The 72089-nt window shown below is 44.1% G+C and overlaps 1 protein-coding gene across 1 annotated transcript in view; it reads right to left on the bottom strand.

The window, feature by feature from the left end:
- Positions 1 to 71618: 71618 nt before the first annotated feature.
- Positions 71619 to 72089, bottom strand: part of LOC123449183 (protein EARLY-RESPONSIVE TO DEHYDRATION 7, chloroplastic-like) — a 5805-nt gene continuing 5334 nt past the window's right edge. The window contains exon 4 of the mRNA XM_045126299.1: positions 71619 to 72059. Within this exon, the coding sequence (XP_044982234.1) occupies positions 71867 to 72059 (193 nt within the window). The 3' untranslated portion in view covers positions 71619 to 71866. The remainder of the gene's footprint in view (positions 72060 to 72089) is intronic.

Raw genomic sequence — 72089 nt, 5'->3', positions numbered from 1 at the left:
ACCTATTTTTTTTTTGATATTTCGTGTTCCATATCCATAACTAAAGATAGAGAACAACTTAGAACAGCAAATAAATCTACTTAGTGATAAAGCAAACAAGCACACACGAGGATATTCACCCCACGCTATTGCTCCCCGGCAACGGCGCCAGAAAAAGGTCTTGATAACCCACAAGTATAGGGGATCAATTGTAGCCTTTCTCGATAAGTAAGAGTGTCGAACCCAACGAGGAGCTAAAGGCAGGACAAATATCCCCTCAAGTTCTATCGACCACCGATACAACTCTACGCACACTTTACGTTCGCTTTACCTAGAACAAGTATGAAACTAGAAGTACTTTGTAGGAGTGATAGGATAGGCTTGCAAGAAAGTAAAGAACACGTAAATAAAACTAGGGGCTGGTTAGAAAAAGAAACAAATACGAGTGTCTAACGAGTGTGGAAAAGTGGTGGTAGGAGTTGCGGAATTGTCCCTAAGCAATTGACCACGTTACTAAATCGATAGCAAGTATCATGTGGGAGAGGCCTCTGCTAGCATGTCATCCCTTACTTGGAATTCTATGCACTTATGATTGGAACTATTAGCAAGCGTCCGCAACTACTAATGTCCATTAAGGTAAAACCCAACCATAGCAATAAGATATATTGGTCCCCCTTCAATCCCATACGCATCAATTTCTATGGTAGGTTTGAAGCTTCTGTCACTCTAGCCTGCCAATACATAATCCTATCAACATACAACTAACCCTATGGTGTGATCCACGCGCACGATCATATGATGGGCACCAAAGGATAACAACATAACCGCAAGCAAATTAAACCAATCATAGCAATTCAACAATCACCGATAGGACAACGATAATCTACTCAGACATCATAGGATAGCAACACATCATTGGATAATAATATGTAGCATAAAGCACCATGTTCAAGTAGAGGGTACAACAGGTTGCGGGAGAGTGAACCGCTGAATATAGATGGGGGAAGATGATGGAGATGTTGGTGAAGATGACGGAGGTGTTGGTGTAGATCGCCGTCACACGATGATGTCCCGGGCGGTGTTCCGTCGCCGCCGGGAGAGAGGGGGAGAGAGCCCCCCTTCTTCTTCTTCTTCCCTGACCTCCTCCTTAGATGGGAGAAGGGTTTCCCCTCTAGTCCGTGGTCTCCATGGCGGCGGAGGGGCGAGAGCCCCTCCGAGATTGGATCTCTCTCTCTGTGTCCTTCTGTTTCTGCGCTCCCAGATTCTGGGTTTCACCGTTTCTTAAATTCCCGGAGATCCGTAACTCCGATTGGGCTGAAATGTTAACACGATTTTCTTCTGGATATTATCTTTCTTGCGGCGAAAGAAGGGCTCCAACCGCCTTAAGGAGTGGCCACAAGCCTGCCTGCCGCGGGCCCACCCCCTTGCCGCGGCGACAGGGCTTGTGGGCACTCCGTGCATCGCCTCGCGTTGATTCTTCTTCCAAAAAATCTTAAATATTCCAAAAAAAATCCCCGCAAATTTTTATTACGTTTGGACTTCGTTTGGTATGGATATTATGCGAAACAAAAAAAATGCAACAAACATGAACTGGCACTGGGCACTGGATCAATATGTTAGTCCCAAAAATAGTATAAAAAGTTGCCAAAAGTATATGAAAGTTGTAGAATATTGGCATGAAACAATCAAAAATTATAGATACGACGGAGACGTACCAGGGCATCCCTCTCTCCTGCGCCATGGGGATGGTGTGGAGCCCTACGGTGTTAGGAGGCATGGCCGATCTGGCCTTGGCGGCACGACAGGCATCCTTATCTTGACCAGCGGCGACGCGACGGTCGGTTCTATCTCACGCGATATTGGTTGCGGGCGCGGCGGACGGCCTTGTATCAGGAAACGACGTTGGTTCGGCGGGGCTACCGGATGTGCGGCGGCGGCATGGAGGGTATGGTGGACAGATCAGCACCATGCGTGGTGTGGCCTCCGGACAGATCTGATTTGGCCGGTGCGGCCTACTCACTGCGCGGCGGCTCAGATCACTGGCGATGTGTGCACAAGAATATTGATGGATGTACATCGAGCGAATCCGGGTGAAAACCTTGTTCTCGACTTGTTGCCAAGACCAACGATGGCGACACTCTTTTGTGTCATTACCTTCTTGAAGACATCACCATGGAGACGCTCGAGACCTCTATCTACTACCTCCGGAGGAAACCCTGGATGAGTAGATTGAATGATGGTGGCACTCTAGTGTCCTTTCCTCCTTGGGAGGCGTCATTCTTGAAGGTGTACACGGGTTCGAGGGACGAGTCGACAACTCTTTTGGTGGAGCGATGCTATGCCTTACACATTGATGCTGGCGGATCTCGATGGCATGGCGCAGTGGAGACTCGTTGTAACAACCCGGAACCAACACTCCAAAAGATTCCCCTTTTATTCCGTTGTCGCAGTGTAATTTATTTGGTTGTCGTATTCATCACCGCATCACGCGCACCATCCGAATTGCATCTACAGTTTGTTGTCATCATTTTTCAAAACGTGCATCCTTTGTTAGTTGTTGGTTCTTCCCGTTCTTGTCGTTGACAATTTTGAGACCAACCACACACACACGCGCCCGTGGCACCGTTAAAAAAATATTGTTTTTAGAAGTGTGTATCAAAATTTCTCGTATTGGGTTCAAAGTTGGCGTGGGGTCCTATTTTACTGTTGGTAGGACGTGTGCCAAATTTGATCGCAATCGGAGGTCCTTTGATACCCGAACGGTCGACCGTAGCGGCACGGTCATCGGTTTATTGGTTGGTAGTTTTTTGGTTTTAAGAACTCCGTGCCGGGATGCAAACCCCTCTCTCTCTTCTTAGCCCAAGCCCATCTACACAGCCCACTGAACCCACCTAGCCCCTCCCTCCGTTCGTGGTCATCGGATCGCGATCGGACGAACGAGGTCCAACCCACCATATATCATTCCCTATATAACCCACCTTGTGGAGAGAGCCCCCTCACTCCACTAAGGTTTTCCCCTTGCCAAAATTGCAGCAACCTTCCTAAGAACCCCACCTGTAGCTACTCCTCCCTTCAATCCCGTAGCCCTAGCTAACTGCCCAAATCTGGACCCTTGGATCTGGATCTAGGGGCTCAGATCACCCAAAAAGAACCCACCCCGAACATTGTACGCCACCACCCGGACATGTCCGACGACCTCAGCCACTGCTCGCAACGCCGCGCCCAATATAGCTCGTCGTGGGCGTGTCGTGCCGCCGCCTGCATCCATCAGGGCTCGGCCGAGCTCCGCACCACCGCCAACTGCCGACTGCACCTCTTGCCAGAGCCCCCAAGTCGTCAGAGCCCCGACGTCACTGGAAATCCTGCCGCTCGCCGCGTCCTCTCGTCGAGTCGCACTCGCTCGGGATCGACCACACCGCCTCCATGCAGCCCCCCAGCCGTTGTCCATGCAGCGGCTCGCCGCCGGTCCTGTCTTGGGGTGCCATCATCGGATCCGCCCCCCTCTGTGCTTCACCGTCGCGCCAAGCCGCCGCCGGCACCGTTCACCGCGCCGCTGGTCCCCGCGAGCGCTCGCTCATGCAAGCAGGGCGACGGGCCAGCCTCGCCCGTGCATGGGACTCCTGCGCCATCGCGAGCAACAGCCGCAACCCAGTTCGCCTCCATTCCTAGTGCCCCGTCCTAGCAGCCTCGCCCCGTGCAAGGCCCACTCTCCGCAGCCAGCCCATTTGGCCTCTAGTGAGCGCTGATTCCCTATCTAGCGCCTTGTGCGAATATTGGTTATATTGCTCCTGTGTTCTGTTAGGCCAGCAGTCAGTTTCGGCCCATATGTGTTTTTTTCGAGTTCCATCAATTTAACCATTTAGCATGTGAATTATCTGTTTTATAGAAAAACACCTCATCTTGCATCGCTAATAACTAATCAATAGTGCATCGGATTTAAAAACTTCATACATGAAAAATGCTTAGAATTTTGTGTAGTTTCACTATATCCAACTTTTGACCATGTTTAAAATAATTAACTTGTTGTTTTCATTTAATTTGCATTATGCCATGCTAAAACGGTTTTTGTCATAACTAAATAACCGTAGCTCCGATTAAAATGTTTCATATAAGTATCTTGGTTAGAAAATGTGTAGAATAATATGGTGACATTTATTTTGCTGTTTAACAACAATAAAATTGTGCATAGGCAGAACAGTACCGAATCTTAATTTGCATAGGGGGAATTTCCGGAATTGTTATTCGTTGTTCCAGCCTCATTAAACTTGCCTAGAATTTTATGTAGCTCCATAATGACTTGTTGCATCCATGATTAACATGTTGTGGCTTTCATTTGTATGCATTTTGCATTCGTGGCATATCATCTTGTGTTGCTCGTATCTTTTGAACTGTAGCTCCGTTTTAGATGACGTGTATATGTAAATCGACTAGAATGATGTGTAGATTCACATGGTCCACTTTATTTTTCTTCTTAACAAATATAAAATGTGTTTAGTATAGATCTGGATCAATTTCGAAATTCACATATGGTATCATTTCGGAAATGCTATATCTTGTTTTCGACCTCATTTAAAATGCCTAGATAGTGTAGTTTATTTATGCTTCACCTCTTGCCACGTTTAAACAACATTTAATATTGATGAGTACCTAAACGGAGAACTAAATATATGAACGTTGAGTTTCATCAATATGCAACTCGTTGCATATTGAGCTTCCCTTGATGTGTAGTATCCGATCGTTGTGATGTGCCATGCCTTGCATAATTAAACCGGACATGCATCATATGTGTTTGTGCATCATGTCTTGCATATGCTGTGGTGAAAATCATGTGTTGGTTCTTGTTTTCGGATTGCTTCTTCTTGATAGAGTTCCGCAAGCGTGTTCGAGTATGAGGATTCGTTCGACTACGTTGGTTCGTCTGCATCATAGATTCATTCTTCTTCCAAGCGGGGTCACGCGCAAGATGACCATTTCGCCAGATACCATTACTATCATTGTCATGCTAGTTGTCTCGTTTCTTCGCTATGTCTCGCTGCCTACCACCTGTTTAATAAGTCTCCCAACATTGCCATGAGAAGCCTCTAACCTTTCCACAACCCAACAAACCACTGTTTGGCTATGTTACCGCTTGCCCAGCCTTCTTATAGTGTTGCTAGTTGCAGGTAGAGTTGCTTACATGTGAAAACATGGGTTCCTTGTCATATCATCATATTGTTGCTATTTAATTTAATGCACCTATATACCTCGTAGAAGGCGGAAGGCTTGGCCTTTTGGCTGGGTGTTTTGTTCCGATTTTGCCGCCTTAGTTTCGGCTACCAGTGTTAAGTTCCATATTGAGCGCCCCTAACATGCTTGGGGTTGTTATTGGGACCCCCTTGGTTTTCATTCTGGGATAAAACTCTTCTCGCAAGGCCCAATATTGGTACTACATTTGCGTAATAACTAATAAATTTGCATAAGGACCTATTGGCCCCTGTGGATAATTAATCAACCCCCAGTACAGTGCTCCGCATGAGTGTTGGTCCACCTACCTAGCAGTCGGCGGTGCCACCGGGGGGCAACTCGAGGCATTTTCTGGCTATCATCCACTTTGCATAGGCGGTTGACGCCCGTAGATAGAGAGCGCATGGCTCTGGATGCGGATTTGGCTCACCGGGTGGCCTTGCTGGTTTTGTTTTACCTTTGTCAAATGTCTTGTGCGAGGGATTCTGAGGATACTTTGGGCTATCTCGAGGTTGAGGTTTTCCACCATGAATCCGAGGAGATTACGGGTTTTCTGCGGTCGAGGTTTCCGACGTAGCATGTGGTAGTTTGCGATGGACTAGTTGGAGCACCCGTGCAGGGTTAAATCTTTTTGAGAGTCGTTCTCGCAGTTATGTGGCAACTTGGAAACTTTGTTTAACATACACTTCTAGATAACTTGAAGTACACTTAATTAAAATGCCAACTGTGTGCATAACCGTGACTGTCTCTTCTTGTGAGTTTCGCATTCGGAAGAGGACACGATGGGGTTATGTTTGACGTAAGTAGGTGTTCAGGATCATTCATTCAATCATTATTAGTTCACGTACATTATGCGTAGATCATTCCCCCTTTTATTCTTGTACTTGTAAGTTGGCCAGCTAAATAAATGCTTAGTTGGTTGCTGCAGCCTCACCACTTAACCATACCTCACCCATTAAGTTTTGTTGGTCTTGATACCTTTGGAAATGAGATTGTTGAGTCCTTGTGGCTCATAGATTACTACAACAACAGTTGTAGGTACAGGTAAAGTTATACTTTGATATGAGCGCTATGATTGATCTATTTGAAGTTTCTTCTTCGTCGTCGTCAATCTAGGATGGGTTCTAGGCCGGCAGCCTAGGATAGCAAGGATGGATGTCGTTCTTTTATCGTTTGTTTTCGTCCGTAGTCGGACCCTGCTCTTCTACATGGTGATTGAACATGTTGTTGTATTGATGTGATCTTGATGTAGCTTGTGGCGAGTGTAAGCCAATTCCATATATGCATCTCTTCTGTACATGCACTTGTAACGATATCCATCCCGGCGAAACGACGAGATGCGCTTCTATCCCTGTCGAGGCCCTTCCGCCAAAATAAGGATATGATCGCATCTTGGACATTACTAGTTGGTATCAGAGCAGTATCGACCTAGGAGCCCCCTTGATTGATCGAACTTTGTCGAGTCGAGTCTAGTGAAAAACTACTTTGAGTCTAGTTATATATCGAAGAGTATGACTCTTTTTACTCCTCTTCTATGTTCTAGTGAGGAATCCTGACGTAAGAATTTCAATTCTGCTCCTCTTCTCACTTATTTTTTTAGGATCATGTGTGTATTTTGGAACCTCTACGATGTCGTTGTGATTGGGATTTTATTCTTAGTGCCTCCTATTATCGAGGAGTTGAGATACACGGGATTCTTGACACATTGCTATCGTCCAGTTTCCTTAGTATCTCAGGACGGAGGATGTTCGAAATTGCTTCAATACTAGTAGTGGCGAGAGGAGTCTTGCATCCCTAGTACTGGTGAGAGCATCCGGATGTACTGCCATACTTGGTATCATTGTGGTTACGGGGATATGAGGTAGATGAATTTCTGAGATCACTGGTTATCCTTGACGGACGTGATACACTGGACATGTAGTGTTATTGCTAGGAGTTGAGTGATGGATTTTACTCCTTGTATCCATGGACCCGATTGCATAACCAGAAAATTTTGGGAGTTCATAGGTGGGAATTCAAATAGTTACCTAGAATTATCTTCCAATAGATGCATGATGTGAGGTTGGGGTTCAACATAGTGCATTCGTTTGTTCACGGTCTTTCTTTCATAGGACAGTCTCGATATATGTCGTCAGATATGCTTCGTCAAGCCCTATAGTTTGCTACGCTTAGGCAGCATATTCGAGCGTCATTTCAATATGACAATCCAATGTATGATCGAGTCTGTGTGAACCTTACCACGAAAATATCGAACGGAATCTGTGTCATGTATTCGTTTCCACCTTTTTTCACAAGCCTCATCCTTTGTTTTGCTGGAATATGGTTATTTGAGTTTCTTCAATGTCAAGTGGTGATTTCATATCTTTCCAAGTGGCGTTCTCATATTTATATGAAAGTGCTAATTAATTCTTTTGCTCAATCAGGTTGTCTTATCAATTCTTTTCAACCGGAGATGTCATTTCAATTCTATTTCAATCTATAGTGCTTCTCTTCAAGTTAATTCTATCTTGTCTAGTATTTGCAAGATTAATCTCTCATTTTTTCCGGAGTTCTTCTCATCAATCCCAAGTTGACTTTCTTTTTCCCCACCCTTCCGCCCTTTTGCTTCATCTATTAAATTCTCATCCAAGTGCCTTTTTTTGCATTGTGTCTTCCCCTATCTTCTCTTTTGTATTGTATCCGATGATTCATTGTGAAGATGCTAAGGTGTTTAGAGTTTATCATTCTTCATTCTTGCTTTCTTTTCTGGTGGATTCAATTCAAGCTCTCGTTATTCATCATATCAATTAAGTCGTTCAATGTTTTTCCATATTAGAAATTCTTATTCAATCCTCTCTTATTTATTCCATTCCTCTCGTTCTATCTAGAGTGCTCAAGATATATCAGAAATTTCTTGTTTTCATTCTAAATCCTTTCAATTATTTATAGGTTCTAACCTCATCAACTTTTCATTTGTATCGGTACAATCTCGCTTCCTAAGCAGTCTTTTCAATTGTGGGTTTTTAGTGAGCTCATAACCCATAGGTTCTTCTTCAGGATCTTCCCTGGCTCTTCTAATCTTTTCTCGAGGTCTCTAATTCTGGCAAGCATGACATAAGTATGGGTTCCATCAGTCATATTCCTTCTCATGATCGCTTCGACTTATTTTCATAATTGGCTCAACCTTCTCCTTGTTCATTTTTCCGGAGTGTCTCAATAATTCTTGATGGTACTTCTTGCCATCATTCTCAGCTTGGAAGAGCGAAGGGAGTTTCTCTTCAATCTTGGTCCATTCTTGAATATTCATGAGTTCAGCTCTATGTTATCTTCTCAATTGTCTTCAATATCAGTAATTCTTTCACATATATCTGGTGCATTTCTGAGTGTTTTCATTTCTCAGCTTCCAGCTTTCATTCTCAATTCTTCTTAATTGTTGTCTCTTCATTCATCTCTCAATTATTCCTGCACCTTATTGAAGTTTCTTTTGCTAGATGGATTGTGATCTCTTCGTTCTCATGTATTCCATTCATTTCTAATATCCCCATCTATTCTAAATTTTTCAGGTGGTTCATGATCTCTTCATTCTCATGTATCTTCATTCATTCATGGTATTCCCATTTGTTTGTGAATTCTTACCGGTGGCTTGTTCAAGCATTCTCTAATCCAATCATATGCTCTCTTTGTCCTCATGTGGCCCAGTTCATTTGTATTATCCTCCTTCATTCCAAATTCCTACCGATGTTTCTTCCAGGACTTCATCAAGTTCGGGCTATATATCTCTCTCTCCAATCTTTTCAAGAAGAATAAGTAGTGTCCTAAATCTGTTGCTTGTCATTAATTCAACTTGATTAAGGATAATCGTAACATAATTCTTATTCTTGTTTCGTCAAAATGATTTCAATCCTTCTTATGGAGTTGTTCATGATATCATTCCTCGATTCTAAGTTGTTCATCTTTTATTTTCGGAGTTCCAAGTTTTATCAAGTATCTCTCCATGAAGCTCCATCTAAATATTTGCAAGGTCATAATCTTATTCTTTTCATCCTTCATTTATTGTCATCATTCTTTTGTATAGAGAGGTTTGTCATGGTGGTTCTTCAAGGATTCAGTTCATGGTCAAGGTGTTATTCTAGATTCTTGTGGTAGTACCTTAGGTATTCTTTATCTTGCATTTCAAAGTGCAATTCTTCCTCCTTATCATTTGAGGTGGTGTTATAGCATTTTGATTCATGATGAGTCTCAAAGAGAATTTGTCTCAAGAATGAGATATTTAAACCAACAATTCCTTCAATCATGAGATATTTTCAACCATGATTTCTCCATTGAGGTATCTTGGATTGGAATTCACCTAAAGCTTTTCCTCGGTGTTGTTGCTATTACGGTGCTTATCGTTGATCCAAGTTCTCAATGTATCCTCTTGGTGAAAGAAGTTTTGCAAATCTTGTTGCTCCCATGGAAAAATTGTTTTCCAATTGTGGTGGATTGTCACCTCATAATTTTGAGATTTTTTCTATAAGCCCGCAACAAGCTTGTTCTTTTCGTTGTTGATTTTCCAACAACTCCGTTCTATCCTTCTTGTAAGATACTTCTCAAATTCAATTGTGGTAGTAGTTGTCAGTTTCTTCTCCAGTTTTTTCCCAATGATCTAGTTTATATTCTTTTGTTCTGGAGTCTTTGTGTAGTTGTTCTCTTTCAACCATAATATCGTCTTATCAAGATCATATTCTTCCTTTATTGCCATTTGACCGGAGTATTGTGTCATCGTTTCAATTCTTACCATATTATCAATTTTGCCTCCATTTTCTATCGAAGTGCTGCCGAAATTTCTTTTGAATTCTTGCTTGTTCCTCATGCCACTCTTCATCTATTTGCAACCTTCAAGGATTGTTGGTTTCACTCAAAGCAACTAAGTTTTACCTCTTGCTTTCTTCCTCCTCTTCACCTTTCATTCTTAGATCTCGGAGTGAGATATGTTGTTAGTGTAGGAGAGTCGTAACAGTCCGGAACCGATGCTCCAGAAGATTCCCCTTTTATTCCATTGTCGTCGTGTAATTTATTTTATTGTCGCATTCATCACCGCATCATGCGCACCATCCACGTTGCATCACACTTCGCCGCTGTCATTTTTCAAAACTTGCATCCAATGTTAGTTGTTGGTTCTTCCCGTTCTTGTCGTTAGCCATTTTGAGACCAACCACACACGCACGTGCACGCGACACCGCTAAAAATATTGTTTTTAAAAGTGCATAAAAAACTTTCTCGTATTGGGTTGAAAGTTGATGTGTGGTCTTATTTTAATGTAGGTAGGCCACGTGCCAAATTTCGTTGCAATCGGAGGTCGTTTGATACCCGAACGATCGACCGTAGCGGCATGGTCATCGGTTTATTCTTCGAACGTTTTTTTGGTTTTATAAACTCCGTGCCAAGCCACAAACCTCTCTATCTTCTTAGCCCAAGCCCATCTACCTAGCCCACTAAACTCACCTAGCCCCTCCCTCCGTTCGTGGTCATCGGATCGCGATCGGACAGACGAGGTCCAACCCACCATAGACCATTCCCTATATAACCCACCTTGTGGAGAGAGCCCTCTCACTCCACTACGGTTTTCCCCTTGCCAAAATTGCAGCCACACCCCTACAAAACCCCACCTGCTAGCTCCATCTCCTTTGAATCCCGTAGCCCTGGCCAACTGCCGAAATCTGGACCCTTGGATCTTGATCTAGGGGCTCACATCGCCCAAAAAAACCAGCCCGGACATTTTCCGCCACCACCCAAACATGTCCGGCGACCTCAGCCAGTGCCCGCAATATCGTGCCCGATCTAGCTCGCCGTGGGTGTGTATTGCCGTTGTCGCCTGCAGCCATCGGGGCTCAGCCGAGCTCCGCGCCACCGCCAACCGCCGACCTGTTGGAAATATGCCCTGGAGGCAATAATAAAATGGTTATTATCATATTTCCTTGTTCATGATAATCGTCTATTGTTCATGCTATGATTGTATTAACAGGAAACAGTAATACATGTGTGAATAAATAGATCACAATGTGTCCCTAGCAAGCCTCTAGTTGGCTAGCTCGTTAATCAATAGATGATCATGGTTTCCTAATCATGGGCATTAGATGCCATTGATAACGGGATCACATCATTGGGAGAATGATGTGATGGACAAGACCCAATCCTAAGCATAGCACTAGATCGTATTGTTTGTATGCTAAAGCTTTTCTAATGTCAAGTGTATTTTCCTACGACCGTGAGATTGTGCAACTCCCGGATATCGTAGGAGTGCTTTGGGTGTATCAAACATCACAACATAACTGGGTGACTATAAAGGTGCACTACACGTACCTCTGAAAGTGTCTGTTGGGTTGGTACGAATCGAGATCGGGATTTGTCACTCCGTGTGACGGAGAGGTATCTTTGGGCCCACTCAGTAGAACATCATCATGAGCTCAATGTGACTAAGGAGTTAGTCATAGGATGACGTGCTACGAAACGAGTACAGAGACTTACCGGTAACGAGATTGAACAAGGTATAGGTATACCGACGATTGAATCTTGGGTAAGTTCTATACCGACAGACAAAGCGAATTGTATACGGGATTGAGTGAATCCTTGACATCGTGGTTCATCCGATGAGATCATCATGGAACATGTGGGAGCCACCATGGGTATCCAGATCCCGCTGATGGTTATTGGCCGGATACTGTCTCGGTCATGTCTGCATGCCTCCCGAACCCATAGGGTCTACACACTTAAGGTTCGATGACGCTAGGGTTATAGGGAATTGTTATACGAGGTTACTGAAGGATGTTCGGAGTCCCGGATGAGATCATGGACATCACGAGGAGCTCCGGAATGGTCCGGAGGTAAAGATTGATATATAGGATGGATGGGTTTGGACGCCGGAAATGTTTCGGGCACCACCAGCAAAGTGTCGGGACCACCGGAAGGGTTCCTGAGGCCCACCGGGAGGGGCCATGCTACGGCAACAAAAGTCCTTCCCTAGCAACGCCAGGAATTCTTCTTGCTACTTCTCTTGTTTCGCGTCGGTTTTTCCCTTGAAGAGGAAAGGGTGATGCAGCATAGGAGTAGTAAGCATTTCCCTCAGTTTGAGAACCAAGGTATCGATCCAGTAGGAGGGTCTCGTCAAGTCCATAGTACCTGCGCAAACACAAACAAGCTTGCACCCAACGCTTCAAAGGGGTTGTCAATCCCTTCAAGATTGTTTGCAAAGTGAGATCTGAAGGCGGAAAGTGCAACGAAGTAAAAAGTGCAAGGCTAAAAATATGGTGTGGAGTAGACCCGGGGCCATAGTGTTCACTAGAGGCTTCTCTCAAAATAGCAAATATCACGGTGGGTGAACAAATTATTGTCGAGCAATTGATAGAACCGCGCAAAGTCATGACGATATCTAAGGCAATGATCATACATATAGGCATCACGTCCGAGACAAGTAGACCGATACTTTCTGCATGTACTACTACTACTCTACACATCGACCGCTATCCAGCATGCATCTAGTGTATTGAGTTCATGACGAACAGAGTAACGCCTTAAGCAAGATGCCATGATGTAGAGGGATAATCTCAAACCAATGATGAAAACCCCATCTTTTTACCCTTGATGGGAACAACATGATGCATGCCTCGCTACCCCTTCTGTCACTGGGTGAGGTCACAGCATGGTATGAACCCAAAACCAAGCACTTCTCCCATTGCAAGAATCATAGATCTAGTTGGCCAAACAAAACCCACAACTCGAAGAGAATTACAAGGATATGAAATCATGCATAAGAGAGATCAGAAGAAACTCAAATAAGATTCATAGATAATCTGATCATAAATCCACAATTCATCGGATCTCGACAAACACACCACAAAAGAAGATTACATCGGATAGATCTCCATGAAGATCATGGAGAACTTTATATTGAAGATCCAAGAGAGAGAATAAGCCATCTATTTACTAGCTATGGACCCGTAGGTCTATGGTGAACTACTCACGCATCATAGGAGAGGTCATGGTGTTGATGAAGATGCCCTCCGTATCCGAATCCCCCTCCAGCAGGGCACCAGAACGTGCCCCAGATGGGATCTTGCGGAGACACAAGCTTGCGGCGGTGGAAAAGTACTTTCGATGACCTCCTGTTTTTTTGGGTTTTTTAGGGAATATATAGGCGTAACCCCTAGGGTAGAGGACGTCCAGGGGGCCCACAATCCTGTGGGCCATGGCCTCCCCCCTTGGCCGCGGGGTGGGGGCTTGTGGGGCCCCTGGGGCCCCCCTGCCTTGGCTCTCAAGTCTCCTGATCTTCTTCCGTTACGGAAAAAATCTTTTCGGGGATTTTATTCCATTTGGACCCCGTTTCAAAATCTCCTCTGAAAAGGGTCAAAAACATGGAAAAACAGGAACTGGCACTTGGCACTGAGTTAATAAGTTAGTCCCAAAAAATATATAAAAGGCATGCAAAACATCCAAAGTTTGACAAGATAATAGCATCAAACCATCAAAAATTATAGATACAATGGAGACGTATCAAGCATCCCCAAGCTTAACTCCTGCTCGTCATCGAGTAGGGAAGTGATAAAGAATGAATTTTTGATGTGGAATGCTACCTAGCATAGTTGTCTGATACGTCTCCGTCGTATCTACTTTTCCGAACTCTTTTGCCCTTGTTTTGGACTCTAACATGCATGATTTGAATGAAACTAACCCGGACTAACGCTGTTTTCAGCAAAATTGTCATGGTGTTGTTTTTGTGCAGAAATAAAAGTTCTCAGAATGTCCTGAAAATTTATGGAGATTTTTTCTGGAATAAAAGAAAAATATGTGCGCAAAGATCCACCGGAGGAGGTGGACCAGTGGGCCACAAGCCCACAGGCCGCGGCCAAACCCCTGGCCGCGCCGTGAGTGCTTGTGGGGCCCACGTGGCTCCACCACCCCAAACTCAGCTCAATATCTTCTGTTTTGCCCGGAAAAAAAATCAGAGAGAAGGTTTCATCGTGTTTTGCGATACGGAGGCGCTGCCACATCCTGTTCTTCATCTGGAGGGCAGATTTGGAGTCCGTTTCGGGCTCTGGAGAGGGGAAATCATCGCCATCGTCATCATCAACCTTCCTCCATCGACAATTCCATGATGCTCTTCACCGTTCGTGAGTAATCTCATCGTAGGCTTGCCGGACGGTGATGAGCTGGATGAGATCTATCATGTAATCGAGTTAGTTCTTGACGGGGATTGATCCCTAGTATCCACTATGTTCTAGATTGATTTTGCTACTACTTGGCTATGCTTAATGCTTGTTGTCGCCAATATATGTGTGTTTTAAATCCTATCTTGCAAGTTGTAGTCACCTACTATGTGTTATGACCCGGCAACCCCGGAGTGACAATAGCCGGAACCACTCCCGGAGATGACCATAGTATGAGGAGTTCATGTATTCACCAAGTGTTAATGCGTTGGTCCGGTTCTTTATTAAAAGGAGAACCTTAATATCATGTAGTTTCCATTAGGACCCCGCTGCCACGGGAGGGATGGACAATAGATGTCATGCAAGTTCTTTTCCCTAAGCACGTATGACTACATACGGAATACATGCCTACATTAGATTGATGAACAAGAGCTAGTTACTTATCTCTCTGTGTTATAGCTGTTACATGATGAATCACATCTGTCACACTCATCCATCACCGATCCACTGCCTACGAGTCTTTTACTACTGGTCCTCGCTACGTTACTTTGTCTAGGCTTGTCCCTTGCTACAAAAGGGATTGGGCCACTTTGTTGCTACTGTTGCTACAGCTGTTACTCTGCTGCTGCTGCTACTGCTGTTCCTTGCTACTTCGCTGTTACTTGTTGCAAGATCTTTTCCGACACTTTTGCCGGGGAAGAATAGTTACTCGTCCACGTGCAACCTACTGGCGCCATTGATACAACAGTCAGGAATAGTCTGCCTTGTCAACAGATCGTTTCTCGCACCGTTGCTATCAAACTACTTTGCTACTGATACTTTGCTTGCAGACACTAATCTTTCAGGTGTGGTTGAATCTCACGAACTCAGCTCCTAATACTTGAGAATATTCTTTCGCTTCTTCTTTGGCGAACCAACAAATTTGGGTTGAATACTCTACCCTCGAAAACAGTTGCGATCCCATACGCTTGTGGGTCATCAAGGCTTTTTCTGGCGCCGTTGCCGGGGAAGAACAACTATATTCTCTGAGTCACTTGGGATTTTCATCTGCTGATCACTATGAGGAATCTGAAAGATCCAAGAACTAAAATCCTGCCTTCCACTACGAGGAGAGGTAAGGAACTGCCATCTAGCTCTGCACTTGATTCACCTTCAGTTTTGAATAAGTTTTCGACCTCGCCTCCTGCTAGAAATCTTGATATGTCGCTTATGCTTGATGATGCTATGCTTGATACTATGCCTAATGATGTTATGCTTGATACTATGCCTGATGATGCTATGCTTGATACTATGCATGATGATGCTATGCTTGATACTATGCCAGACGATGCTATGCCTGATACTGCTTTGCCACTAGGTGCATTCCTTGATGCATATATTGCTAGAATTGCTGCTAGATGTGATGATACTTCTGAAACTTCTGATACTATTGAAGTAGAACTTGCTACTATGCCTGAATTGCCTGTTATGCCTGATATGCGCTATGTTATGGAGGGAGAGATGGTTGAGGACTTTCTTGCGTGTAAGGATAGCTATGATGTTGAGAAACTTCTGCGCAAGTGGAAAGAAAAATCTCTGAATGCTAGGATGAAATTCGACCCGAAGTTTGCTATTTCGCCTATCTTTGTGACCGATAAGGATTATGAATTCTCTGTCGACCCTGAGTTAATCACTCTAGTCGAATCTGATCCTTTTCACGGTTATGAGTCTGAAACGGTTGTAGCCCATCTTACCAAACTGCATGATATAGCCACCCTATTCACTAGTGAGGAAAAGATCCGCCAATACTATATGCTCAAGCTGTTTCCTTTCTCGCTAAAGGATGATGCTAAGACTTGGTTTACTTCTCTTGCTCCTGGATGTGTGCGTAGCCCCCAGGATATGGTCTACTACTTCTCTAAAAAATATTTCCCTGCCCATAAGAAGCAAGCTGCCTTGCAGGAAATATACAACTTTGCTCAAGCTGAAGAAGAGAGTCTCCCACAAGCTTGGGGGAGGCTCATCCAGCTACTGAATGCTTTTCCTGATCACCCTCTTGAGAAGAATGAAATACTTGATATCTTCTATAATGGACTTACCGATGCTCCTAAAGACCACCTAGATAGTTGTGCCGGTAGTGTTTTTAGGGAACGAACCGTAGAACAAGCTGAGATTCTACTAAATAACATCTTGTGCAATGAGAATGCTTGGACTATTCCCGAACCACCTCCTAAGCCAACTCCTAAGAAGAGAGGTATTCTATTCCTCAGTCCTGAAGATATGCAAGAAGCCAAGAAATCTATGCGAGAGAAAGGCATTAAATCTGAAGATGTCAAAAATCTACCACCTATCGAAGAGATCCATGGTCTCGATAACCCGATACAGGTAGTAGAAGTAAATTCTCTGCGTAGGTTTGATGAGAGTGATATTACTTTTGATAAACCTACTAGCTTATGCCTGGATGAATTTGATAACTTTGTTGCCAAACAACAGAGTTTCAATGATTACGTTAGCTGACAATTGGAACAGAATGCTCGTATGCTTAGTCATTGAAGTGCTTGTGTGGACAGAAATATCAATGATCTTAAGCTTCTGAGTAAACATGCCTCTAATGTTACTACTCAGGTAGAACAAGTACTTAAAGCTCAAAATGACTTGCTCAATGAGTTGAATGACAATTCTGTCAGAGTCGTTATTAGAGGTGGTAGAATGACCCAGGAACCTTTGTATCCTGAGGGTCATCCGAAGAGGATTGAACAAGATTCTCAAGGAGTTAGTACTGATGCACCTAGTCATCCTAGAAAGAAGAAGAAAGATGGTAGGAACCTGCACGCTAGCAACCCTGTTGCTGCTACACCTAAGAGTCCAAACGATGGCTCTGTCTCTGATGCTGAAACATAATCTGGTGATGAACCTGAGCCTAATGATAATATCAATAGTGATGTTCATGATGATGCTCAACCTAGCAATGAAAAGGATGTGGAGATTGAACCTAGTGTTGATCTTGATAACCCACAGCCTAAGAATAGAAGATATGATAAGAATGACTTTGCTGCTAGGAAGCATGGTAAAGAAAGGGAACTGTGGGTTCAGAAACCTATGCCCTTTCCTCCCAAACCATCCAAGAAAAAGGATGATGAGGATTTTGAGCGATTTGTTGAAATGATGAGACCTGTCTTTCTACAAATGCGTTTGACAGATATGCTCAAGATATCTCCGTATGCTAAGTACATGAAAGATATTGTGACAAATAAGAGGAGGATACCTGAGGTTGAGATTTCCACCATGCTTGCTAAGTATACCTTCAAGGGTGGAACTCCCCAGAAACTAGGTGATCCCGGTGTGCCCACTATACCTTGCTCCATTAAAGGAAACTACGTGAGAACTGCTTTATGCGACCTTGGAGCCGGTGTTAGTGTTATGCCTCTCTCTCTTTATCGTAGACTTGAACTCGATAAGTTGACACCCACTGAAATCTCTCTGCAAATGGCCGACAAATCAACTGCTTTCCCTATCGGCATTTGCGAGGACGTGCCTGTTGTGGTTGCTAACACCACTATCTTAACAGAGTTTGTTATCTTGGATATCGCCGAGGACGATGCCATGGCTGTCATCCTCGTATGACCCTTTTTAAACACTGCAGGGGCTGTTATAGATTGCAACAAAGGCAATGTCACTTTCCATGTCAACGGTAATGAGCATACGGTGCACTTTCCAAAGAAACAATATCGAGTACATTGCATCAATGTTATCGAAAAACTTCATCGATTCTTATCGGGAGCTTTGAATGCCCTATTCCTCGTGTCAAGATGAAGTATGATTTGCTTGTTGGGGAGATACACATCCCCATTGTGGTGACCTAGTGACTATTCGAAAATTCTCCATTCTCTTTTGCGATTCGAAAAGGTTTGTCAAAGAGGCTTGATCAACCTCACTGACGAATTTTCTTTCGATGACCATGAGATGGATGAATAGAGGAGTCACAAACCTCTGTTCCAAGCTTTCACTTTAGGTTGCTTAGAAGAAAATGATTGATTTAGTTTAGTTTTCCCTATTTTCTGTTTTTGCGTCCGGTAGAAAAGTACCCCGAAAATAAAAGTTCTCCGAACGCCGTGAAAATCCAGTATGATTTTCTCTGGAATTTTTGAAAAATACTGGGACAAAGAGTTTGTCTCGGGGCCACACCAGTGGGCCACAAGCCCTAGGGGCGCGGGCACCCCTGGCCGCGCCACCCAGGCTTGTGGGGCCCACAGGCACCCCCTCCACTCATTCTTGCTCTTATCTCCTTCTCCTACCTCCAGAAAAAATCGTTTCGCAGCTCAAACCCGTGTTCTTGCTCCTCTTGCTGGAATTTTCGATCTCTTTGCTCAAATCACCGTTCTCCGAACTGTTTTGGGGGAAATTACTCCTTGGTAAGGGACTCCTCCATTGGTCCAACTAGTTTTTGCTCTAGTGCCTTATACTCCGCGTATTTTTGCTGCCTTCGTGACCATGTTCTTGAGCTTTGCATGCTTATTTTAGTTGGTCCCAAGTAGTTTTGATGCGTAATATGGTCTCTAGGAACTTGTGGGAGTAGTTGCTACGAGTTCCGTTGAACCTTGTTCACCTTTCCTTTGGGTCACTGAAAATTTCAGAAAAGGAAGATGTTCAGGAGAAACTTTCATCGTGGTTCTTCAAGGAAGAGAGGTCCCCGTCTTGCGATTCGGGAGCCTGATCCTTACCAACCTAGGGACGCGCAGGTACAACCATGTGAATGGCCTTCTGATGAATTTATGATTGAGGCAGGTTTCAAAGATGAGTTTGATGCACTTGTTCACAACGTCGGACTCGAAGAATTCATCTCCGGTAAATGTGAATAGTATGTTGCTCTCAGTGCTTCTTTTGTTCGTAGATTCAAATTTTCAGCTGGTCGTGAGCCATCGGTACTGTTTGATCTTTATGATAAATCGTATACCATGGATTTAGAGGATTTCAATAGAATTTGCAAGATACCTACGTGGGGTAGCCTCAATGATCCTCCTAAATCTTCAGTTAGAGATTTTTGCTCTGGTATTACAGTTGGAGAAACTAGAGACATTACGCAAGCTACCATGGGGAGTATTCATTTTCCTGCCTTGCATTACTTTGCCCTCTTCATAGGCAAATGCATTAATGGCAAGATTGAGCATTGTCACCTCTGCGCACCCGACCTTAGTATCCTTAAGAGTGCAGTGACAGGTGACAAAAGCTTCAACATGGGAGCTATTATAGAAAGGAGGCTGAATAAGAATGCAACTAAAGGGGATTTCTTTGGTGGGATCTATGCCACTCGCATAGCAAATTTTCTTGAAGTACCCATCCGCGAAGGAGATCCCCCGCTCCATACAGTTTTCCTTGACCGCGTCGCTTTGACACGCTACCAGTTCCTTGAGAGGGATGATGAATCCCGCCTATACCGATTGATATTTAACCGGCAACGTGTTTTCCATATTACCCTTCCTGCTCCTGCTTTCTTTGACTTTCAGGTAAAACATAGATATTACATAACCAGAGGAGAGGCAGAGGAGTATGAGAGGGAAGCAAAGGCTGCTCTTCTCCGTGAGGCAGCTATTCAGGCAGTGGCTGCAGCGCTCCTGTATAACCCCCATTATGATTTTGGGTTTCCCCAGGACCATCCTTGGGAGTAGACCAAGTTAGGCCAAAAGCCTAAGCTTGGGGGAGTACGTGTTCTCACCGACTTTACATTCTTGCTTATGCTTTCACTTTGTTAGCCGGTGTTCACACTTTGCCACTGTATCATCCATGCTAGTTTATTTTATTTTTCTCGTTTTCTTTTCGTGTGTCTGTCTAGTTTGAAAAGAAAAATCAAAAAGATTTTCTTGTTCTTCTTTTGCTTGTTGGGAGCTTTCCCGTGTAGATAGTTTTCTTTTTCTTTGGGTCAAGGTAGAAGATATTGGTTACAATGTTTAGTGGCTCTTGCATGCATACCTGTTTAGCTTTCAAAGAGCCATATTACCTTGTCTTCTCCTTTGTGTATGCCTGCAGATTCCAGTGTAGTCCAATGCACGAGCATGCTTATTATTGTTCACATCATTCGGTCGTGCAAGTGAAAGGCAATAATGACGATATATGATGAAGTGAGTGAGCCTCGAAAAGTTGGTATGAACTCGATCTATTTTGTTTTTGTAAATATGACTAGCTCATCATGCCTTATTCAGCTTTGTTGTGAGGGAAACATGTTTGCAATGACAACTTAGAGATCATAGTTGCTTATGCCATGCTTACTTAGCTAGGAGCTTATAATGGTTTGTCTTGGATGCCCACGTGAATGTTGAGATGACTGTGCTGTAGTATGATAGGATGGTATCCTTTTTTGAATGTTTCAAGTGGCTTGACTTTGCGCATGTTCACGCATGTAGTTGAAACAAAATCAACATAGCCTCTATGATGTTCATGTTCATGGTGATTTATGTCCTACTCATGCTTGCACTCAATGTTAGTTAATCTCAATGCATGTTGATGACTGTTGTCGCTCTCTAGTTGGTCGCTTCGCAATCTTTTGCTAGCCTTCACTTGTACTAAGCGGGAATACTGCTTGTGCATCCACCTCCCATAAACCCAAAGTTGTTCCATATGAGTCCACCATACCTACCTATATGCGGTATCTACCTGCCGTTCCAAGTAAATTTGCATGTGCCACTCTCTAAATCTTCAAGAAATAATCTGTTTTGCATGCCCGAACCGCTCATGTGGTGACAGGGGGTTATTGGTATCTTCCATGCTAGGCGTGTTATCCTTGATATGTGTGTATTCACTATCATTCACGAGAAAGGGGCCGGTAATTGGAATTCCTAGTGCCATGCTCAAATCAAAAAGATAATTACAAACAAACATCCCCCAGGATTGATGTTGGTATGGACGGTACCCGAGGACTCGGCTAGCCGTGGAGTGTGATTGATTGGTGGTGGGGGAGTCAAAACTTTACTTTTCTGTTTGGGAACCGCCTATAGCATGTGTAGCGTGGAAGATGTTGAGAACTCTTAGTCATTGCGTTGACAATGAAAGCATGCCACCCAAAATTATTATCTCTGTTTTCAAAGCTTGAGCTCTGGCACATCTGCAAATCAATGCTTCCCTCTGCGAAGGGCCAGTCTATTTATGTTCCTGTTGAGTCATCCTCCTCTTATAAAAGCACCAATTAGAGAGCACCTCTGTCATTTTTATGCTTTGCTTTTAACTGTGTTGAGTGTGACTGTGACTGGATCTTCATTGCCTTGAATTACAATGTTTAGTCAGCCCTTGGTCTTTGAAGGTGCTCTGCATTTATGTTTTGCAGTCTCAGAAAGAGCTAGCGAGATACCACCTATTCGTAGTGCTTCATGTTGTTTTGATTGAAGTGTTCACATTTGAGACTTATTATTATTTGCTCGCTAGTTGATTATGCCATCGATATGAGTTTACCGTGAGACCTAGATGTCATTTGCTTATGTGGTTTGCTTGTGATCTTGCTGAAATTCTGGTTGTGAGTTAGACATAGTTGCAACAACAAGATCAAACAGAGTTCGTCAAAGTTTTTGTTTTGTCTCTCTCAGTTTGTCAACTGAGTTTCTTGACGACAAGCAAGGCTTTAAGCTTGGGGGAGTTGATACGTCTCTGTCGTATCTACTTTTCCGAACTCTTTTGCCCTTGTTTTGGACTCTAACTTGCATTATTTGAATGGAACTAACCCGGACTAACGCTCTTTTCAGCAGAATTGCCATGGTGTTGTTTTTGTGCAGAAATAAAAGTTCTTGGAATGTCCTGAAAATTTACGGAGATTTTTTCTGGAATAAAAGAAAAATACATGCGCAAAGATCCACCGGAGGAGGTGGACCAGTGGGCCACAAGCCCACAGGCCGCGGCCACCCCCCCTGGCCGTGCCGTGAGGGCTTGTGGGGCCCACGTGGCTCCACCGCCCCAAACTCAGCTCTATATCTTCTGTTTCGCCCGGAAAAAAAAAATCAGAGAGAAGGTTTCATCGTGTTTTGCGATACGCAGGCGCCGTCACATCCTGTTCTTCATCTGGAGGGCAGATCTGGAGTCCGTTTCGGGCTTCGGAGAGGGGAAATCGTCGCCATCGTCATCATCAACCTTCCTCCATCGACGATTCCATGATGATCTTCACCGTTCGTGAGTAATCTCATCATAGGCTTGCTGGACGGTGATGAGTTGGATGAGATCTATGATGTAATCGAGTTAGCTCTTCACGGGGATTGATCCCTAGTATCCACTATGTTCTAGATTGATGTTGCTACTACTTGGCTATGCTTAATGCTTTACACTAGGGCTCGAGTGCCATGATTTCAGATCTGAACCTATTATGTTGTCGCCAATATATGTGTGTTTTAGATCCTATCTTGCAAGTTGTAGTCACCTACTATGTGTTATGACCCGCTAAACCTGGAGTGACAATAGCCGGAACCACTCCCGGAGATGACCATAGTATGAGGAGTTTATGTATTCACCAAGTGTTAATGCGTTGGTCCGGTTCTTTATTAAAAGGAGAACCTTAATATCCTGTAGTTTCCATTAGGACCCCGCTGCCACGGGAGGGAAGGACAATAGATGTCATGCAAGTTCTTTTCCCTAAGCACGTATGACTACATACGGAATACATGCCTACATTAGATTGACGAACGGGAGCTAGTTACTTATCTCCCCGTGTTATAGCTGTTACATGATGAATCACATCGGTCACACTCATCCATCACCGATCCACTGCCTACGAGTCTTTTACTACTGGTCCTCGCTATGTTACTTTGTCTAGGTTTGTCCCTTGGTACAAAAGGGATTGGGCCACTTTGTTGCTACTATTGCTACTGTTGTTACTCTGCTGCTGCTGCTACTGTTGTTCCTTGCTACTTCGCTGTTACTTGTTGCAAGATCTTTTCTGAGACTGTTGTCGGGGAAGAATAGTTACTCGCCCACGTGCAACCTACTGGCGCCATTGATACGACAGTTAGGAATAGTCTGCCTTGTCAACAGATCGTTTCTGGCACCATTGCTATCATACTACTTTGCTACTGATACTTTTCTTGCAGACACTAATATTTCAGGTGTGGTTGAATCTGACGAACTCAGCTGCTAATACTTGAGAATATTCTTTCGCTTATTCTTTGGCGAACCAACAAATTTGGGTTGAATACTCTACCCTCGAAAACTGCTGCGATCCCATATGTTTGTGGGTCATCATTGTCCTTTGCAACTTCTTTCACGTGACATGAATGTTCAGATCCGTATGATTCGAAACAATAGTTTGCTATTGACATGAAAACAATAATACGTCAAGCAAACTAGCAAGGTAATCATGAACTTTCAAAATAACAAGGCCAAGGAAAGTTATCCCTACAAAACCATATAGCCTGGCTATGCTCCATCATCCTCACACAACTAATGTAAATCATGCACAACCCCGGTATTGGCCAAGTAATTGTTTTCGCACTCTTACTTTCTCAAACTTTTTATAACTATCACACAATACATGAGGTGAGCCATGGATATAGCACTATAAGTGGAATAGAGTGGTGGTGGTTGGGAGACAAAAAGGAGGAGATGGTCACATTGACTTGGCGTATCAAAAGGGCTATGGAGATGCCCATTAATAGATATCAATGTGAATAAGTAGGGATTGCCATACAAGAGATGCACTAGAGCTATAAATATGTGAAAGCTCAAAAGGAAAACTAGTGGGTGTGCATCCAACTTGCTTGCTCACGAAGACCTAGGGCAATTTTGAGGAAGCCCATCATTGGAATATACAAGCCAAGTTATATAATGAAGATTCCCACTAGCATATGGTAGTGACAAAGCAAGAAGCTCTCAATCATGAAAAACATGGTGCTATTATGAAGCACAAGTGTGGAAAAAGATAGTAGCATTGTCCCTTCTCTCTTTTTCTCTTTTTTTGGGCTCTTGGCCTCTTTTTTCTTTTCTCTTTTTTTTTGTTTGGGCTCTTTGGCCTCTTTTTTTTATTTGCTCACATGGGACAATGCTCTAATAATGATGATAATCACACTTTTATTTACTCACAACTCAAAATGATGATGACTCTATAGGAAATGCCTCCGGCAGTGTACCAGGATGTGCAATGATCTAGCATGGCGTATGACGTTGAAAACATCTCGCTAGCTATCTTACGATCATGCAATGGCAATATGAGAGTGACGACACAAGTCATGAGACAGAACGGTGGGAGTTGCATGGCAATATATCTCGGAATGGCTATGAAAATGCCATAGTAGGTAGGTATGGTGGCTGTTTTGAGGGAGGCATATGGTGGGTTGGTGCACCGGCGAAAATTGCGCGGCACTAGAGAGGCTAGCAATGGTGAAAGGTGAAAGTGCATCTATACCATGGACTCACATTAGTCATGAAGAACTCACATACTTGTTGTGAAAGTTTTTATTAGTAATCGAAACAAAGTGCTAAACGCATACTCCGAGGGGAAGGGTTGGTAGGTGTTAACCATCGCGCGGTCCCAACCTCAACAGAAAGGATGACAATCAATAGATCAATTATGCTCCGACTTCCTAACATAGCGGTTCACCATACGTGCATGTTACGGGAATCACTAACTTCATCACAAGTATTTCTAGATTCACAACACCCTACTAACATAGCTTTTAATATTACCAAATCCACGTCTCAAAACTAATTGAGAGGAATCAAAACTTCTCTTTCTACTCAATGCACATGAAGATGGAGGTTTTTGCATCCTCTTTGGGTACCTATCACATTTGGGACTACTTTCATAGCATAAGCCAACTAACAAGTCACGCACCGCCGTGCTCTAAAAGATATAAGTGAAGCACATAGAGCAAAAGTATCTAGCTCAAAAGATATAAGTGAAGCACTATGAGCATTCTAGCAAAATCACAATGAGCGCATGTCTCTCTCTCAAAAAGGTGTGCAGCAAGGATGATTGTGGCACAAAAAATAAATGACTCCTAAGATACAAGACGCTCCAAGCAAAACACATATCATGTGGTGAATAAAAATATAGCTCCAAGTAATGTTACCGATGGATTGAAGACGAAAGAGGGGACGCCTTCCCGGGGCATCCCCAAGCTTAGGCTTTTTGGTGTCCTTGAATTTGGCTTGGGATGCCTTGGGCATCCCCAAGCTTGAGTTCTTTCCACTCCTTATCTCATCATCCATGAGAACATCACCCAAAACTTGAAAACTTCACAACACAAAACTTAAACAGAAACTCGTGATAACATTAGCACAAGAAAACAAACTACTACTTATTTTGGTACTGTAGAAAACTTGAATTCTATCTACATTGGTGTTGGGCTACTGTATTCTCACTTTTCCATGGCTAGTACCCCCCCCCCCCGATACTAACCATAGTTTCATCAAAACAAGCAACCAACTCAACAAAAAACAGAATCTATCAAAAACAGACCAGTTTGTAGCAATCTGTATACTTCGTATACTTATCGTACCTCAAAAAATTTGACATATTACGACTGCCTGTAAAAAAGGCATATCAACCAGCATCAAAACGAATCAACTCAAAATCTCTTTCTGAATAAAAATGAAAAATCATCTCTTGAGCAAAAAGTTTCTGTCTTTTTCCAGCAGGACCAAACAACCATTACCAAGACTAGTCATAAAGATTTTGCTTGGCTCAAACACAAAAAGAAACACAAAAAACACAATCACAACAGAATTGTGATGGTGTGGACGCAACAAAACAGAGAGAAAAAGATAAATGCATTGGGTTGCCTCCCAACAAGCGCTATTGTTTAACGCCCCTAGCTAGGCATAAAAGCGATAAAATCACGTATCGTCGTCTTTGGTGCTCAAACCATAAGTGGCGTGATCACTTATCATCTTAAGGTTTTCATCTTTCTTGCTAGATGATTCACCACTATTTTTGGGAACAAAAACAGACATGGTGACCTTATTGTGGGCAAAATTTGGAGTATTCTGCACAAAGGCAAAAGCGGAACCCAAGTTGGTTATGACATCCTCTACTTTGCCAATCCTAGCGGAATCATGACCTAGCTTTTCATTAACTGTGGGTTCCTTCTCCTTTAAATTTTTCAAAACCATTCCCACCTTGGATCCGTACTGAGTGATTTGATTGTGGATCTTTTTATCCAAATTCTCAATGAGTTCGATCGTAGCAACTTTATTTTCAATGACGTCCAGCCTACGCATCACATGTTCCAGAGTTAAGGTAGTTCCATTAACCATGAGTGGGGGTAAGCCTACCAAATTTATCACAGCTCTGTAAGAATCAACGGTATGGCTACCCAAGAAATTTCCACCTACGATGGTGTCAAGAATATACCTATTCCAAGGAGAAACACCCACATAAAAACCGCGAAGCAAGACGGTAGTGGATTGCTTATGAGTAGATCTACTCTGAGCATTGCAAATCCTATACCAAGCGTCCTTTAAGTTTTCTTCCTCAATTTGTTTGAAATTGAGGACTTCACTCTCGGGAGTATCATTCGAAGTGGTGGATCTAGCCATGAGGACAGGTAGACTATCCCACACAGACGAACAAAGAGCAACCGGGAGAAAAGGCGAACGAAAAGGAAAACCAAAAAAGGCAAATTGGTGAAGTGGGGGAGAGGAAAACAAGAGGCAACTGGCAAACAAAGTAAATGCAAGAGATGAGTTTGTGACACCTACTTGGATGAGTTCTTGAATTGATCTTCCTCCCCGACAACGGCGCCAGAAATTCTTCTGCTACGGCAACAAAAGTCCTTCCCTAGCAACGCCAGGAATTCTTCCTGCTACTTCTCTTGTTTTGCGTCGGTTTTTCCCTTGAAGAGGAAAGGGTGATGCAGCATAGGAGCATTAAGTATTTCCCTCAGTTTGAGAACCAAGGTATCGATCCAGTAGGAGGGTCTCGTCAAGTCCAGAGTACCTGCGCAAACACAAACAAGCTTGCACCCAACACTTCAAAGGGGTTGTCAATCCCTTCAAGATTGTTTGCAAAGTGAGATCTAAAGGCGGAAAGTGCAACGAAGTAAAAAGTGTAAGGCTGAAAATATGGTGTGAAGTAGACCTGGGGGCCATAGTGTTCACTAGAGGCTTCTCTCAAAATAGCAAATATCACGGTGGGTGAACAAATTACTGTCGAGCAATTGATAGAACCGCGCAAAGTCATGACGATATCTAAGTCAATGATCATACATATAGGCATCACGTCCGAGACAAGTAGACCGATACTTCCTGCATCTACTACTATTACTCCACACATCGACCGCTATCCAGCATGCATCTAGTGTATTGAGTTCATGACGAACAGAGTAACGCCTTAAGCAAGATGACATGATGTAGAGGGATAATCTCAAACCAATGATGAAAACCCCATCCTTTTACCCTTGATGGCAACAACACGATGCGTGCCTCGGTACCCCTTCTGTCACTGGGTGAGGTCACCACACGGTATGAACCCAAAACCAAGCACTTCTCCCATTGCAAGAATCATAGATCTAGTTGGCCAAAGAAAACCCACAACTCGAAGAGAATTACAAGGATATGAAATCATGCATAAGTGAGATTAGAAGAAACTCAAATAAGATTCATAGATAATCTGATCATAAATCCACAATTCATCGGATCTTGACAAACACACCGCAAAAGAAGATTTCATCGGATAGATCTCCATGAAGATCATGGAGAACTTTGTATTGAAGATCCAAGAGAGAGAAGAAGCCATCTAGTTACTAGCTATGGACCCGTAGGTCTATGGTGAACTACTCACGCATCATCGGAGAGGTCATGGTGGTTATGAAGAAGCCCTCCGTATCCGAATCCCCCTCCGGCAGGGCACCAGAACGTGCCCCAGATGGGATCTTGCGGAGACACAAGCTTGCGGCGGCGGAAAAGTACTTTCGATGATCTTCTGGTTTTTTGGGATTTTTAGGGAATATATAGGCGCAACCCCTAGGGCAGAGGACGTCCAGGTGGCCCACAAGCCTGTGGGTCGCGGCCTCCCCCCTGGCCGCGGGGTGGGGGCTTGTGGGGTCCCCGGGGCCCCCCTGCCTTGGCTCTCAAGTCTCCTGATCTTCTTCCGTTACGGAAAATATCTTTTTGGGGATTTTATTCCGTTTGGACTCCGTTTCAAAATCTCCTCCGAAAGGGGTCAAAAACATGGAAAAAATAGGAACTGGCACTTGGCACTGAGTTAATAAGTTAGTCCCAAAAAATATATGAAAGACATGCAAAACATCCAAATTTTGACAAGATAATAGCATGAAACCATCAAAAATTATAGATACGTTGGAGACGTATCAGGCCACAAGCCCCGGAGGGTTACATGGGCCAAGTGCAGGAGGAAACCAGCCCCTAGGTGGGCTGGTGTGCCACCCACACCCAGCCCATGTGCAACCAAGAGGGAGGTAGGGGAAACCCTAGGCGCTGGTGGGTGCTACTGCAACAAAAGACCTTCCAATGGCGCCAGAAATAGGCACGTTGACGGGAGAATACTTGGCTTGATCTTTCTGCTGCAGCTACGCCTTAAGGGACTTCCTAGGAAAGTATGCAAAGGATGTCCCCCGTGGCCTTGGAGCCTTGCGTTGGTGTTCCCTCGAAGCGGAAAGGGTGATGTAGCGTAGCGGTGGTAAGTATTTCCCTCAGTTTGAGAACCAAGGTATCAATCCAGTGGAGCAGTATCTCAAGATCCTGCACAAACACAAAAACTTGCTCCCAACACTATGAACGGGTTGTCAATCCCTTATAGATTGTTTGCCAAGTGAGAACTCAAAGCAACAAAGTAACAAAGCAAAGTAAAAGCGGAGATGTAAACGATGGATGTGAATAGACCTGGGGGCCGTAGTGTTTACTAGTGGCTTCTCTCATGAAAGCAAGTAGATGGTGGGTGAACAAATTACTGTCGAGCAATTGATAGAACCGCGCAAAGTCGTGACGATATCTATGCAATGATTATTTCTATAGTCATCACGTCCAAAACAAGTAGACCGATACTGTCTGCATCTACTACAATTACTCCACATGTCGACCGCTATCCAGCATGCATCTAGTGTATTAAGTCCATAAAAACAGAGTAACGCCTTAAGCAAGATGACATAATGTAGAGGGATAATCTCAAACCAATGATAAAAACCCCATATTTTTACCCTTGATGGCAACTACTTGATGTGTGCCTTGCTGCCCCTACTGTCACTGGGAAAGGTCACAACATGGCAGAACCCAAAACCAAGCACTTCTCCCATTGCAAGAATCATAGATCTAGTTGGCCAAACAAAACCCAAGACTCAGAGAGACTTACAAGGATATCAAATCATGCATATAAGAAATCAGCAAAGACTCAAATATATATCATAGATAATCTGATCACAAATCCACTATTCATCGGATCTCGACAAACACACCGCCAAAGAAGATTACATCGGATAGATCTCCATGAAGATCATGGAGAACTTTGTATTGAAGATCCAAGAGAGAGAAGAAGCCATCTAGCTACTAACTACGGACCCGTAGGTCTGAAGTGAACTACTCACGAGTCATTGGACGGGCGATGATGATGATGAAGAAGCCCTCCAACTTCAAAGTCCCCTCCGGCAGGGTGCCGGGAAGGGTCTCCAGATGAGATCTCGTGGAAACGGAAGCTTGCGGCGGTGGAAAAGTATTTTCGAGGCTCCCCTGATTTTTTGCGGAATATTTGGAAATTTATAGGCCAAAGATCTAGGTCAGGGGGCGGCCAGGGAGGCCACAAGCCTGCCCACCGCCGCCTCCCCCTGGTGGCGTAATGGGGGATTGTGGGCTCCCTCGAGCCCACATGGCTTGGCCCAAAGGCCCCCTGATCTTCTTCCGTTCGGGAAAAAAATCATTTCGGGGTTTTTCTTCCGTTTGGACTCCGTTCCAAAATCAGATCTGAAAAGAGTCAAAAACACGGAAAAAACAGGAACTGACACTTGGCACTGAATTAATAAGTTAGTCCCAAAAAATATATAAAAGGTACATAAAACAACCAAAGAAGACAAGATAACAGTGTGAAACCATAAAAAATTATAGATACGTTTGAGACGTATCAAGCATCCCCAAGCTTAACTCCTGCTCGTCCTTGAGTAGGGAAGTGATAAGAATGAATTTTTGATGCTTTCATGCTACCTAGCATAGGTGTCCTTTGTAATTCCTCTTATGTGACGTGAATGTTCAGATCCATTAGATTCAAAACTATAGTTTGCTATTGACGTGGCAACAATAATAATTCAAGCAAACTAGCAAAGTAATCATGAACTTTCAAAATAACAAGGCCAAAAGAAAGTTATACCTACAAAAGCATATAGTCTAGCTATGCTCTATCATCATTGCACAATTAATTTAAATCATGCACAACCCTGTATTGGCCAAGTAATTGTTTCACACCTTTACTTTCTCAAACCTTTTCAACTCTCATGCAATACATGAGCGTGAGCCATGGTTATAGCACTATAGACGGTGTGGAATGTAGTGGAGGTTGCAAGACAAAAAGAAGAAGATAGTCACATTAACTAGACATATCAATGAGCTGTGGAGATGCTCATCAATAGATATCAATGTGAATGAGTAGGGATTGCCATACAATTGATGCACTAGAGCTATGAGTATGTGAAAGCTCTTAAAGAAAACTTGTGGGTGTGCATCCAACTTGCTTGCTCATGAAGACCTAAGGCAATTTTGAGGAAGCCTATCATTGGAATATACAAGGCAAGTTATATAATGAAAATTTAACACTACTATATGGTGGTGAAAAAACGAGAGACTCTCAATCATGAAGATCATGGTGCTTAATATGCACAAGTGTGGAAAAAGTGGTAGCATTGTCCCTTCTCTCTTTTTCTCTCATTTTTTTTGGTGGGCTCTTTGGCCTCTTTTATTTCCTCACAGGTACAATGCCCCATTAATGATGATCATCACACTTTCAACTCAAAACTTAGAGTAACGATGACTCTATATTGAATGCCTTCGGTAGTGTACCGTGGCAATGATCTAGCATGGCATAGACATCAATGGAAACATCATGCTAGCTATCTTACGATCATGCAATGGCAATGTAGACGTGGTGGCACATGTCATGGTGGTAGTTGCATGGCAATATATCTCGGAATGACTTTGAAAAAGCCATAGTAGGTAGGTATGGTGACTGTTTTGAGGGAGGCTAATGGTGGGTTTTTGTGCACCGACGAAAGTTGCACGGGAATCAGTAACTCCACACAAATATTTCTAGATCCACAACACCTTACTAGCATGACTTTAATATTATCATAACCACAACTCAAAACTCATTGAGATGAATCAAACTTCTCTAACTATTCAATGCACATGAAGGTGGAAGTTTTTCGTATCCCTTTGGATAACTACCCCTTTTGAGACTACTTTCAAAGCATAGATCAACTACCAAGCCACGCACCGCTGTGCTCTAAAAGATATAATTGAAACACATAGAGCAAAAGTATCTAGCTCAAAAGATATAAGTGAAGCACATGTGAGCTGAATTGTCTACCAAAAGATATAAGTGAAGCTCGACAAAATCACGGTGTGTGCATGTATCTCTCTCTAGGTGTGCAGCAAGGATGATTGTGTCGCAACAAAAATAAAAGACTCCTACGATACAAGACGCTCCAAGCAAAAACACATAACATGTGGTGAATAAAAATATAGCCCCAAGTAACGTTACGGATGGATTGAAGACGAGAGAGGGGATGCTTTCCCGGGGCATCCCCAAGCTTAGGCTTTTACGGCATCCTTGAATCTCTTGGGGTGCCTTGGGAATCCCCAAGCTTGAGCTCTTGCCACTCTTTATCTCTTTGTCCATAAGAACTTCACCCAAAACTTGAAAACTTCACAACACGAAACTTAAACAGAAACTCGTGATAACATTAGTACAAGAAAGCAAACCACCACTTCCTTAGGTACTGTAGAAAACTTAAATTCTTCTGGTGCTGATGTTGGGTTACTGTACTTTCAATTTTCCATGGTTAATACCCCCCGATACTATCCATAGTTTCATCAAAATAAGCAACCAACACAACAAAAACAGAATCTGTTAACAGCAGACCAGTCTGTAGCAATCTGTATATTTCGTATACCTCTGGTACTTCAAAAATTCTGAAAAATTACGACAGCCTGACGAATTTGCGTAGCAATCAGCAGCAAAAAGAATCAACTTAAAATCTCTTATAGAAAAAAGTTTAAATTCTTTTCGTGAGCAGAAAGTTTGTGTCTTTTCCAGCATGACCAAACGATCATCCCCAAGACTAATCATAACGGTTTTGCTTGGCACAAACGCAAAAAGAAACACAAAAACACAATCATAACAGAATTATGAAAGTGTGGAAAACACAAAACAGAAAGAAAAATGATAGATTCGTTGGGTTGCCTCTCAACAAGCGCTTTTGTTTAACGCCCTTAGCTAGGCGAAAGTGATGGAATCACGTATAGTCATCTTTGGTGCTCAAACCATAGGTAGCCCTCATCATAGATTCATATGGCAATCTTATCTTCTTTCTAGGAAAGTTCTCCATGCCCTTCTTTAAAGGAAATTGAAATCTAATATTCCCTTCCTTCATATCGATGATAGCACCAATAGTCCTTAGGAAAGGTCTACCAAGAATAATGGGACATGAAGGATTGCAATCTATGTCAAGTACAATGAAATCCATGGGTACATAGTTCCTATTTGCAACAATAAGAACATCATCGATCCTCCCCATGGGTTTCTTGACAGTAGAATCCGCAAGATGCAAATTAAGAGAACACTCTTCAATCTCATGAAAACCAAGAATATCACATAAGGACTTTGGAATCGCGGAAACACTAGCACCCAAATCACACAAAGCATTGCACTCATAGTTTTTGATCTTGATTTTGATAGTAGGTTCCCACTCATCATGATGTTTTCTAGGTATAGAGACTTCTAGTTCGAGCTTCTCTTCAAGAGATTTCATCATAGCATCTACGATATGCGCAGTAAAGGCTTTGCTTTGGCTATAAGCATGTGGAGAGTTTGCAATGGATTGCATCAAAGAAATGCATTCAAACAAGGAGCAATTATCATAATTGAATTCCTTGAAATCCAAACTGGGAGTTTCATTACTACCCAAAATTTTGACTTCTTCTACTCCACTCTCCACACCTTTATCATCAAGATAGGCGGACTCCGAATCATTGGGGCGTTTTTCAACCAAAGTGGATTCATATCCAGCCCCTCCATAAGTAGGTTTGACACGCGAAAACAAAAATTCAAGAGGAGACACACCAAGCACTTTAAGATCTTCGTGATTTGCATCACTAGAACGCACCCTTTTAAACCATTCATGTCTAGCGCGAATTTGGGCGGTTCTTTCTTTGCTCTCATTCATGGAGATACGCAGAGCTTTCAAAGTTTCATCCAAGTTGACCTTGGGAGGAGCGCATCTAACTTTCAAAGAATCAATATCACAAGACATCCTATCAACACTCTTAGCCAAATCGTCTATTTTGAGTAGTTTTTCCTCTATGGACGCATTGAAAATCTTTTGAGAGTTGATGAACTCTTTGATATTACTCTCTAGATCAGAGGGTAATTTGTTGTGATTTCCGTAAGTGTTGCCGTAGGAATTGCCATAATTGTTAGAGGAGTTACTAGGAAAAGGCCTAGGAACATAGTTTACTCTAAAAGCATTGTTGTTGCCAAAATTCTTCCTACCAACAAAATTCACGTCCAAACTAGCGTTGCTACTCTCAATCAAAGAAGATAGTGGCATGTCATTAGGATCTACGGTAGCGTTTCTACTAGCTACCAAATTCATCAACTCGTCCATCTTAGCACTAAGTGAGTTAATCTCTTCTATAGCGTGCACCTTTTTGCTAGCAGGCGACCTTTCAGTGTGCCACTAAGAGTAGTTGGTCTTGATATTGTCTAGGAGTTTTGTAGCGTCTCCTAATGTGATTTCCATGAACGTTCCACCTCAGGCGGAGTCCAAGATATTGCGAGAAGCGAAATTCAAGCCAGCGTAAAAGATTTGTATAATCATCCACAAACTCAAGCCATGAGCGGGACAATTTCTAATCATAAGCTTCATCCTCTCCCAAGATTGTGCAACGTGTTCATGATCAAGTTGCTTGAAATTCATGATATCGTTACGTAAGAAGATGATCTTAGCCGGCGGAAAATACTTGGATATGTAAGCATCTTTGCACTTATCCCAAGAATCGATACTATTTTTAGGCAAAGAATAAAACCAAGTTTTTGCGCGATCTCGCAACGAGAAAGGAAAAAGTTTCAACTTAATCACGTCATTATCCACATCTCTTTTCTTTTGCATATCGCAAATCTCAATGAAGGCATTGAGATGGGATGCGGCATCTTCACTAGGAAGGCCAGAGAATTGCTCTTTCATAACAAGATTCAGCAAAGCTGCGTTGATTTCATATGATTCCACACTAGTGGTGGGAGCAATCGGAGTACTAATAAAATCATTATTATTAGTGCTCGAGAAGTCGCAAAGTTTGGTGTTTTCAGCCATGATGACTTCAACAAACAAACAAGCACACAAGCAAGCAAGAAAACCGGCAAAGGCAAAAGAAAACGGCGAAGGCGAAAAGGCGAATGAAAACGGCAAATGTGAAGTGGGGGAGAGGAAAACGAGAGGCAACTGGCAACAAAAGTAAATGCAAGGGAAAAGTTTGTGAGACCTACTTGGATGGATCTTGATTTATCCTCCCCGGCAACGGCGCCAGAAATACTTCTGCTACTGCAACAAAAGACCTTCCAATGGTGCCAGAATTAGGCACGTTGACGGGAGAATACTTGGCTTGATCTTTCTGCTGCGGCTACGCCTTAAGGGACTTCGTGGGCAAGTATGTAAATGATTTCCCACGTGGCCTTGGAGCCTTGCGTTGGTTTCCCTCGAAGCGGAAAGGGTGATGTAGCGTAGCGGTGGTAAGTATTTCCCTCAGTTTGAGAACCAAGGTATCAATCCAGTGGAGGAGTATCTCAAGATCCTGCAGAAACACAAAAACTTGCTCCCAACGCTATGAAGGGGTTGTCAATACCTTATAGATTGTTTGCCAAGTGAGAACTGAAAGCACCAAAGTAACAAAGCAAAGTAAAAGCGGAGATGTAAACGATGGATGTGAATAGACCCGGGGGCCGTAGTGTTTACTAGTGGCTTGTCTCATGAAAGCAAGTAAACGGTGGGTGAACAAATTACTGTCGAGCAATTGATAGAACCGCGCAAAGTCGTGACGATATCTATGCAATGATTATTTCTATAGGCATCACGTCCAAAACAAGTAGACCGATACTGTCTGCATCTACTACTATTACTCCATTATACGTCTCCAATGTATCTATAATTTTTTATGGCTCCATGCTATTATCCTGTCAACTTTGGATGTTTTATATGCATGAATATGCTATTTTATATCGTTTTTGGGACTAACCTATTAACTCAGTGCCAAGTGCCAGTTTTTGTTTTTTCCGTGTTTTTGGCCCATTTTCAGACGGAGTCCAAATGGAATGAAACTTTACGATGATTTTTTTGGACCAAAAGAGACCCCCGAAGCTTTGAAAGAAGGCCAGAAGAGCCACGAGAGAGTCACAAGACCAGACGCCGCCACCCCCCTAGGTGGTGGCGACCAGGCTTGTGACCTCCTCGCGGGCCCAACCGACGTAATTCCACCGCCATAAATTCCTATAAATTCATAAACCTCCAGAAAGAAATCTACATCGGGAGTTCCGTCGCCGCAAGCGTGTGTAGCCACAAAAAACCAATCTGGATCCCGTTCCAGCACCCTGCTTGAGGGGGAATCCATCTCCGGTGGTGTAGCGACCCGACTCAAGACGAGTCAAGCCTCTGTGTTTCTGTGCCATCCCTGGATCAGTATGCTGGCACACACAGTACATCAATGTATATATCAAAGTGCAATCACATGTAAATAGCGTAAAACTGATATATACCTTAAATATTTCAGCGGAAGCAGTCAAGGGAGTGGAGTCCCAATAAACACCAACGGCAAGTTGAGTGTAGACCGTAACCCTGAATCGTACTCTTACTCGTCGAAGAAAAATATCTGCAACATAAGACGTTGCAGCCGTGTAGGTCAGCATACTGAATATGCCGGCAAGTCACATAAGAGAGGGGTGAAAAGTAATCATCTATACTACATGCATATATGGCAGGTGGGGTTATAAGTTTTAGCGTAAAGCAAGTTTTCTCCTACAACAAGAGAGGGCTAAAAGCAAAAGGTTACAACATAGTTGGTTGTTAACGAGATGGTTCCGCCAACCAGTTCTCGTACCCGAGTTGTAAATAGTTATCCTCATCAAATATATTTAATGGTGTTGAGAAATCCAGATAACTTCAGTTCCTTTGGCTCAAGTTGTCCATGACCGTGGACACGACTAATCGATTAGGTTTGAGTACTCTGCAGAGTTTTGCACACGTTCCCCACAAGATTTGATCGCCTCCGAGTCTGTCCTCGCACTTCAGGGTGTTTGAATACCGGATGATCAAAACATGGTCTTTCAACGGGTCCCTCTGAATCACTGTCGGTGCCCATCCATTCCTACCGTTCGTCTACATCTGCTAGCACTGCCTGTCCAGAGTCGCCACGTTGTCCAACCAATCCAGAGCCCATAATGACTTGTGGCTATGCAGGTAAGCCTTGGGTCTTGAAAATATCCGTCCGTCTCTTTGAGCCTGGGTGAAGCTTTCCGCAGGATGACATGGCCTCTCCAGCATCCCGGGCATCCACTGGGTTTTCCAGGGAGCCGATCAACCGTCCTTCACCCAGAGTTGCATTGCGTCTGAGGTCTTGAAAATCTTGTCTTAGTCCGGTCTTGATTATTATATCAATCTCGCATCACTCGTGGTATACACTCAACCGATAACCCGTCTACTCAAGCATAGCAAATATAACATTGTCGTCCCGGGGCCAAGTGTCGGGGTTGTTGTGTTCCTACCACATGATACTACAACTTACACTAAAGTTTCCAAGTACCTAGGAAGCATGCAAATTGGGCAAAGAATGGTGATCTACCATGCATCGAAACCATATGTAAAATAACATGATCAAAGATGACTTGCCTTGATGATAGTTGTCTTGCTCGAGCGTCTCTAAGTAACACACTTCGCACTCCGGATGATCTACCGATACAAACACAAAGCACACCATAAGCACTTCAATCAAGCCACAAGAAAAAATAACGTCACATGCAAGGATTTGCTAAAGACTACGCAAAAGAATTTATCGCGCGCCGGTATGGCAGGAACTTGTTTCTGTTGAAAACACCAGTAAAAATACTTTAAGAATTCCGAAACTTCTACCACAGTAAGATTTTATCACTAGAAAGCAGTAGCAAAAAGAATCAACTCAAAATCATTTTTCAAACTCCTGGAATAGGCAAAACAAGGTTTAAACTAAATCTGATCTAACTTATATTTGAAAAATTCAAACATAGACATATTATATGTTTTTGAAAAATACAGGGAATTTTTGAGCTACTGGAAAAATAATCAATGTCATTGGACTTCGGGATCAAAAGTTGTGGCCAAAACAAGATTGAAACTTGCTGTTTTTGCAGTTTAGACAGAAAAAAAAATTGGAGATAACTAGCTAGCTATTGGGGTACACGTGGCAAGTTTCTATTGGCTGCGTAGGGTGTTTATTGCATGGCTTGGGGCAAACGGCCGACGCTAAGGAAAAGTTGCTGGTTAAATCATAAGTGACAAAAAAACCACTGGTTTTCTTATTTAGACCGAAGGGGTATCTAGTGATTTAATCCAGGCCACTAGTACAAGATCTAACGGCTACTAACAGAAGAGAGAAAATAACAGAGAGGAAGAAGGAGATGGTACCGTGACTGGGCAGTAGCTCGGTGGGGAAGAAGACGGCGTCGCCGGCGAGGGGGAGAGGGAGCTCCGGGGGCAGTGAGGAAGAGGCGGCGACGGCGGCGGGGCAGTACTCCTCCTCCTCGGCGGGAGGCGCTCGGGGAGAGGGGGCTCGGGCGGCGGCTGCTGGAGGCGGGGCAGCAGGTGGGCAGAAGTTTGAGCTCCGGCAGCGGCAGTGGCGAGGGGACGGGGCGGCGGCTCGGCGAGGGTGGGAACGGGGCGGCCGGGGCGGTGGCACTTATATAGGCCAGGGAGAGGGGAGTAAGGAAGGGAGAGGGAGAAACGGGGTGAATCCCGTGGTTCTGGGAGGAGCTCGGTTTCGATTGCAGAGAAAAGGAAGGAGACGAGGGAGGAAGGAGAAGGTGACGGGGAGGGAGAAGGCTTCGGTCGTGGGGCCTACTGGCCAGCGAGAGGGAGAGGCAAGGCAGGGGCGGGGTGCTGCTAAGGTAAGAGAGGGAGAGAAAAATCGGGGAGGGATCCCGTACTGGGGAGGAGTCGGTCTCGCTGTAGAATAGGAAGGGGGAGGGAGAAAGAAGAAGGCCGACGTGGGGGGGGGGGTTGTCTCGGCCAGGGGGGCCCGCAGGTCGGGGAGAGAGAGGACGGAAAGAAGGGCTCGGGTGGCCGGCTGATAGGGGATTTCAATCCCACGAATAGTGGATCTCGGCCCAGCTTATGTGGCGCTCGGGGGCGGCGGATAATAAAGAAAAAAAAATTCCTAATATAAACCTTTTCCGAAACAGAGATATAAAAGCTAATAAAGGGAAATAAAATCAAAATATCTATATATGGAATTATATATCAAAAATATCAGAAAAAGAATCTCTACCCGAATAACATTTTTTTAAGCCAAAATAAAAACTTTAAAAAATGTTTTTTTCTTCAGAAATTCCCAATTTGCTTTATTTCTTTTTGCAATTATTTTTGCAAAAGAACTTTGGGTTTTCTTGGCTCCACATTTCAAAAATTGCCCGCACTTTTGGAGTGTCATTTTCCTCCGCTCTCTCTCTTGCGTGCAAGAGAGTTTTCTCCGGACATTTCTCGCGCGATGGAAATGCAAAACAAAAGACGAAAGAATTTCCCGGCATTTCTTGCACGAAGAAAACGAATGGAACACAAAAAGAATTCAATGCAAATATCTCCGTTCAAATTCTTTGAAGAAGTCATGTCATCTTCTCTCTTTGCTTTTAAAAGCTTGAATTTGAATTCACCGGAGAAGGGGAAAGTCATTTTATTCCCTCTCATTTGAAAGTTTCGAAAAGTTTGAAATTTCACACAAGTTTCAATCACTCAGCAAACAAACAAACAAACAATCTAATAATTTTATTAACATTCCAAAATTTATAATTTTGGGATGTTACAAATTACCACACTTAATATGAATCTCGTCCTCGAGATTCGAAGAGGCTAGAAAGAAAGGTTAGGGTTTGGGGGTCTTCTAGCAATTCCAATCTCCGGCAAGGTGGGATGCTACCACACTTAAAATGAGAGATACTGGTCCCTCAAAATGTTTTAACGATCCTCTGGGGTTTTGGAAACTGACATCGCACAGTCTTCATATTAAATCCTTTGGTGATGCTCTCCCGTTGATATAAGCTTCTTCCGTCACTGGGTCTTCTTAACTGACAGTCTCGTGCTCAATTCTAAATAACCTATCGATGGTTCTCATGGTGGTCTACCATTTGTGGTTATCCTGCAGAGAGAGGGGTCTTGGTTTCATTCTCACCGTAAAATTTCCTACGTGTGACAACAAGTGCCATGTACATGGGGCGTTCATCATACCATTCTAAGGCTTAAACAAAAGCTTCAAAGAACGTCGTCTCTCACTATGGGTAAGTCTCTTAGATTTACCATTCCGAATAGCAAGATAAATGATAAGAGTAAGTCATCATGGTGATCAATCCATTCCGCACCCAAATCATTTCTCTGTATAAGGTTTAGCGAATCTCGCATTCTAACACTTGGGCAGCCTCACAAGCGTTGCAGAATTTCTCTTGTCCACGAATGAAGTTCGGATAATCCATTGGTTCTGCAAGCTGAACAAAGCATCTATCGTTCTTCACAACTCTCAGGTTTTCGTATGCTCCTAAGAAAACGTTTGCTGATCCATCATAGCTTCTTCCATAAATCATATTCATTTCATAATCAATCCTTTGTTACATCCTTAATTTCTCCTCAAAAACTCCAATTCAAAAGTACTCTATTACAAATGCTGCCATCCACATTGTTCGGTATGGTCGAGCATTTCTGCCAAATTTATTCATCTGCCTCTCTTTGAGGTACTTTAGTTCCACTCGAACTTTCCGAGGTGCTCCTTGAAATCATGGTACATTCCTACTAAGTGGATCCTGTGGTTTTACTGATTACTACCACACTTAAATGAATTATACTCATGTCTGCCTAGACCATATTTCCTCATATCCTCATAATGTTCATAGATCTTTGTTCGAAGAGAAACAACGCATACAGTTTCAACATAGGCAATCATGAGACAATAAATTCCATTTATTCATGATGTTATTACAATCTCAGGGACTTTTGTTACAAAAATTTCACTCCATGTTCTCAATGAAAAACAAGAGTGCTTAGGATTACACTTATTGCCACTGTCAAAACTTAACTACTCCATTCTAGCTTTCTTCCTTTGTGGACAATCGCTGGCAAAATGTCCTGCTTCCTTGCAACAAAAACAAATGATTTCTGACAAGTCTCGAGGCTTCTTAGCTTCTGCTTTTGCTCCTTAGATTCCCAGCTTCCTTCCTGAGCACATGTATTTGTGGTGGCCAAATTTCATACACTTGTAACATCTGACATGACTCAGGTCTATGTCTGCAGAGATTTGGCTCTTCCGAGGGTACTTTTTCTTCTTTTCGGACTCCTTTATTTTGGCCAGTTCTTCTATTTCAAGTGGATCAAACTCCACTTCTTCCGTCGGGAAGTTTCCCAGATACTCTTGGCTTCTCTTCGTGCAATCCTGTGAATAATGTCCTTCTTCTCCACATGAGTAGCATGCATTGGAGAAAAATCTGGTCAGACCTTGTCCATCAGGGTCTTCAATATTTTCGTTCATCACTGGTCCTTCTAGAATCTTCTTCTTGAGGGTTTCCGTCACTGCATCTTTCTGCTGCTTGACAACTTGTTGCACCTTGGGGTAAATGTGACACTGAGCTGGGTAGTGGGTGGTCCCTTCACAAAGGAAACAAGTCACCTGACTACTTGGGCACTCCTCAGCTGGGTGATTTTCTTCACAATGAGTGCATCCATCCTTGTGTTCTTCCTGGGTGTGTCCTATTTCTCCACAGATCTTGCATGCACAAGTCTTCTTCTTCGGATTATCATAGCACTTCTGAATAAGTCGGGATCTTAACAGAGTGTTCTTGAATTCGTCCCAACTTTCTGCTCCACTAAATCCTTGTATGGCATGGTGCATTTTCCACCAGATAGCAGCACTTTGGGTAAAGTACTGGAGAGCGTGTTCCACTTCATACTTCCTTGAGATCAAGTTGCTCCCGAAGTGGTTCTCCATGTTCTGAATCCATGTTTCAGCCTCCAGCTAGGTCATTGGTCCAGAGACTACAAGTCCAGCTTCATACTCCATCTGGTAGGGTTGAGGTTTTGGGGATGAGACGGGTAAGAGAGGGAGGGAGATACACACAATACAAACAATATTTTTGAAAATAGGTTTTATTTGTGGCCGTTGGAAAACACACACCAATGACGGCTCACAAATCATCGTAACTAACGTGGGTATACAACAGGGGTTTGGACTTCTAATGGTCATATAAATATTCGAACACTTCAGGGTCTTCGAATTCTTCGGGTCTTGAGAGTCTTCAATTGGTGTAGCTTCAATTCTTCAATGCATGATGAAATCCTCTTTACTTTGAAGTGGGACTCAGTTGATCCTTCATGTTGTCAAAGGGGTAAGGGTATTGTCTAACTATTTGAGGTGAGAGAGAACATTCGATGAAATCAGAAGAGATGAGAAGTAAAAGGTGTTGTTGAAAAATAGAAATTTTTTGAGAGATCCTATCCTAAGAAATTTCCAGTTTCTAGGGTCACGTCCTACAGTCAACATGTGCTCTGATACCATCTCTGTAACGACCCGACTCAAGACGAGTCAAGCCTCTGTGTTTCTGTGCCATCCCTGGATCAGTATGCTGGCACACACAGTACATCAATGTATATATCAAAGTGCAATCACATGTAAATAGCGTAAAACTGATATATACCTTAAATATTTCAGCGGAAGCAGTCAAGGGAGTGGAGTCCCAATAAACACCAACGGCAAGTTGACTGTAGACCGTAACCCTGAATCGTACTCTTACTCGTCGAAGAAAAATATCTGCAACATAAGACGTTGCAGCCGTGTAGGTCAGCATACTGAATATGCCGGCAAGTCACATAAGAGAGGGGTGAAAAGTAATCATCTATACTACATGCATATATGGCAGGTGGGGTTATAAGTTTTAGCGTAAAGCAAGTTTTCTCCTACAACAAGAGAGGGCTAAAAGCAAAAGGTTACTACATAGTTGGTTGTTAACGAGATGGTTCCGCCAACCATTTATCGTACCCGAGTTGTAAATAGTTACCCTCATCAAATATATTTAATGGTGTTGAGAAATCCAGATAACTTCAGTTCCTTTGGCTCAAGTTGTCCATGACCGTGGACACGACTAATCGATTAGGTTTGAGTACTCCGCAGAGTTTTGCACACGTTCCCCACAAGATTTGATCGCCTCCGAGTTTGTCCTCGCACTTCAGGGTGTTTGAAGACCGGATGATCAAAACATGGTCTTTCAACGGGCCCCTCTGAATCCCTGTCGGTGCCCATCCATTCCTACCGTTCGTCTACATCTGCTAGCACCGCCTGTCCAGAGTCGCCATGTTGTCCAACCAAGCCAGAGCCCATAATGACTTGTGGCTATGTAGGTAATCCTTGGGTCTTGAAAATATCCGTCCGTCTCTTTGAGCCTGGGTGAAGCTTTCCGCAGGATGACATGGCCTCTCCAGCATCCCGGGCATCCAATTGGTTTTCCAGGGAGCCGATCAACCGTCCTTCACCCAGAGTTGCATTGCGTCTGAGGTCTTGAAAATCTTGTCTTAGTACGGTCTTGATTATTATATCAATCTCGCATCACTCGTGGTATACACTCAACCGATAACCCGTCTACTCAAGCATAGCAAATATAACATTGTCGTCCCGGGGCCAAGTGTCGGGGTTGTTGTGTTCCTACCACATGATACTACAACTTACACTAAAGTTTACAAGTACCTAGGCAGCATGCAAATTGGGCAAAGAATGGTGATCTACCATGCATCGAAACCATAGGTAAAATAACATGATCAAAGATGACTTGCCTTGATGATAGTTGTCTTGCTCGAGCGTCTCTAAGTAACACGCTTCGCACTCCGGATGATCTACCGATACAAACACAAAGCACACCATAAGCACTTCAATCAAGCCACAAGAAAAAATAACATCACATGCAAGGATTTGCTAAAGACTACGCAAAAGAATTTATCGCGCGCCGGTATGGCAGAAACTTGTTTCTGTTGAAAACACCAGTAAAAATACTTTACAAATTCTGAAACTTCTACCACAGTAAGATTTTATCACTAGAAAGCAGTAGCAAAAAGAATCAACTCAAAATCATTTTTCAAACTCCTGGAATAGGCAAAACAAGGTTTAAACTAAATCTGATCTAACTTATATTTGAAAAATTCAAACATAGACAAATTATATGTTTTTACAAACTACAGGAAATTTGTGAGCTACTGGAAAAAGCATCAATGTCATTGGACTTCGGGATCAAAAGTTGTGGCCAAAACAAGATTGAAACTTGCTGTTTTTGCAGTTTAGACAGAAAAAAAAACTGGAGATAACTAGCTAGCTATTGGGGTACACGTGGCAAGTTTCTATTGGCTGCGTAGGGTGTTTGTTGCATGGCTTCGGGCAAACGGCCGACGCTAAGGAAAAGTTGTTGGTTAAATCATAAGTGACAAAAAAAACCACTGGTTTTCTTATTTAGACCGAAGGGGTATCTAGTGATTTAATCCAGGCCACTAGTATAAGATCTAATGGCTACTAACAGAAGAGAGAAAATAACAGAGAGGAAGAAGGAGATGGTACCGTGACTGGGCAGTAGCTCGGTGGGGAAGAAGACGGCGTCGCCGGCGAGGGGGAGAGGGAGCTCCGGGGGCAGTGGGGAAGAGGCGGCGGGGCAGTACTCCTCCTCCTCGGGGGGAGGCGCTCGGGGAGAGGGGGCTCGGGCGGCGGCTCCTGGAGGCGGGGTAGCAGGTGGGCAGAAGTTTGAGCTCCGGCAGCGGCAGTGGCGAGGGGACGGGGCGGCGGCTCGGCGAGGGTGGGAACGGGGCGGCCGGGGCGGTGGCACTTATATAGGCCAGGGAGAGGGGAGTAAGGAAGGGAGAGGGAGAAACGGGGTGAATCCCGTGGTTCTGGGAGGAGCTCGGTTTCGATTGCAGAGAAAAGGAAGGAGACGAGGGAGGAAGGAGAAGGTGACGGGGAGGGAGAAGGCTTCGGTCGTGGGGCCTACTGGCCAGCGAGAGGGAGAGGCAAGGCAGGGGCGGGGTGCTGCTAAGGTAAGAGAGGGAGAGAAAAATCGGGGAGGGATCCCGTACTGGGGAGGAGTCGGTCTCGCTGTAGAATAGGAAGGGGGAGGGAGAAAGAAGAAGGCCGACGTGGGGGGGGGGGTTGTCTCGGCCAGGGGGGCCTGCAGGTCGGGGAGAGAGAGGAGGGAAAGAAGGGCTCGGGTGGCCGACTGATAGGGGATTTCAATCCCATGAATAGTGGATCTCGGCCCAGCTTATGTGGCGCTCGGGGGCGGCGGATAATAAAGAAAAAAAAATTCCTAATATAAACCTTTTCCGAAACAGAGATATAAAAGCTAATAAAGGGAAATAAAATCAAAATATCTATATATGGAATTATATATCCAAAAAATCAGAAAAAGAATCTCTACCCGAATAACATTTTTTTAAGCCAAAATAAAAACTTAAAAAAATGTTTTTTTTTCTTCAGAAATTCCCAATTTGCTTTATTTCTTTTTGCAAAAGAACTTTGGGTTTTCTTGGCTCCACATTTCAAAAATTGCCCGCACTTTTGGAGTGTCATTTTCCTCCGCTCTCTCTCTCTTGCGTGCAAGAGAGTTTTCTGCGGACATTTCTCGCGCGATGAAAATGCAAAACAAAAGACGAAAGAATTTCCCGGCATTTCTTGCACGAAGAAAACGAATGGAACGCAAAAAGAATTCAATGCAAATATCTCCGTTCAAATTCTTTGAAGAAGTCATGTCATCTTCTCTCTTTGCTTTTAAAAGCTTGAATTTGAATTCACCGGAGAAGGAGAAAGTCATTTTATTCCCTCTCATTCGAAAGTTTCGAAAAGTTTCAAATTTCACACAAGTTTCAATCACTCAGCAAACAAACAAACAAACAATCTAATAATTTTATTAACATTCCAAAATTTATAATTTTGGGATGTTACAGGTGGCCATATTCATCATCCCGGCGATCTCCATGACGAGGAGGGAGTAGTTCTCCCTCGGGGCTGAGGGTATGTACCAGTAGCTATGTGTTTGATTTCTCTATCTCATGTTCTTGAGATGTCTTGATCTCAATGTACCGTGGGTTTTGCTACTATAGTTGGATCTTATGATGTTCTTCCCCCTCTCCCTTCTTGTAATGAATTGAGTTTCCCCTTTGGAGTTATCTTACCGGATTGAGTCTTTGAGAACACTTGATGTATGTCTTGCACATGTCTATCTGCTGTGATCAACTTGCGGGTTTGTGACAATTGGGAACCTATGCATATGGGTTGGCACACGTGGATTCATGTGAGTACTTGATGTATGTTTTGATGATCAACTTGCGGGTTCGTGACATTGGGAACCTATGCACAGGGGTTGGCACACGTTTTGACTCTCTGGTAGAATCTTTGGGGCACTCTTTGAAGTTCTATGTGTTGGTTGAATAGATGATTCTGAGATTATGTGATGCATATCGTATAACCATGCCCACGGATAGTTGAGGTGACAATGGAGTATCTAGGTGACATTAGGGTCTTGGTTGATATGTATCTTAAGGTGTTATTCTAGTACGAACTCTTGAATAGATCGATCAGAAAGAATAACTTTGTGGTGGTTTCGTACCCCACAATAATCTCTCCGTTTGTTCCCCGCTATTAGTGACTTTGGAGTGACTCTTTGTTGCATGTTGAGGGCTAGTTATATGATACAATTATGTTATCATTGTTGAGAGAACTTCACTAGTGAAAGTATGAACCCTAGGCCTTGTTTCCACGCATTGCAATACCGTTCGTGCTCACTTTTACCTTTTGTTACCTTGCTGTTTTTGTAATTTCAGATTACAAAAACCTATATCTACCATCCATATTGCACTTGCATCACCATATCTTCGCCGAACTAGTGCACCTATACAACTTACCATTGTATTAGGTGTGTTGGGGACACAAGAGACTCTTTGTTATTTGGTTGCAGGGTTGCTTGAGAGAGACCATCTTCATCCTACGCCTCCCGCGGATTGATAAACCTTAGGTCACCCACTTGAGGCAAAATTGCTACTGTCCTACAACCCTCTGCACTTGGATTCCCAACAACGTCTACAAGGAGAAGGTTGCGTAGTAGACATCAAGCTCTTTTCTGGCGCCGTTGTCGGGGAGGCTAGGTAAGCGGCACTCACCTCCCATCAACGAAGCTCTTTTCTGGCGCCGTTGCCGGGGAGGTTAGCGCTTGAAGGTATATCTTTAGATCTTGCAATCGAATCTTTTTGTTTCTTGTTCTTTCGCTGAAAACTAAAAAAATGGAATTGAGGATGCCTCATATGCTCCATCTTTTCAATGTCTTTCGTGAGCATGATGGGAAGGAAAATTGTGCTCAAGTGCTGAAAGAAGAATTACATAGAATGCTTGGCATAGAATATGTGAATGATGAGCATGATTGCAATGTTGTTAGCATGAATTCCTTGAATACCCATGATGCTAATGATATGCAAAGCCACAAGCTTGGGGATGCTATATTTGATGAAGATGATCTTTTTAGTTCTTCCACTTTGAATGATCAAAATCATTTTGATGAAAGCATGCCCCCTATCTATGATGATTATTGTGAGGATACTTATGATTTGAAGAATAGGGATGATAAAGCTTGTCGTACTTTCGAAAACCCCTTTGCTAAACCTTGCTTTTTCATTGTGGACACAATCTGTAGTCCTCAAGTCTTTTACGATACTCCCACTACTATTCTTGAGAATAGATTTCCTTATGTTGAGAGTAGTAAAATTTCTATGCTTGTAGATCATGAAAAGAAAGCCTTAGGTGCTGGTTATATTGTTGAATTCATTCATGATGCTACTGAAAATTACTACGAGAGATGATCATATGCTTCTACTTATTGCAATAGTATCAAGCTTCCTCTCCATATGTTGAAATTTTTGAAGCTATGCTTGTTTTGCCTTCCTATGCTAGTTGATTCTTGCTCCAATAAATTGTTTGATCACAAAATACCTATGCATAGGAAGTGGGTTAGACTTAAATGTGCTAGCCATTTGCTCCATGATGCTCTCGTTGTGTTTCAATCCTTACCTTTTATGTGAGCATCATTGAAATCAATTCCTAGCTAAGGGCGTTAAACAATAGCGCTTGTTGGGAGGCAACCCAATGAATAAATTTTTCTTTGCTTTTTGATTCCTGTTTTGTTTTCTCCACACCATCATAATTATGTTATGATTGTGTTTTTTGTGTTTCTTTTTGCGTTTGTGCCAAGAAAAACCGTTATGATTAGTCTTGGGGATGATCGTTTGGTCATGCTAGAAAAGACAAAAACTTTCTGCTCACGAAAAGAATTTTCATTTTTATTCTGTAAGAGCTTTTGAGTTTATTATTTTTGCTGCTGATTTCTACGCAAATTATTCAGACTGTCGTAATTTTTCATATTTTTGGAAGTACCAGAAGTATACGAAGTATACAGATTGCTACAGACTGGTCTGCTGTTAACAGATTCTGTTTTTGTTGAGTTGGTTGCTTATTTTGATGAAACTATGGATAGTATTGGAGGGTATGAGCCATGGAAGATTGAAAATACAGTAACCCAACATCAGCATTAGTAGAATTTAAGTTTGCTACAGTACCTAAGGAAGTGGTGGTTTCTTTCTTGTACTAATGTTATCACGAGTTTCTGTTTAAGTTTCGTGTTGTGAAGTTTTCAAGTTCTGGGTGAAGTTCTTATGGACAAAGAGATAAAGAGTGGCAATAGATCAAGATTGGGGATGCCCAAGGCACCCCAAGTTGATTCAACGATGCCGAAAAAGCCTAAGCTTGGGGATGCCCCGGGAAGGCATCCCCTCTTTCGTCTTCAATCCATTGGTAATGTTACTTGGAGCTATATTTTTATTCACCACATGATATGTGTTTCGCTTGGAGCGTCTTGTATTGTAGGAGTCTTTTATTTTTGTTGTGTCAAAGTAATCCTTGCTGCACACCTAGAGAGAGACATGCACTCACCGTGATTTTTTCGAGCTTCACTTATATCCGTTGGTAGACAATTCAGCTCACATGTGCTTCACTTATATCTTTTGAGCTAGATACTTTTGCTCTATGTGCTTCACTTATATCTTTCAGAGCACAGCGGTGCGTGGCTTGGTAGTTGATATATGCTTTGAAAGTAGTCTCAAAGGGGTAGTTATCCAAAGGGATACGAAAACTTCCACCTTCATGTGCATTGAATAGTTAGAGAAGTTTGATTCCTCTCAATTAGTTTTGAGATATGGTTGTGGTAATATTAAAGTTATGCTAGTAAGGTGTTGTGGATCTAGAAATACTTGTGTTGAAGTTAGTGATTCCGTAGCATGCACGTATGGTGAACCGCTGTGTGATGAATTATGAGCATGATTAGTCTTTTGATTGTCATCCTTTGCGTGGCGGTCGGGATCGCGCGATGGTTTATATGTACCAACCCTTCCCCTAGGAGTATGCGTTGAATGCTTTGTTTTGATTACTAATAAAACTTTTGCAACAAGTATATGAGTTCTTATTGACTAATGTTGAGTGCATGGTTTAGATGCACTTTCACCTTCCACCATCACTATCTTCTTAGTGCCGTGCAACTTTCGCCGGTGCACAAAACCCACCATTAGTCTCCCTCAAAACAGCCACCATACCTACCTACTATGGCTTTTTCAAAGTCATTCCGAGATATATTGCCATGCAACTACCACCATGACATGTGCCACCACATCTACATTGCCATTGCATGATCGTAATATAGCTAGCATGATGTTTCCATTAATGTCTATGCCATGCTAGATCACTGCCACGGTACACTACCGAAGGCATTCCATATAGAGTCATCGTTGCTCTAAGTTTTGAGTTGAAAGTGTGATGATCATCATTGATGGAGCATTGTCCCATGTGAGGAAATAAAAGAGGCCAAATAAGCCCACAAAAAAAAAGAGGCCAAAGAGCCCACCAAAAAAATAAAAAAAATGAGAGAAAAAGAGAGAAGGGACAATGTTACCACTTCTCCACACTTGTGCATATTAAGCACCATGATCTTCATGATTGAGAGTCTCTCGTTTTGTCACCACCATATAGCTAGTAGTGGGAATTTTTCATTATATAAATTGGCTTGTATATTCCAATGATAGGCTTCCTCAAAATTGCATTAGGTCTTCGTGAGCAAGCAAATTGGATGCACACCCACTAATTTTCTTTAAGAGCTTTCACATACTCTTAGCTCTAGTGCATCATTTGTATGGCAATCCCTACTCATTCACATTGATATCTATTGATGAGAATCTCCACAGCTCATTGATATGCCTAGTTAATGTGATCATCTTCTCCTTATTTTTGTCTTGCAACTTCCACCACACTCCGCACCATCTATAGTGCTATAACCATGGCTCACGCTCATGTATTGCGTGAGAGTTGAAAAGGTTTGAGAAAGTAAAGGTGTGAAACAATTACTTGGCCAATACCGGGGATGTGCATGATTTAAATTCGTTGTGCAATGATGATAGAGAATAGCCAGACCATATGCTTTTGTAGGGATAACTTTCTTTTGGCCTTGTTATTTTGAAAGTTCATGATTACCTTGCTAGTTTGCTTGAACTATTATTGTTTCCACGTCAATAGAAAACTATTGTTTTGAATCTAACGGATCTGAACATTCATGTCACGTGAGAGAAGTTACAAAGGACAACTATGCTAGGTAGCATGCAACATCAAAAATTCATTCTTTATCACTTCCCTACTTGAGGACGAGCACGAGTTAAGCTTGGGGATGCTTGATACGTCTCCAACGTATCTATAATTTTTTATGGTTCCATGCTATTATCTTGTCAACTTTGGATGTTTTATATGCATGAATATGCTATTTTATATCTTTTTGGGGACTAACCTATTAACTCAGTGCCAACTGCCAGTTTCTGTTTTTTCCGTGTTTTTGGCCCATTTTCAGACGGAGTCCAAATGGAATGAAACTTTACGATGATTTTTTGTACCAAAAGAGACTCCCGAAGCTTTGAAAGAAGGCCAGAAGAGCCACGAGGGAGTCACAAGCCCTCACACCGCCACCACCCCCCTAGGTGGTGGCGACCAGGCTGGTGACCTCCTCGTGGGCCCAACCGACGTAATTCCACTACCATAAATTCCAATAAATTCAGAAACCTCGAGAAAGAAACCTAGACCGGGAGTTCCGCCGCCGCAAGCCTTCGTAGCCACCAAAACCCAATCTGGAGCCCGTTCCAGCACCCTGCCGGAGGGGGAATCCATCTTCGGTGGCCATCTTCATCATCCCGACGATCTCCATGACGAGGAGGGAGTAGTTCTCCCTCGGGGCTGAGGGTATGTACCAGTAGCTATGTGTTTGATCTTTGTATCTCGTGTTCTTGAGATGTCTTGATCTCGATGTACCGTGGGCTTTGCTACTATAGTTGGATCTTATGATGTTCTTCCCCCTCTCCCTTCTTGTAATGAATTGAGTTTCCCCTTTGGAGTTATCTTATCGGATTGAGTCTTTGAGAACACTTGATGTATGTCTTGCACGTGTCTATCTGTTGTGATCAACTTGCGGGTTTGTGACAATTGGGAACCTATGCATATGGGTTGGCACACGTGGATTCATGTGAGTACTTGATGTATGTTTTGGTGATCAACTTGCGGGTTAATGACATTGGGAACCTATGCACAGGGGTTGGCACACGTTTTGACTCTCTGGTAGAAACTTTGGGGCACTCTTTGAAGTTCTATGTGTTGGTTGAATAGATGATTCTGAGATTATGTGATGCATATTGTATAACCATGCCCACGGATAGTTGAGGTGACAATGGAGTATCTAGGTGACATTAGGGTCTTGGTTGATATGTATCTTAAGGTGTTATTCTAGTACGAACTCTTGAATAGATCGATCAGAAAGAATAACTTTGTGGTGGTTTCGTACCCCACAATAATATCTTCGTTTGTTCCCCGCTATTAGTGACTTTGGAGTGACTCTTTGTTGCATGTTGAGGGCTAGTTATATGATACAATTATGTTATCATTGTTGAGAGAACTTCACTAGTGAAAGTATGAACCCTAGGCCTTGTTTCCACGCATTGCAATACCGTTCGTGCTCACTTTTACCTTTTGTTACCTTGCTGTTTTTGTAATTTCAGATTACAAAAACCTATATCTACCATCCATATTGCACTTGTATCACCATATCTTCGCCGAACTAGTGCACCTATACAACTTACCATTGTATTAGGTGTGTTGGGGACACGAGAGACTCTTTGTTATTTGGTTGCAGGGTTGCTTGAGAGAGACCATCTTCATCCTACGCCTCCTGCGGATTGATAAACCTTAGGTCACCCACTTGAGGGAAAATTGCTACTGTCCTACAACCCTCTGCACTTGGAGTCCCAACAACGTCTACAAGGAGAAAGTTGCGTAGTAGACATCACTCCACACGTCGACCGCTATCCAACATGCATCTAGTGTCTTAAGTCCATAAGGACAGAGTAACACCTTAAGCAAGATGACATGATGTAGAGGGATAATCTCAAAACAATGATAAAAACCCCATCTTTTTACCCTTGATGGCAACTACTTGATGTGTGCCTTGCTACCCATACTGTCACTGGGAAAGGTCACCACATGGCAGAACCCAAAACCAAGCACTTCTCCCATTGCAAGAATCATAGATCTAGTTGGCCAAACAAAACCCAAGACTTGGAGAGACTTACAAGGATATCAAATCATGCATATAAGAAATCAGCAAAGACTCAAATATATATCATAGATAATCTGATCACAAATCCACAATTCATCGGAACTCGACAAACACACCGCCAAAGAAGATTACAATGGATAGATCTCCATGAAGATCATGGAGAACTTTGTATTGAAGATCCAAGAGAGAGAAGAAGCCATCTAGCTACTGACTACGAACCCGTAGGTGTGAAGTGAACTACTCACGAGTCATTGGAGGGGCGATGATGATGATGAAGAAGCCCTCCAACTCCAAAGTCCCCTCCGGCAGGGTGCCGGGAAGGGTCTCCAGATGAGATCTCGCGGAAACGGAAGCTTGCGGCGGTGGAAAAGTATTTTCGAGGCTCCCCTGATTTTTTGCGAAATATTTGGGAATTTATAGGCCAAAGATCTTAGTCAGGGGGCGGCCAGGGAGGCCACAAGCCTGCCCACCGCCGCCTCCCCCCTGGTGGCGGAGTGGGGGCTTGTGGGCTCCCTGGAGCCCACTTGGCTTGGCCCAAAGGCCCCCTGATCTTCTTCCGTTCGGGAAAAAATCATTTCAGGGTTTTTCTTCCATTTGGACTCCGTTCCAAAATCAGATATGAAAAGAGTCAAAAACATGGAAAAAACAGGAACTCGCACTTGGCACTGAATTAATAAGTTAGTCCCAAAAAAAATATAAAAGGTACATAAAACAACCAAAGAAGACAAGATAACAGCGTGAAACCATCAAAATTATAGATACGTTTGAGACGTATCAGTGGGCCTAAGGCCCACCTAGGGGTGCGCCCACCCCTCTCCCTGCCCTGTCCGCCGCACCTCCCATCTAGGGGGCTGCCGCACCACCTAGGTTGGGAACCCTAGGGGTGGCACACACCCCTCCCCTCCTCATATATATAGAGAGGGTTTTGGGGCTGTTTTGCACATAGTTTTCCCTCTCCCTCGACGCAGCCCTGCTCCCCTCCTTCCTCCTCTCCCACGGTGCTTGGCGAAGCCCTCCCGGGAGACCTCATCTCTCCATCGACACCACGCCCTCGTGCTGCCGGAGATCTTCCCCAACCTCTCCCTCCTCCTTGCTGGATCAAGGTGCAGGAGACGTCACCGGGCAGCACGTGTGTTGAACACGGAGGTGCCGTGGTTCGGCACTAGATCAGAATCACACCGCGATCTGAATCGCCGCGAGTACGACTCCATCAATCACGTTCTAGCAACGCTTCCGCTTAGCGATCTTCAAAGGTATGAAGATGCACTCACCCCTCTCTCATTGCTGGTCTCTCCATATGAAGATTTGAATATGGCGTAGGAATATTTTGAATTTATGCTACGTTACCCAACGGTGGCATCCGAGCCAGGTTTTCTATGCGTAGATTCTATGCACGAGTAGAACACAAAAGGTTGTGGGTGATGATTTGTCAATTGTTTGGTGCTACTAGTCTTATTCTTTTCCGGCGGTATTGTGGGATGAAGCGGCCCGGACCGACCTTACACGTACGCTTACGTGAGACAGGTTCCACCGACAGACATGCACATCGTGCATAAAGGTGGCTAGCGGGTGTCTGTCTCTCCCACTCTAGTCAGATTGGATTTGATGAAAAGGGTCCTTATGAAGGGTAAATAGGTTTGGCATATCATCGTTGTGGCTGTCGCGTAGGTAAGAAGGTATTCTTGCTAGAAACCCAAATCAGCCACGTAAAACTTGCAACAACATTTAGAGGACGTCTAACTTGTTTTTGTAGGGTTTGACATGTGATGTGATATGGCCAAAGTTGTGATGTTACATGTGTGATGTATGAGATGATCATGTTATTGTAATAGGATTCACGACTTGCATGTCGATGAGTATGACAACCGGCAGGAACCATAGGAGTTGTCTTAATTTATTGTATGAGATGCAACGCCATGTGTTTACTACTTTTACTTCATTGCTAACGGTTAGCTGTAGTAGTAGTGGTAGTAGTAGTTGGCGTGACGACTTCACGGAGACACGATGATGGAGATCATGGTGTCACGCCTGTGACAATGATGATCATACGATGCCTGAAGATGGAGATCGAAAGAGCAAAGATAATAATGGCCATATCATGTCACTATATGATTGCATGTGATGTTTATCATGTTTTTCATCTTATTGCTTAGAACGATGGTAGCATAATAAGATGATCCCTCTTAAAAATTTCGAGAACGTATTCCCCTAAGTGTGCACCATTGCGAAGGATCGTTGTCTCAAAGGACCACGTGATGATCGGGTGTGATAGATTCTAACGTTCGGATACAACGGGTGTAAGCCAGATTTACACACACGAAACACTTAGGTTGACTCGACGAGCTTAGCATGTACAGACATGACCTCGAATACAAGAGACCGAAAGGTCGAACATGAGTTGTATGGTTGAATACGATCAGCATGAAGTTGCTCACCATGACGACTAGTCCGTCTCACGTGATGATCGGACACGGGTTAGCCAACATGGATCATGTATCACTTAGATGACTAGAGGGATGTCGATTTAAGTGGGAGTTCATACTTAATTTGATTAAATGAACTTAATTGTCATGAACTTAGTCTAAAAATTGTCTTTATAAATATTGTAGATGGCCAACGTCAACCTCAATTTCAACGCATTCCTAGAGAAAAACAAGCTCAAAGATGATGGTAGCAACTATGCGGACTCGGTCCGCAACTTGAAGCTCATCCTTGAAGCAGCTAAAAAGGCTTATGTCCTTGATGCGCCGCTAGGTGACCCTCCTGCTCCTGCAGCAGCCCAGGACATTCTGAACGTCTGGCAAACGCGGAGTGATGAATACTCTCTGGTTAGGTGTGGCATGTTATACAGTTTGGAAACGGGGCTCCAAAGGCGTTTTGAGCAACACGGTGCATATGAGATGTTCCAAGAGCTGAAACTAGTTTTTCAAGCTCATGCCCGTGTCGAGAGATATGAAGTCTCTGACAAGTTCTTTAGTTGTAAGATAGAGGAGAACAGTTCTGTCAGTGAGCACATACTCAAAATGTCTGGGTTACACGGTCGTCTAACTTCACTTGGAGTCGAACTTCCAGATGATGTTATAATTGACAGAATCCTCCAGTTTCTCCCACCAAGCTACAAAGGTTTTGTGCTGAACTACAACATGCAAGGGATGGAAAAGACCATTCCCGAGTTGTACTCGATGCTCAAGTCTGCAGAAGTAGAAATCAAGAAAGAGCATCAAGTGTTGATGGTCAACAAGACCACCAGTTTCAAGAAGGGCAAGGGTAAGAAGAACTTCAAGAAAGACGGCAAAGCCATTGCCGCGCCCGGTAAGCCAGATACCGGGAAGAAGAAAAAGAATGTACCCAAGCCTGAGACTGAGTGCTTCTATTGCAAGGGAAAAGGTCACTGGAAGCGGAACTGCCCCAAGTACTTAGCGGACAAGAAGGCCAGCAACGTTAAAGGTATATCTGATATACATGTTATTGATGTGTACCTTACCAGCGCTCGTAGTAGCTCCTGGGTATCTGATACCGGTGTTGTTGCTCACATTTGCAACTCAAAGCAGGAACTGCGGAATAAGCGGACACTGGCCAAGGACGAGGTGACGATGCGTGTCAGGAATGGCTCCAAGGTCAATGTGATCGTCGTTGGCACGCTGCCTCAACATCTATCGTCGGGATTAGTTTTAGAACTTAATAATTGTTATTTAGTACCATCTTTGAGCATGAATATTGTATCAGGGTCTTGCTTAATGCGAGACGGCTACTCATTTAAGTCAGAGAATAATGGTTGTTCTATTTATATGAGTGATATGTTTTATGGTCATGCTCCGCTGGTGAATGGTTTATTCTTGATGAATCTCGATCGTGATGTTACACATATTCATAGTGTGAGTACCAAAAGATGTAAAGTTGATAATGATAGTCCCACATACTTGTGGCACTGGCGCCTTGGTCATATCGGTGTTAAGCGCATGAAGAAGCTCCATACTGATGGACTATTAGAGTCTCTTGACTTTGAATCATTTGACACATGCGAACCGTGTCTCATGGGCAAGATGACTAAGACTCCATTCTCAGGGATAATGGAGAGAGCGACCGACTTATTGGAAATAATACATACTAATGTGTGTGGTCCAATGAACGTTGAAGCTCGCGGTGGCTACCGTTATGTTCTCACTCTCACCGATGATTTGAGTAGGTATGGGTATATCTACTTGATGAAGCACAAACCTGAGACGTTTGAAAAGTTCAAGGAATTTCAGAGTGAGGTTGAGAATCAATGTGACAGAAAAATTAAGTGTCTACGATCTGATCATGGAGGAGAATATTTGAGTCACGAGTTTGGCACACACCTAAGGAAGTGTGGAATCGTTTCACAACTAACGCCGCCTGGCACACCGCAACGCAACGGAGTGTCTGAACGTCGTAATTGCACTTTATTAGATATGGTACGATCCATGATGTCTCTTACCGACTTACCGCTATCATTTTGGGGATACGCATTAGAAACTGCAGCATTCATTTCAAATAGGGCACCGTCTAAATCCGTTGAGACGACACCGTATGAACTATGGTTTGGCAAGAAACCTAAGCTGTCGTTTCTTAAAGTTTGGGGCTGCGATGCTTATGTGAAGAAACTTCAACCAGAGAAGCTCGAACCCAAAGCGGAGAAATGCGTATTCATAGGATACCCTAAGGAAACTATTGGGTATACCTTCTATCTTAGATCCGAAGGTAAAACCTTTGTTGCCAAGAACGGATCCTTTCTAGAGAAAGAGTTTCTCTCGAAAGAAGTAAGTGGGAGGAAAGTAGAACTTGAGGAGGTAATTACACCCCCTCTCGAACCGGAAGGTAGCGCAATGTGGGAAATTGTTCCTGTGGCGCCTACGCCAACTGAAGAGGAAGTTAATGATGATGATCATGAAGCTTCGGATCAAGTTGCTACTGAAGCACGAAGGTCCACAAGGGTACGTTCCGCACCAGAGTGGTACGGCCACCCTGTGATGGAAATCATGTTGTTAGACAACGGTGAACCTTCGAACTATGAAGAAGCAATGGCGGGCCCGGATTCCAACAAATGGCTTGAGGCTATGAAATCCGAGATAGGATCCATGTATGAGAACAAAGTATGGACTTTGGTGGACTTGCCCGATGATCGGCGAGCCATAGAAAATAAATGGATCTTCAAGAAGAATACTGATGCAAACGGAAATGTGACCGTTTATAAAGCTTGACTTGTCGCAAAGGGTTTTCGACAAATTCAAGGAATTGACTACGGGGAGACTTTCTCTCCCATAGCGAAGCTGAAGTCGGTCTGAATCATGTTAGCAATTGCCGCTTTTCATGATTATGAAATTTGGCAAATGGACGTCAAAACAACGTTCCTTAATGGGAATCTTAAGGAAGAGTTGTATATGATGCAACCAGAAGGTTTTGTCGACCCTAAGGGTGCTAACAAAGTGTGCCAGCTCCAGCGCTCCATCTATGGGCTGGTGCAAGCATCTCGAAGTTGGAACATTCGCTTTAATGAGGTGATTAAAGCGTTTGGGTTCATACAGGTTTATGGAGAAGCCTGTCTGTACAAGAAAGTGAGTGGGAGCTCTGTAGCTTTCCTCATACTGTATGTGGATGACATATTATTGATGGGGAATAACATAGAGTTGTTGGCGAGCATAAAGGCCTATTTGAACAAGAGTTTTTCAATGAAGGACCTTGGAGAAGCTGCATACATATGTTTTGAATGGTGAGGCGGTGAGGTGGTGCAGCAGCAAGCAAGAAGTCGTGGCAGCACCTACATGTGAAGCGGAGTACATAGCTGCTTCAGAAACGGCTCATGAAGGAATTTGGATGAAGGAGCTCATCACCAACCTTGGAGTGGTCCCAAGCGCATCGGGTCCGATGACACTCTTCTGTGATAACACCGGGGCCATTGCCATCGCCAAGGAGCCCAGGTTTCACCGAAAGACCAAGCACATAAAACGCCGCTACAACTCCATCCACGACCATGTCCAGAGTGGAGTAATAGATATTTGTAAAGTACTCATGGATCTGAATGTTGCAGACCCGTTGACTAAACCTCTTCCTCGAGAAAAACATGATCAACACCATAATGCTATGGGTGTTCGATACATCACAATGTAACTAGATTATTGACTCTAGTGCAAGTGGTATGCCCTAGAGGCAATAATAAAATGGTTATTATCATATTTCCTTGTTCATGATAATCGTCTATTGTTCATGCTATGATTTTATTAACAGGAAACAGTAATACATGTGTGAATAAATAGATCACAATGTGTCCCTAGCAAGCCTCTAGTTGGCTAGCTCATTAATCAATAGATGATCATGGTTTCCTCATCATGGGCATTAGATGTCATTGATAACGGGATCACGTCATTGGAGAATGATGTGATGGACAAGACCCAATCCTAAGCATAGCACTAGATCGTACTGTTCGTATGCTAAAGCTTTTCTAATGTCAAGTGTCTTTTCCTTCGACTGTGAGATTGTGCAACTCCCGGATATAGTAGGATTGCTTTGGGTGTATCAAACGTTACAACGTAACTGGGTGACTATAAAGGTGCACTATGGGTACCTCTGAAAGTGTTTGTTGGGTTGGTACAAATCGAGATCGGGATTTGTCACTCCGTGTGACGAAGAGCTATCTCTGGGCCCACTCGGTAGAACATCATCATGAGCTCAAGGTGACTAAGGAGTTAGTCATAGGATGACGTGCTACGGAACGAGTAAAGAGACTTACCGACAACGAGATTGAACAAGGTATAGGTATACCGACGATCGAATCTCGGGCAAGTTCTATACCGACAGACAAAGGGAATTGTATACGGGATTGATTGAATCCTTGACATCGTGGTTCATCCGATGAGATCATCGTGGAACATGTGGGAGCCACCATGGGTATCCAGATCCCGCTGATGGTTATTGGCCGGATAGTGTCTCGGTCATGTCTGCATGCCTCCCGAACCCGTAGGGTCTATACACTTAAGGTTCGATGACGCTAGGGTTATAGGGAATTGTTATACGAGGTTACCTAAGGATGTTCGGAGTCCCGGATGAGATCCCGGACGTCGCGAGGAGCTTTGGAATGGTCCAGAGGTAAAGATTGATATATAGGATGGATGGGTTTGAACGCCGGAAATGTTTCGGGCACCACCGGCAAAGTGTGGGGACCACTGGAAGGGTTCCGGAGGCCCACCGGGAGGGGACACAAGCCCCGGAGGGCTACGTGCGCCAAGTGCGGGAGGAAACCAGCCCCTAGGTGGTCTGGTGTGTTGGAATTATGCCCTAGAGGCAATAATAAATATAGTTATTATTATAATTCCTGTATCAAGATAATCGTTTATTATCCATGCTATAATTGTATTGAATGAAGACTCATTTACATGTGTGGATACATAGACAAAACACCGTCCCTAGCAAGCCTCTAGTTGGCTAGCCAGTTGATCAACGATAGTCAGAGTCTTCTGATTATGAACAAGGTGTTGTTGCTTGATAATTGGATCACGTCATTAGGAGAATCACGTAATGGACTAGACCCAAACTAATAGACGTAGCATGTTGATCGTGTCATTTTATTGCTACTGTTTTCTGCGTGTCAAGTATTTATTCCTATGACCATGAGATCATATAACTTACTAACAGCGGAGGAATACTTTTTGTGTATCAAACGTCGCAACGTAACTGGGTGACTATAAAGATGCTCTACAAGTATCTCCGAAGGTGTTTGTTAAGTTAGTATGGATCGAGACTGGGATTTGTCACTCCGTGTGAGGGAGAGGTATCTCGGGGCCCACTCGGTAATACAACATCACACACAAGCCTTGCAAGCAATGTGACTTAGTGTAAGTTGCGGGATCTTGTATTACGGAACGAGTAAAGAGACTTGCCGGTAAACGAGATTGAAATAGGTATGCGGATACCGACGATCGAATCTCGGGCAAGTAACATACCGAAGGACATAGGGAATGACATACGGGATTATATGAATCCTTGGCACTGTGGTTCAAACGATAAGATATTCGTAGAATATGTAGGATCCAATATGGGCATCCAGGTCCCGCTATTGGATATTGACCGAGGAGTCTCTCGGCTCATGTCTACATAGTTCTCGAACCCGCAGGGTCTGCACACTTAAGGTTCGACGTTGTTTTATGCGTATTTGAGTTAAATGGTTGGTTACCGAGTGTTGTTCGGAGTCCCGGATGAGATCACGGACGTCACGAGGGTTTCCGGAATGGTCCGGAAATGAAGATTGATATATAGGATGACCTCATTTGATTACCGGAAGGTTTTCGGAGTTACCGGGAATGACGAATGGGTTCCGGGAGTTCACCGGGGGGGCAACCCACCCCGGGGAAGCCCATGGGCCTTGAGGGTGGCGCACCAGCCCTTAGTGGGCTGGTGGGGCAGCCCAAAAGGGCCCTATGCGCCTAGGAAAGAAAATCAAAGAGAAAGAAAAAAAAGGAGGAGGTGGGAAGGGAAGGAAGGACTCCCACCCACCAAACCAAGTCCAACTCGGTTTGGGGGGGGGGAGCCTTCCCCCCTTGGACTCGGTCGACCCCCTTGGGGCTCCTTGAGCCCCAAGGCAAGGTCCCCTCCCTCCCACCTATATATACGGAGGTTTTAGGGCTGATTTGAGACGACTTTTCCACGGCAGCCCGACCACATACCTCCACGGTTTTTCCTCTAGATCGCGTTTTTGCGGAGCTCGGGCGGAGCCCTGCTGAGACAAGGTCATCACCAACCTACGGAGCGCCATCATGCTGCCGGAGAACTCTTCTACCTCTCCGTCTCTCTTGCTGGATCAAGAAGGCCGAGATCATCATCGAGCTGTACGTGTGCTGAACGCGGAGGTGCCGTCCGTTCGGTACTAGATCGTGGGACTGATCGCGGGATTGTTCGCGGGGCGGATCGAGGGACGTGAGGACGTTCCACTACATCAACCGCGTTCACTAACGCTTCTGCTGTACGGTCTACAAGGGTACGTAGATCACTCATCCCCTCTCGTAGATGGACATCACCATGATAGGTCTTCGTGCGCGTAGGAAAATTTTTGTTTCCCATGCGACGTTCCCCAACATGGTGTGCCCCCCACACCCAGCCCATGCGCAACCAAGAGGGAGGGAGGGGAAACCCTAGGCGCTGGTGGGCCTAAGGCCCACCTAGGGGTGCGCCCACCCCTCTCCCTGCCCTGGCCACCGCACCTCCCATCTGGGGGGCTGCCGCACCACCTAGGGTGGGAACCCTAGGGGTGGCACACACCCCTCACCTCCTCCTATATATAGAGAGGGTTTTGGGGCTGTTTTGCACACTGTTTTCCCTCTAACTCGGCGCAGCCCTGCTCCCCTCCTTCCTCCTCTCCCGTGGTGCTTGGCGAAGCCCTGCTGGGAGACCTCGTCTCTCCAACTACACCATGATGTCATGCTGCCGGAGATCTTCCCCAACCTCTCCCTCCTCCTTGCTGGATCAAGGTGCGGGAGACGTCACCGGCTGCACGTGTGTTGAACGCGGAGGTGTCGTGGTTCGGCACTAGATCGGAATCACACCGCGATCTAAATCGCCGCGAGTACGACTCCATCAACCGCGTTCTAGCAACGCTTCCACTTAACGATCTTCAAAGGTATGAAGATGCACTCACCCCTCTCTCGTTGCTGGTCTCTCCATAGGAAGATCTGAATATGGCGTAGGAAAAGTTTGAATTTATGCTACGTTACCCAACACGATCGTGCCTCCTACCGGAGCCCCCAAGTCGTCGGAACCCCGACGTCGCCCAAAATCCCGCCGCCTGGCGCGTCCTGTGCCCGAGCCTCAACCGCTGGGGATCGACCACGCCGCCTCCGTCCAACCCCTTCGAGCCGCCGCCCATGCAGGGGCTCGACGCTGGTCCCGCCTAGGGGTGCCGTCATCGGATCAGCCCTCCCCCTCCATGCTTTGTCGTCGCGCCAAGCCGTCGCCGGCGCCGTTGACCACGTTGCCGGTCCTCGCGAGCGCTCGCTCATGCGAGTAGGGCGACGTGCCAGCCTTGCCCACACACAGGCTTCTTGCGCCATCGCCAGCAGCAGCAGCGGCCCAGTCCGCCTCCATCCCGAGCAAGGCCCAGTCTCCATAGACGGCCCGTTTGGCCTCTAGTGAGCGCAGATCCCCTATCCAACGCCTTGTGCGAATATTGGTTATAGTGTGCACATGTCATGTTATCCTGGTAGTCAGTTTCGGCCCATATGTGTTTTTTCCCGTTCCATGAATTTAACCATCTAGCGTGTGAATTATCTCTTTTACAAAAAAACACCTCATCTTGCATCGCTAATAACTGAACAACCGTGCATCGGATTTAAAAACTTCATACATGTAAAATAATTAAATTGTTGTTTTCATTTAATTTGCATTATGCCATGCTAAAATGGTTTTTGTCATAACTAAATAATCGTAGCTCCGATAAAAATGTTTCATATATGTAACTTGGCTATAAAAATGTGTAGAATAACACGGTGACATTTATTTTGCTGTTTAACAATTCTAAAATTGTGCATAGGCAGACCAGTATCGAATCTTAATTTGCATAGGGGGGATTTCCAGAATTCTTATTCGTTGTTCCAGCCTCATTAAGCTTGCCTAGAATTTCATGTAGCTCCATAATGACTTGTTGCATCCATGATTAACATGTTGTGGTTGTAATTTGCATGCATTTTGCATTCGTGGCATATCATCTTGTGTTGCTCATATCTTTTAAACCGTAGCTTCGCTTTAGATGACCTATACATGTAAATCGACTAGAATTATGTGTAGAATCACATCGCCCACTTTTTTTGCTGCTTAACTAATATAAAATGTGTTTAGTATAGATCTGCATCAATTTCAAAATTCAAATATGGGGTCATTTCGAAAATGCTATATGTTGTTTCCGACCTCATTTAAAATGCCTAGATAGTGTAGTTTATTTATGCTTCACCTCTTGCCATGTTTAAAGAACATTTAATGTTGATGAGTACCTAAATGGGAGTGAAATAAATATATGAACGTGGGATTTCGTCAATATGCAACATGTAGTATTCGATTGTTGTGATGTGCCATGACTTGCATAATTAAACCGGACTTGCATCATATGTGTTTGTGCATCATGTGTTGCATATGTTGTGGTGAAAATCGTGTATTGATTCTTGTTTCCGGATTGCTTCTTCTCAATATAGTTCTGCAAGCGTGTCAGGGTGTGAGGATTCGTTCGACTACGTTGGTTCTTCTACACCATGGATTAGTTCTTCTTCCAAGCGGGATCACAAGCAAGATGACCATTTCCCTAGATACCAATACTATCATTGTCATGCCTCTACGGATAAGCGCCCCTTGTTTATATAGACATCAGGGCCCTTAGGGTTACATGTTTCCAACATGGAACGGGGGTAGATGGGTTGAACTGATCTTCCTGCCTTGGAGTGAACGCCTAGTCTTCGGAGCTCTCCATCTTGATTACGTAGTCGTCACGTAATCCGGTCTACAATGACGCAGCCCATAAGATCGTTCCATAAGGGATAACCCGACCGCACGAGGACCCCTTAATCCAAAACTCCTTAACCAGCAAATAACTGTTTGGCTTTGTTACCGCTTGCTCAGCCTTCTTATAGCATTGCTAGTTGCAGGTGTAGTTGCTTCCATGTGAAAACATGGGTTCCTTGTTATATCACCATATTATTGCTATTTAATTTAATGAACCTATATACCTGGTAAAAGGCGGAAGGCTTGGCCTTTTGGCTGGGTGTTTTGTTCCGCTTTTGTCGCCTTAGTTTTGACTACCGGTGTTAAGTTCCATATTGAGCGCTCCTAACATGCTTGGGGTTGTTATGGGGACCCCCTTGGTTTTTGTTTTGGGATAAAACTCTTCTGGCAAGGCCTAACATTGGTACTACATTTGCCTAATAACTAATAAAATTGCATAGGGACATGCCGGCCCCCGTGGATCATTAATCAACCCCCGGGCCAGTGCTCCATATGAGTGTTGGTCCACCTACCTAGGAGTCGAGGGAGCCACCTCGGGGCAACTCGGGGCATTTTCTGGCTATCGTCCACTTTGCATAGACGGTTGACGCCCGTAGATAGAGAGCACGCGACTCTAGATGCGGGTATGGCTCACCGGGTGGCCTTGCTGGATTTGTTTTACCTTTGCCGAACGTCTTGTGCGAGGGTTTCCAAGAATACTTTGGGCTATCTCGAGGTTGAGGTTTTCGACCTGGAATCTGAGGAGATCACGGGTTTTCCGCGGTCGAGGTTTCCGACGCAACGAGTGGTAGTTTGTGATGAACTAGTTGGAGCACCCCTGCAGGGTTAAATCTTTCTGAGATCCGTGCCCGGGGTTATGTGGCAACTTGGAAACTTTGTTTAACATCTGGTTCTAGATAACCTGAAATAGGTGGTAGTTCTAATAATGATAACTTGGAAACTTAATTAAAATATGCAAACTATGTGCGTAACCATGATTGTCTCTTCTCATGAGTTACGCATCCAGAAGAGGACACGGTGGGGTTATGTTTGACGTAAGTAGGTGTTCAGGATCATTCATCTGATCATTATTAGTTCACATCCATTATGCATGGATCATTCCCCCTTTTATTCTTGTACTCGTAAGTTAGCCACCTAAATAAATGCTTAGTTGCTTGTTGCAGCCTCACCACTTAACCATACCTCACCCATTAAGTTTTGCTGGTCTTGATACCTTTGGAATTGAGATTGCTGAGTCCTTGTGGCTCATAGATTACTACAACAACAGTTGTAGGTACAGGTAAAGCGATACTTTGATGTGAGCGCGATGATTGATCTATTTGGAGTTTCTTCTTTTTCTTCTTATTCATCGATCAAGGATGGGTTCCAGGCTGGTAGCCTCAGATAGCAAGGACGGACATCGTTCTTTTATCTTTTTTGTCCGTAGTCGGACCCTGCTCTTCAACATGGTGATTGAACATGTTATTGTATTCATGTGATCTTGATGTAGCTTGTGGCGAGTGTAAGCCAATTCCATATACTCATCTCTTCTGTACATGTACTTGTAACGATATACATTCATGTGAAACTACAGGAAGCACTTCTATCCCTGTCGAGGCCCTCGTGCCAAAATAAGGATAGGATCACATCTTGGGTGTTACACTCATCATCCGATGTGTGAAGATGGACTCATGTATGAGGAGGACACTGCCTAGCGTCATGGTGATGTCGATGGCAGAGGCCTGGCAAAATCGATGCGTTAGATTTTTTTATTTGAAGATGAATTGGTGAAAGATAGTTGCGACGACACATGAGAATGCATCGGACCTATTTGTACCCCAAGTATGTGGCTTGGTTGGGCCTCCGGCTTTACGTGTTAGGTTTTGATGTGATGTTTGTTTGGTGTTAGACTCAACCTATCAAAACCCCTTCATCAAATGAATGGGAATAACGACATGCGTTGTTAAAATGATGTCTTTAGACTACCTAATGTACTACTCTAGACTACCTAATGTACTACTCCGTCCGTCCTGTTTTGGTATTTAGATACATTCACTCCTAGACAAACCTAAGACATAATTAATTTTGGAACGGAGGGAGTGTTTTATAAGGGAAACTCTCTATGCTGGCGCGCCGGCCCAATATTTCAGCTTGTCAGCCCGGAACCGTCCAATTTGCATGCGCGTAGCCGTTAGATCTCCCCCTTCTCTTTTGCATACCATCCTCAACCTCCCACATGCAAGAAAGAGAGAAAGAGGAGGGCGCCGCCCCCGCACACGCCGCACCCCACGCCTCTGTTGGAAATATGCCCTAGAGGCAATGATAAAATAGTTATTATTATATTTCCTTGTTCAAGATAATCTTTTATTACCCATGCTAGAATTGTATCGAATGGAAACTCAGATACATGTGTGGATACATATACAACACACTATCCCTAGTAAGCCTCTAGTTGACTAGCTCGTTGATGAAAGATGGTTAAGGTTTCCTAGCCATAGGCAAGTCTTGTGACTTGATAACGGGATCACATCATTAGGAGAATGATGTGATGGACATGACCCAAACTATGAACGTAGCATGTGATCGTGTCATTTTATTGCTACTGTTTTTCTGCATGTCAAGTATATGTTCCTATGACCATGAGATCATCTAACTCACTGACACCGGAAGAATACCTTGTGTGTATCAAACGTCGCAACGTAACTGGGTGACTATAAAGGTGTTGTACATGTATCTCTGAAGGTGTCCGTTGAGTTAACATGGATCAAGACTGGGATTTGTCACTCCATATGATGGAGAGGTATGTCGGGGCCACTCGGTAATACAACATCACAACATGCCTTGAAAGTAATGTGACTAAAGAGTTAGCCACGGGATTTTGTATTACGAAATGAGTAAATAGACTTGCCGGTAACGAGATTCAACTAGGTATAGAGATACCGACAATCGAATCTCGGGCAAGTAACATATCGAAGGACAAAGGGAATGTTATACATGATTAACTGAATCCTTGACATAGAGGTACAACCTATTAAGATCTTGGTAGAATATGTAGGATCCAATATGGACATCTAGGTCCCGCTATTGGGTATTGACCGGAGAGTGTCTCGGTCATGTCTACATAGTTCTCGAACCCTCGGGGTTTGCACACTTAAGGTTCAGTGGCGTTTCAGTATAGTTGAATTATGGATGTTGGTAACGGATGTTGTTCTGAGTCCCGGATGAGATCCCGGACGTCACGAGGAGTTCCGGAATGGTCCGAAGACGAATATTGATGTATAGGAAGGTTGAATTTGGCTTCTGCAAGGATTCCGGGCATTACCGGTAAAGTACCGGGAGTGGCGAATGGATTCCAGGGTTCCACCAGGAGGGCCACCCACCCGAAGAGGCACCAAATAGGCCCAAGGGTGGCACACCAGCCCCTAGTGGGCTGGGCGACCAGCCCAAGTGGGCCTACTTCGGCCGAAGAGATAAAGAGAGAGGAGGTGGGCCAAACCGACTAGGAGGAGGACTCCTCCTCCACTAAACCAATTTGGAGGAGGACTCCTCCCTCCTCCTTGCGTCGGCCGAACCCTAGGGACTTCCCCTAGGGCGCCACCCCTCCCTCCATCCTATATATAGTGGAGGGTAGAGAGGCTTTTTGCACCTCAAGCCACGACGTAACCCTCTCTCCCTCCACCACTTTGTGACACCCGGTAGGTTATTTTGGTATTACACGACGAAGCCCTGCCAGAGTAGCTCCACCATCATCACCGTCACGCCATCATGCTGCTGGAGAATTCTGTTACCTCTTCGTCTCTCTTGCTGGATCGAGAAGGTGAAGATCGTCATCGAGCTGCACGTGTGCTGAACGTGGAGGTGCCGTTCGTTCGACACTAGATCGTGATTGGATCGTGGGACGGCTTGCGATTTGGATCGCGAAGACGTTCGACTATGTCAACCGCGTTTCTTAACGCTCCCCGCTTAGCGATCTACAAGCGTATGTGGATCCGATCTCTCCTATCGTATATGGTCACAACCATGGATAGATCTTATGTGTGCGTAGGATTTTTTTGTTTCCCATGAAACATTCTCCAACAGCCTCGCCTCCTCATCTTCTCTCACCGCCGGTCATCCCTGGTCACCGCCCCTCGCCTTCGGTCCCAGCGCCGCAATGATGCATGTAGCAAAATACCTCTCCGATTGTAGAAAATCCGAGGGACGGTTGCAACAAAAAAGGCATCACCATAGTAGGCCGCAGCTCCGCCGTGACACATGTAGAAAAATCCGTCGCCGGTAGTAAAAAAAACTAGACGACGTTTGCAGATTTTTTATCAGCTGGTTGCAGCTTTCAGGGTGGAGGTTCACCTCGTCGGAGTGGAGTTAAATGGATGTACGGAGTGCCTGGTTGAAGCTTTCTCTATTACCGGTTGAAACATTTTTCATATACCGTTTAAGCTTTTTCTGTCAACGGTTGCAACAAACACGAGCATGGTTCCGTTGTCACGGGTCGCAGCTCAGCCGTGATGCATGTAGCAAAGCATTATGCCGGTTGTAGCAAAATGAAACACCGATTGTAGCAAAAATTGCGATGCCATGTGCGATGTAGCAAAACGCGACACCGGCGGTAGCAAAATGTGGTGCCCATTGTAGCAAATTTTGATGCCGATTGAAGCATGTAGTAAATTGCGCCTTCGGCCATGGATGCAACGTCGTCGGCTATGCCCGTTGCAGCTCCGGTCGCCATAGAGCAGATGAGAGAGGGGAAATCGAGGGGAGGGCACTGGTTCGGTGGTAGGCTTCAAAGGTGCTCCCCGAAGAAGAAGACGGGCGCTCACTGGAGGAGATCGCAGGGGTAGGATTTCCCATGGCAACCGGAAGGTTGGAAAAAAGAAAGGAGAATGACATGGGATGAGGAAAGAGATAACGAGGTGGGCCCTCCTGTTTTAATTCGTTGTAGCCGCGAGCGAATGGACGAGACCGATCGAAGCGTTCGGCGCGCCGAACACAAGCGTTTACTATTTTATAAGAGCATCTCTAGTAGACCCCGTATAATGCCCCGACCCACAAAATAACAGCCAAAATACGGGTCGGGACGCAAAATGCTGACACACCGGACCCCGCAAATGCGTCCGATCCGTACATTTTTTTATGGGGCACGACAAAAGTTCGCCCTCAACCTTCAGATTCACGGGGTGAGAGGCCAACCCGAGCTCGCCCCTTATCCGCAACGAGATTTGGCGCGAGGGAAATTTCCGCCTGGCCAGTCCCCGCCCCCCCTCCTCGGCAGCCATTACCCCGCACACCGCACGCTCTGGACCTTCTTCCCCGCCATTCTTCGCCACCATGGAAGCCTTCCAGCCGGCAGATCTCATCAACGTGGAGGTCATGCACGCACAATCCCGTCCGGCGGATCTCGTCGCCGGCCATGTCGCCCCCGTCGTCGCCCTAATCACCAACGTGCCAACCCGCAAGCGACAAGGCAATGTTGTCGTGGAGGGTGGCATTCCGTCTGGGCTAGCCGGAAGGGAAGGCGAGCCGGGCTCCACCGCTACTGCGCGATCTGCTCAGCCGCCGACGGGGAAGATGAGCAAGGTTTCGGGCGTGGAGCGGAAGAAGGTTCCTACGAAAAAACCTTCGTCCACTCCATCTGCCCCGGCGAGACGTTCCTGGACGGTGCCTTTCTACGACACTGCTTCCACCGCAGGCAAGGTGTTCGATGAAAGGGCCGGAAGGTATGCATCTTAGCTCACTTATTTTTTCTTCGATTTTTTGCCATTGTGGTAGGTCGTGATGTGCTTTCACTCAATGTAGCGGTGGTTCGAACAATGTCGCCGCCGAATTCGTGAACTTGTTTGCCACCAACGTCGTCGACATCGATCAAGCCCCGATTGCTGGTTTCGTTTACAACGAATTGGATGGTGGCGTTGATGAACACGGTGGTGAATAGGAGGTGAAGGAGGTAGATGAGCGGACATATGAGCAATCGCAAGGAAAAAAGCATGAGATCGAAGAACTACACGATCTTGGAAGATCAAATCCTGATCAAGGCTTGGAGTACGGTGTCTATGGATCCTTGCACGGGTGTGTCCCAAACCGCCAAGACGTATTGACAAAGAATTGAAGATCAATACTTCCAATTCATGGTCAAGTATCCCAATAGGACAGCACGAACCTTTCGGTAACTCCAAGGTCGCTGGGACGCGATCTAGTCGACTTGTAGCCGTTGGGCAGCTTGCTTGGAACAAGTTTGCAATGCTCCTCCAAGTGGAACCGTGGAATCCGACTATGTGAGTTTGTTCATGTGAAATGGTTCCATCAGTTTTCATAATGCGAAATGGTTCCATCAGTTTGACTTTGTTTTAGTTGTGTAGGGAAAAAATGCCCAACAACGGTACAAAGACATGGAAGCTTCCCAAGGCAAAAAATTTAAACTAGAGCATTGTTGCTCAAAAACTACGACAAGTGAAAGTTGATTGATAGAGAATCCCCATGGAAGAAAGGTTCATTTACGGACATGGATGAAGATGAAGATGATGATGGTCCAAGAAACTTGAACAAGCCCCATTGTAACAAAAAGACAAAGGAGAAGATCAAAAGGGAACACAAAGCATCAACCTTGCGAGACAAGATAGATGCCATGTTGCAATCAAATGAGGTGTTGCTAGCGAAGTCTTTGGAAGCAAAGATAGAGTTGGCCGAGAAGAAGGCACGAGAGAAACAAGAGAGGTGGAAATTGCTCAAGGAAGTTGAGGAGAGAAAAGCACGTGTCGCTGAGAACAAAATCATGGCCAACCTTCTTGCCGAAGAGAATAGGATCATGACTTTGAACCGCAATGACATGGACGACATCAGCAAAATATGGCATGATATGACAAGATGATATGACAAGAAGAGAAATCTTGAAGAGGAGGATGCTTGTGTGTTACAATGACGGCGATGATTTCTCGTCTGGAATCGGAACCGATGATTTCGATACCGGAATAAGGACATGTGTCAGAGTAGAAACAAGTGCAGGCGATGAATTCGGGAGAGTCGATGGATTCGGAACTGACGGTGACCTTGATGGTGCAGACTGAAAAACGACTAGGATGCATAAAATCTTTTTACGTTTATCTTTGAAACTATGCTTTCATTTTATGCGTGAACTATGTTTTATTATATAAATTTAAACTCATTTGATACTTTTATTGGAAGGTTTTCATGTTTGCGGATCGATACGATGGCGCCTGAGAAAATCCCACGTTTTATTATATAAATTTGAACTCATTTGATACTTTTATTGGAAGGTTTTCAGGTTTGAAATCCGGCGCCTGAGAAGATCCCACGTTTTATTATATAAATTTGAACTCATTTGATACTTTCATTGGAAGTTTTATTATATAAATTTGAACTCATTTGATACTTTCATTGGAAGGTTTTTAGGTTTGCGGATCGATATGATGACGCCTGAGAAGATCCCACATTGACGATCCTATAATAGCATTTTTTACGAATATCCTTTTATACAGATCCGAATATCCTTTTATACAGATCCATTTTAACAGTCTGCCTTTATCCATGCCCGCATAGCAAAAACCGTTTTTCGCGAACTATAAACGAGTAATCCTCTTAATAGAAAAAATAGTCAAACTTACCGAAAATACAAAGGAACTTTCAACCCAGGACCACGGCAGAACAACAGAAACCGGTGGCCTCACTCTCTCGACACGATCTCATAAAAGAACTCACGAAATAGGTCTATGTTGCGTGTTCACATACACATCACAGTACACAGAACTACACAACCCACAAGCGGGCAGTCGCACTAACATCCAACTAAATCTGCTAGCTATCCAGCTCAAGGTACGTACATCACCATTACACAGCACAGTGGAACCACCTTAGCCCACACAAGAAATTCGACAAGAAACACAATATACAATGGAGCCATCATCCACCAGCCTACGATAGATACGACGGCTTACTTTTTCTTTTGCAGGCTTATCGATTGCTTAGCCACAGCGTGCGCCGCCGAGCTCGCGAGGGACGACTTCTTCATATGCCCCTTTGGGTCAAGCGCTTTCCGAATCTTGAAGACGGCCCACGCGACGCCAAGGGCGTTTCCGGTGGCGTGGAGGTAGTCCTGTGTTATCTCTCCTGCTTGATCACCATACCTGCAAAAATGAGAAGACAACATCAACGAT

This window comes from Hordeum vulgare, chromosome 4H (genome assembly GCF_904849725.1).
Source record: "Hordeum vulgare subsp. vulgare chromosome 4H, MorexV3_pseudomolecules_assembly, whole genome shotgun sequence".
NCBI classification, from domain to species: Eukaryota; Viridiplantae; Streptophyta; class Magnoliopsida; order Poales; family Poaceae; genus Hordeum; species Hordeum vulgare.
This window is presented reverse-complemented; position numbering and strand designations above follow the sequence as displayed.